Source organism: Tenrec ecaudatus, chromosome 13, assembly GCF_050624435.1.
Source record: "Tenrec ecaudatus isolate mTenEca1 chromosome 13, mTenEca1.hap1, whole genome shotgun sequence".
NCBI lineage: Eukaryota > Metazoa > Chordata > Mammalia > Afrosoricida > Tenrecidae > Tenrec > Tenrec ecaudatus.
The window spans coordinates 18,811,519-18,883,607 of NC_134542.1; positions in this window are offsets into that span (position 1 = coordinate 18,811,519).

The following is a 72,089-nucleotide window of genomic DNA, read 5'->3' on the forward strand; positions in this document are numbered from 1 at the left end:
ATGCAGGAAAGGGGGGCTCCCCGTGCATTGTGATGGTGAATAGCGTCCTTGGTCTTTACCTAGGAGAGGCACCCCATCTCCCAGTGTGACAAGCAAAACAATGTCTCCCGATGTTGCCTATGTCTCCCTGGAAGGCAAATGCACCTCTGGTTGGAGACCACTTCCCTACAGAGTCCCTAAGCACTGTTTCTCTATTGTATACTCCTATGTTCATGCATGTGTCAATCGTGCAGCTCACTCCTAACCCTTTCCTGCTTGTCCTGTGCCATCAGGTCGGTTCCACGTCACACGTCTGCGCTCTGTGATGGAGTAGAACTGCCCTCTCAGCTCTGCCAGGCTGTAATCTTTACCAGCACCCATCATCAGATCTTCGGTCCCACAGAGCAATCCCACAGGTTCAAACTGCCTACCTTTCTCTTAGCAGCCAGTGCTTGATTATTGCTCCACCAGGTCTCCTCCCCTGAGTCATTCTAAAACCCTGGGATTAAACCGCCCCCAGGACCCCTGGTGGGTTAGATATTGGGGCTGCTAACCTCCAGGTCAGCCGTTTGAATCCACCAGGGTTCGGAGGGAGAAAGATGAGTCTGCTCCCATAAAGCTTCTCAGAAGCTCTGTCCAGGGTTGCTATGGGTTCGAACCAACTTCACAACAGGGGGTTTGGTTTGGGTTGGGGTTCGGCAAGCATTGTGAAAGACCAACGTCCTTATGGCTCACTGCCTTGGAGTTGATGACGATTCATAGAACTGCCCTACTGTGAGTTTCCAAAGTGGTAACTCTTTATGGAAACAGAAAGCCCCGTCTTGAAGCTGAGATGCTGCCTGGGGGTTTCAAACTGCTCACCTTGCAGTTCGCAGCCCCACATGCACCCACTACGCCACCAGAGCTCCAGCCACGTCCTTGTTGATTAGCCCCAAATAACATCACCAGGGGACAGAAAGTGAAGTCTCACTGCTCCAAGAAAGACCCCCAACAATGACCCCTTTGCCCCCCTTCCGAGGTGGTCGCCATGCCCCGGCATCTCTAAATTAAAAGGAAGGGAAGCTGTTCCTTCTTGTAAATCCCACGCTGCGCAGTCATTACAGGCTGGCTTGGAGATAATCAGGGCTGACACTTGCCGAACGTGCCGGGTGTGGGGAGACCACCCACAAAGCCGACTCTACTCAAAATGGCACTGCTAAGTAATCTAATCCCAAAATGTAGATTGCATTCCAACAAATTGCACACAAGTGGCCTCCCGCTGGTTTAACTGTTGCCTGGAAAGGCAAGCCCAACTGTATCCGAGGCAATTATGCTAGCACAATGCGACCAGACTGTCAACAGAGAGGGGAAAGGCCATGTCTGGGGCCATTAACATTGGACATGAACTCCTTTCGCACTCAATCAGAATGCATTTAGAAGACGGGGTTGAACACACCTTTAAAACAAAGATCAAAGTTCATAACAAAAAGATGATGAAACAAAGTCTTTCTCGTTGCATGTCAGCCTCTTGAATGGAAACTGCTGCCTGCAGGTCTTCTATTTTGAGATGAACCAAAATTTGAGAAACCGGAATCCTGGTTCATCTCCACTCTGCAAATGCATTGTCTACAGCTCCAGGACATATCCCCAAGCTCCAAGAGAAAGGGCATTAAGTTCATCTCCGGCATACAAATAAAGGATGGATGCAACCTAAGATTTATTCAAAGTCCCAGAGGACTGGTTTTGACCCCAAGTTCAGTGTGAACCAATAATTTGACAAGGTTGACCCTCTTAAGGTGTCTTAATAGAAAACATTGCTCAGGTTAAAGGAGATGATAATCCATCTGTCTGTCTGTCTGTCTTCTGGGCTGATTTCTACCTGTTGTTGTTGTTGTTGGGTGCCATCAAGTTAGTTCTGACCGATAGCAACTGTATGCACAACAGCATGAAGCATTGCCGGGTCCTGGGCCACCCTCACAAGTGGTTCTGTGCCTGAGCCCACTGGCGTACAGGTGGGGAGTATAGTACAGGTATTCTCAGACTGCCACCATAGTGAACATTAACTTTGGTCACTCAGCATCCATTCAACTCCTCAGGTAATCGCAGACCAGAGTATGGTGGCATTTCTGAATGCTAAAATCTAAGCCAGATGCTCCAGGGGGGACGGACAGATCAGAAACTTACCAGCCAGTGCCCAACTCATGTCCTCACCAGCTCAGTAGTTAGATCCAGCACCTCAATGGCAGGGTAGATGTCTGGTTGTTCTTCCTTCTGCCCAGCAACACCAAAAACTTCTCTAGGCATAATGTAGGTCCTCAACAAATACAGGCTAGATTTTCAGGCAAATGCTCCTGAAGGCTGTGTCTCCATTCAGAAGTCCAGGTGAGGAATATGGCGTGTGCATATATTCTTTGGGGCCTTTCAGCTGTAAAGTCATGAGCTAATACCAGATCTTTCAATCAGTTTAGTAAATCTGTGACCAGTATTTTTCCCCTTGTTTAATGAAAAAGCGACATCTTCCAAAATCATCTTCTGTGGAGAACTCCATTGAGAACCCTTTAAGTCCAACTCTCCACCTGCTCTGCACCTGCGCCCATGCAGCCGAACATGCCTGGAGCAAACCATGCAACCACACCTACGAACCTGCTGCAATTCACCACCATGACTTCAAGTGTATCTTCATGTTGCCTGGCCATCACACTTCACTCCCTTCTCCCACGACCCTCCCGCCCTCCGACTGGCCAACCTCTCTCAACTCCACCAGCCCCTTTGCCATCTTCTCTCAGCAGTGACCCTGGCTTCCTCCCTCACTGAGGAAACGGAAGCACTCCGAAGCAGAGGAGAAGAGAGAAATCCACAACACCTGGGAAGAGCACATTCAGGATCTTGGACTGAAGTTGCAGAAGCCACCAAGTCCAGATGATCTGACCATGAACACGGAGGCTCAGAGGAGCAGTGCTGAAACTCTGGGGCCACCTTCTCCTTATCTGGCCTGAGACTATGGAACTGTGGGACAGAGCGACCCATGGGCTGGCTTCCTGGTCCATGGAGGCAAAGACCGAGGGGCCCCATGGCTGAGAGACTGGACTGCTGACTGAGCAGACCAATAACACTACCCTTACTCATGGTTGATCCTGACTTGTTGCGACCTGTTGACATTCCTAATCATCTCCATTAATTATGAAAATAAATATATAACAACAAAGAAAATGAAACAAAAACCTTGCCTCTCTACTTTCCTTCCAGTTGGCATCCCAGGTCTGTCTCCTCTCTAATAAAACCCCATGAAAGAGTTGTCTGTACACCTTATTGCCAAGCCCGCCCCTCTTGCTTTTCTTATACTCCTTCCAATCGGATAGTTACCCCAGTCCTCCGCCGCTCCACCCAAACCCCTCTGTCAAAGTCACCAGGGCCATCCAAGCCGACGACACTTGTCTGCACCCTGCCCTCATGCTCCGGATCTCATCACTGGACATGGTTGTCCCCTTCCTCCTTCTTGGGATGGCTGCTTCATTTGGTTTTCAGGACACCACTCTTTGCCCCCTTCCTTCGGGTCATTCCTTTCGATTTTCCTTGGGGTGCCCTCTGTTAGCTCCCAACCTCCTCAGACTAGAGGGCCCTAGGTCAGCATCAAAGTCTCTTCTCTCCCTATGTTGATCTCCTCCCTCCCTTGGTTTTAAGTTTTCTGCATCCATTGGCGAGTCCCAAATCTAGAACTTCTCCCTGAACTCCATGCTCAAGACCCAAATACCGACTCGTAAGAGGAAGTATGATGTGGGGGTGGTGTCTGACCTCCTCCAGCCACACATGGGGAGCTCAAGAGAGGCAAACCACCACAATCAGCATCAGCTTCCCAAGGCGGATTCCTATGAGGCTGTTGGTCAGACATGCCTCCACTCTCCAGCCTTCCCTGTGATGCCAGTCACCCTTTCCACAGCACCCTCGCCTTCTCAGCTGGGTTGGCTCATTCATTGCAATGGCCATTCAGAACTCACTGACAACGCTCCAGGAAGTGAACGGGTTACAAATGCTCAGGATACAAGTTGGCTAGGACAGCCACTTCTTAGCCAGGCCCACAGGTGGCTCTTTCTCTGGTCTTTGACCTTTCAACCAAGCAGCAACGTGGCCTATGCACTGCTTGGGCGATGTCACCAAGCTCTTCTGGGAACCACCCAAAGGCATGCTACCTTGCCATAATCCTCATGACCAAAGACCGGAAGCTCTTGCTCCATGGGTCACTGAGTCAATCTCCCCCAGTTCAGTGCCTGGAAGCGCACCAGCTCAGGCTCTTGGTTCTGCTGTTGCTCCTCCTGCAGAGAGTGCTCCTCCGGGGTCCCTCCTCTCTCCTGAATCAACGAAGTTCAATGCGCAGGGGTGGGGGTGGGGGACTCCGGGTCCAAAGGATGCTGTGCTCCACTCCTGGGTTTGCTTTCTGGCAGGTAATAAGATTCTCCCTGGCCACACAACCCCCCCAACCCTGCATCGCCCCCCACCCAGCCCCTTCCTGCTTCTGAGATGACTCATGTAACACCAGATGGGTGAAGAGATACAATCTCGGAAACCCATAGGGAGAGTTGTGCCCTGTCCTGTAGGGTCCATAGAAGATGGCATTGACTCATTGGCAGTGAGTTTGGCTTTGGGGGCGGCAATCACACTGAACTGTGTTTCGCAATCACTCACTGCTGATTCCTAAAATCCAATTCACATCTTCGCCCACCTTCTTCCTCAGCCCCATCGCGAAAAGCTCATTTGGTGGCAGTTACAGAGACTATAGGTAGAAGAACCGAATTAAATAAGTCACTACCCATCCCTCTCATTTGCATGTCTAGGAGAGACCTGCAATTTAACAAAACCAGAACTGATGTCCCAAGACAACCCCCCAACACACACACCCCAAAAGCCGTCCTGCCGTGATGCCTTTCCCGTCGCAGTTCCTGGAACATCAACCATTGCTCGGCCCCCAAATCTCTGTGTTCCCCTTGACTTACCTGCACATCTCAGATCCAGTCCATGAGAATACAGGGCTGGTTCTACCTGCAGACTATACCCAGCATCCGCCCACTTTCAGCAAGAGTCCCTCTTCCTTTCCCTGGCCCGGTTTACCTCCGCCCTCAATTCTAAATCCCCAACTAAACAGTCCGCGCGAGTCTATCAAAACGCAGATGAGAGCAAGACATTTCTCTGCTTCCAACCCCCCAGAGGCTCTCAGCTCATTCCACTCTACAGACAAGGATTCTGCTAAGAACCATCCATCCTGCTCCCTTCTGTCAGGAGGGTGACGGAGGTGCCACTTTTCAAGGCTTGCAATGTAGAGGCCATTGATACGGGGAATCTTTTCCCGGGAACTGTCCCATCCAGCTAATCTTTGCTTCATAAACTACCAAGTAACCATCATCTTGGGATCCGTTTGACTAATTCAAGTCAGGTGTGATCCCATGACCTTCAGTTGAACAACGGGGTATCCAGTTTGACACACACACACAGAGCCATCCTGGTGTTCACAGGTCCTGATGTTCCATGAGCTTCCCATCCCTGAAAAATCTCCAGTCCCCCGGCCCCATGCAGGTGCACACCTTCAATCTGTAGCTGCAGCCGCTCCTGCTGGTCTGGGTGCAGCTGTTTCTTTTCAAGAGCATTTTTTGTGTGTGTGCACTGACAAATCTGAAGGAAAAAAGGGGGGAAGGGGGAAACGTATTGAATTTCATCAGATGAACCAGCTGGGCTGAAATAGAGAAGGAAGCGAAAGTTGGCATGGTCAGTGGGATTCTTTGCAGAAGAATCTCCATCCACACAGGGCATTGCAGGAGGGTTAGCTTCACTTTTGCGCTGTGCACGAAGGCGGCTTCCACCCGTGAAGGCTTTCCAAGCATCCCTCACCGCCTGGAATGTGGAGACGGCCCAGGCGCCTCACCGGGTGCCTCTCCCTGGTCTCAGATTCACTTGGCTTTTCTTGCTTGTGTTATTTTTTATTTTTTCCAGGTGCGGCCCTTGGCTAAGGGCCGCCTCATCCTCTCACTGAGCGGCAGTCAGTGCCGACTTGAGGGCTTGGCTTGGTTAGCTAAATTGGCCCTGGGGCCAACATGGGACTTTTTGACCTTGTAATTGTGAATGTGGAGCTGTTTGTTTTTTCTAAGTGTCTGAAACATGTGGGACCAGGTATAGGGTTTCCACATAAGCCAACCTCTTCGCTTCGTTCGGATCTAAACAAACTGCTTCCCACAGCTGGGTCAAGCATACACCTTCCAGGCGCATCTTCATTCTCTAGCTCCCCCGAGCTGGGAGGTTTCTCAGACATGGCAACACACACACTCTTCTTCAGGGCCAGAAAAATAGCGATCTTGCCCAGGAAAAAATCCCAAAAAACATTGCATTTCTGTTAAACAAGATTATTAACATGGCAGAAACGAGGAGCCCATTTTGTGAATGATCAAATAGACAGCTTTCAGTCAACGAAAGCTTTGAAGCAAATAATCCTAGATAGAGGCTTCTCGCGGGAGCTCATCCTGACAGCAAATGACATTTGAAGGCGCTTCTGCGGTTCTCGCCCTCTCCCTCACGCTAGGAATTGAAAGTCACCAGCTCAGCATTTGGCCCCCTCAGCTCTTGAAGTCCACTCTCTCCCTCAGCAGAGCCTGGATCGAAAGCAAGACAAGTCCTTCTTGTGCCTACAGAAGCTGACACGAATCCATGGTGCAATTGCTGAGCGCTGGCTCACAGCAGAAAACTGAAACCTGGCAAAACGATGGGGAAGGGACTCAGCTCTTGGACTGCAGCAAACTCCAAAGAACTCACCCTGGATCTTCCTCTTTTTTAACAGTTTTATCGAGATATATTTACCATAGAATGCAATTCAATAGTTCAATCATCTTAAGAAGCGTGGCACAGTCATCACCACTGTCAACTTCAGAACAGGATCTTCTTAGACTCGGTGTGGTCGACTCCCCTTCCCCACCCCCATGCCCAGCGTCCCCTGCCATGCCAGTTCATGTCTCTATAGATTTACCAAAACTGTGGTTATGTCATGGGCTGCTGACCGCAAGATCCACAATTAGAAACTACCAGCCACTTCAAGGGGAAAGCCGGAGCTTTCTTCTCCCATAAAGAGTTACCATCTCGGGAATTCGTGGGGGCAGTGAATTGCTACCCTGTCCCACAAGGTCGCCATGAGTCGGCATGGACTCGATGGTAGGGAGTTTGGTCTTTTGGTCTGGGGTTGTTTTTGTTTTGTATTCCCTGTGCAGAAAGACATACAAAGCAAAAGCAAGAAACAAACCCCCATAAAAGGACCCAGCAACAATGAACAAATAAAACAGAGGAAAACCTCAATCGAGAAGAAAATATTTTTTTAACTAGAATAAATTTAAAAATGGGCCAAAAGAGAGATGAATTGTGATCAGGTGTTATATTTTAGCCTGAGTTCAGTTGTCCAATCCCACTTTCCCATGCTCTGTCTGATAGGTAGGGTACTCACAACCCTCGACGATCGTCCGAGGGCATTCACCGAAGACTTGGTCTGTGCAGGGACCCTGCAAGTGGATTCCACTATCACCACAGTGTGCAACTTTCCCACCCTGGTTCCTGTCCTGGCGTCACCTGTCCTTCCTCTGGCCAGCTGGTCCAGTGGGTTACCTGGAGATACCCAAAAGGCCAAGGCACCTGTGGCCAGTCAGCTGGACTCCTTGTTTCCACCAAAGATTGCCCCAGCTCAGAAGTGCTCATGATGGATTGGGAACTCGGTGTTCTGGGACAAAGCAGAGCAGAGAGCATCGCTGTGAATTCTACACCAGCAAGGAACCGCATGGAATCAATAGCCTGTTCAAAGGGGGCCACGTGTTTCGTCCCTGAAAGCAATCTGGTTCAGAGTCTCTTCTCCCACCCACACTGATCTTTTCTTTCTGTCCTGTGTTTCGGGGTCAGGCTTCGTCTTGCAGACTTTGGACATGTGGTCAGGAGGAACCAGTCCCTGCAGAAGGACACCATGCTTGCCAGCGTGGAGGGGCAGTGAAGAAGAGGAAGGCTCTCGAGAAGATGGACGGGCACCGTGGCGGCAGCCGTGGGCCCAGGCACAATGGTGAGGATGGCACAGGACTGGGTAGTGTTTCGTTCTGTTGTGTTGAGGGTTGCTTTGGGTCCAAACTGACTCCAGGGCACCTAATGACAACAACAACAACAAAACCATCTGTTGTTTGGACCTAACAACTATTTTGTGTTTCAGCTCCTAGTAATAAACCCCTACATTTCCGTCATGCTTTACCATTCACGCAACTCTTTCACACATATTTTCTATTTGTTTTTGTTTTTAATCCTATGAGCTGGTAATTAGCCCAGTGTCACACCATGAAGCAATTAGAGAAAAATCCAGATCTAACACCAAGTTTCCCACCTCCCAGGGGCTCACCTCTGTGCACACGGTCTCCCAGATGAGTGAGCTTGAACACCTGCCCCTGGAGAAAGACCAGCAAGTTCAAAGTTGCAGCTTTGATCAATCTCATGTGTGGAGATGAAATGGAAGAACCTACAGCGGTTTCCCTCTCTCCCTCCCCTCCTCCCTCCCCCCCACCTCCCAAGCACAACTGTGTCCATATGACTTTGACCAAAAAAGCGAAACCGTTCAGTGCACTGGTCCTTTCCAGCCATCTAAATAATTCCTCCTGTCCCTCCTCTCTCACCCCCACTGCCATATCTACTCTCTGGAGTGTAAGCCCCACTGAAGGCAGGTACTAGGTCTTCCTCATCCCTGGAAGATCTTAAAAAAACAAGTGGCCATTTAGTTGATTCCAACCCATGGCAACCCCACGTGTGTCACAGGAGAACTGTGTCCCACAGGGTTTTCAATGGCTGTGACCTTTGAGAAGCACATCACCAGGCCTTTCTTCCTTGGTGTCTCTGAGAGGACTTGAACCATCAACCTGCTGGTAGCCAGCCAAGCATTTGACCGTTTGCACCACCCAGGGACTCCTCCATTTTACTTACTAGCTGCTTCTTGAAGTATCCATTGTTTGACCGGACACTAGACTTCCAGGCTCTTTGTGTCCCTTTGAGAGCATGAGAAGAGAGTGTCTGATCTCAGGAATCTGCTATGGTTTGAACCCAGCAGCTGCTCTGCCAGAGAAAGACGAGGCTGTCTATTCCCATAAAGACTGACAGTCTCAGAAATCCTATGCCGTGTCGTGTCATACGAATCGGAACTGACTCCGTGGCAATAGGTTTGGTTTGGGCCAGGGGTGGCTGAAGGAGCCCTGGCGGCACAGTTAGGTGCTTGGCTGATAACTGAGAGGTCAGTGGTTCAAATCAGCCAGTTGCTCCACGGAAGAACCCTCTAACCGTATGCTTCTGGAGAGAGTGACCGTCCTGAAAAGCCTGTGGGGCAGTTCTACCCTTCCCTGTGGGTTTCCTTTACCCACATTGACCCAACAGAAATGGGTTTGAGTTTGGGTTGGTTTTCTTGTTTTTGCTTTTGTTTTGTCTTTCTGTGCGTTCTCATCTGGTGGAGCAGTTATAGGATGCACTGAGGAAGGCAGATCTACCGATGTGGATCATTTATAGTTGGTCTTCGCCCATTAGCTGCAGCAGCACTCCCTCCCTTGTTTCTGGTAAATGTCTTCAAACATTGCCATTGTCCCCGAGGAGGGAAACGTGAGCGAGCAGGAGTGATGGGATCCCATGACCACAGGGACGGAAGTGATCTGGGGCTAAGCACGGGCTCTGGGTTTTGATAACCATTGAAGAATTTTGTATGTGCAACACTGCCTTTCGCTACTGAACCTGAGATCAAAGAGAGAGAATAAGCATACAGACGCCACCATGCCGAGTCAATTAAAGGAGGCCCCATAACTGGGACCAGCAGGACAGCATCGCACCTGTTCAGCGCTCTGATAGGTGATGGGTGGGCTTTGCAAACCAAGGTTAGGCAGAACACAGACTCGGGAGGAGCCATCAGGTTCTGTGTAGTATTGAAGTAGAAATGGATACTATATGGCATCACACAGTTTCTTCCTTGGCTGACCGTGGCAGACATAATCAGTGGATCAAAGCACTCTTCAACCAGCCCAGAATTCTGATCCTCCCCCTCCAAGGCACTGCACTTGAGGAAAGCACTATTCAGTTGAGTTTTGCAAACAGGAAGTGAGCTATTTGTAGACCTTGCCTTGGCGGCATCTCCTCTTTGCTCCCGAGTCCCTACAGCTTCTCACTTCATCTGCCCAAATAATGGTACTTCCCCATAATTCTTGGATTCCAAAAGTTCTGATCTCAGATTCGTGGTCAAATTCTGATCTCCTGAGTGCTTGACCTCACCTCTTGCTTGCTCTCTGCTCCTTCCCCTTGACAGTCCGCTAACCCGACTTGCAGACTAGGGATTCTAACCCTGGCCTGGTGACCTGCCCCACTCCTAATTTCCTGCTCTGTCTGCCAGCCTTCTTGACATTCCTCCCACCGACGCAGGTGTACACCATGCCCGGCCACTTCTGGGACTCAGCAGGACGTTCCTTGACAAGGGCAACGTGTCCTTCCGTGACTGCTTAACCACACAAGAAAGCTGAAGAACGGACGGGGCTGGAGAAGAAAAACTGCGAGACTAATTCGTGCAGGAGGAACGGGACGGGAGGCTGCTTCTGATGGTTCACAAACCTACCCACCGATAGGGAGTTGATCTGAAGTCTGGGACAAACCTGTGTCTATCCCTTCAGAACAAGTGAAAAATCTCAGACCTGACTTTTTCTGCCTTATGGTAAAGTTTCCACCTTTGAGGTAAGGAGCAGATGTTTCCTGAGCTCCAAGGGATTTATCTGCCTTGTTCACACCTTCGGCAGACAGTTCATTGCTGTTTTAATTTATACGGGCCCGGAGCACTGGTGGGACAATAACTCTCCTTCCACTTTAAGTCACAACTTGGTGGCATAAAACAACCCAAGACTGTGTGCGTCCCTCCTGGCCTAGCTTTTCACCCCTCCCCCACTCGCTTCGCTACATCCTCCCCCTTTCCGTGATGCATCTCACACCCCTGGACCCCAAGCCACCCAGGCACTCTCAGACAGAATGGGGAGCAAGCTGAGCTCAAGGCTCAGCTCTGCCAACCGCTCACCAGAAAAAGCATGGCCCCTCTTGGGGCCTAGTCTCTGTTTCCTCCAGAAAGCCCACTGCCATTGAGTTGATTCCGACTCACAGAGGCCCTGGGAGGGCCCTAGGACAGAGGAGAACTGCTCCAGGTGGTTTCCGGGCCAGGAATCTTTATGGAAGCAGACTGCCCTATGTCGCTCCCATGGAGTGCCTGGTGGGTTTGAGCCGCTGACCTTTCAGATAGGAGACGCATGTTTAACCCCTGCATCCCCAGAGCTCCATCGTGCTCTTCTTCAGTGTCCATGAGTCAGCTCCAACTCACAGGGACCCTAAGGGCGGCGGAATGAGACACTGCCCAGCTGTGTGGTTGGAACCCATCGTCTGTCTGACCGCCATCCTAAGCTACCATACACTCGGTTCGCTCTCTACAGTTCTGGACAGTTTCAATCAGCCCCCCGCCCCCACCGTGTTCCTTTCCCCACAGAGGGGCAGCGAGAAAGATGAATGGACACCATCCCATGGCCGCCACCATGAGTTCTGACCTAAGAACAATGGTGGTGTGGTGCAGGACGGGGAAGTGTTGCATTCTGTTGGACATCGGGTCGCTGTGAGTTGGAACTGACTCGACGGCGCTTAACAATGATTGTTCCCCCTCTGAGAGTGTAGTGGATTATGCACGGGGCTTCTAACCAGAAGATCAGCAGTTCAAGACCACCAGCTGCTCCGTGAGAGAAAGATGGGGCTTATCCAGAGTTAAAGTCATGAAGTTCCACAGGGCAGTTCTTCCCTGTCCTATAGGAACACTGAGTCTTCATCAACTCATTGGTAATGAGTTTGAATTTTGAGTTTTTGATGTTCTCTCTGAAGGAGCCTGGTGGTGAAGTCGGCCATGCTTTGAGCTGCTAACCGCAAGGTCAGAAGTTTGAAACCACCAATCGCTCTGTGGGAGAAAGAGGAAGCTGTCTGCTCCAGTAAGATTTACAGCCTTGGAAATTCAACGTGGGCAGTTCTACTTAACCTGCAGGGTCTCTGGGTTGGAATCAACTTGATAGCAGTGAGGGTGTTTTTTTATGTTCACTCTGAAGTCTCTATGGTTTTGGGGGGATGCTTTCTTGTCTCCCCAAGATTCTGGTAGCCCCTGGCATTCCTTGGTTCACAATTGTAGCATATGACCTAGGCCATCTGACATCTTCCCCATGGGTCCCTGTATCTCTTCTCCCCGTTCATGAGAACATCACTTGACTGTAGTGAGACCTCATGATAAGCCCTCCTCCCGGGCTAAGTCAAGCTCACAGGTACTGAGCTTAAGACTGCCACCTCCCTCCTGGAGCAGGCATGGTTCCATTCAATAATGGTCAGTATCTTCATCTTCAGCCCAAGAGAGGTGAACTTGAGTGTGTATAAAGTCCCGTCCAGTTCTGACATTCTCCTACACTGGAGTTTGTGAAGGGGACTTTCATCCCTCCACGGCCACTTGCACTGTCCAAAACCTAACCACGCTTCCCACCATGCCCTTGGCCACTCCCTCTCCTCCCCTCCCCTTCCCACTGGGGTTTAACCCAACAGAAGGAGAATCATTCCCAGCTGCTTGCCGCCCGCTCCAGCTGCCATGTGAGGAGTTTTGCTCCGCCTGGTTCATAGTGGGTCGTGTCAAGTCAGCAGGCATTGCTTAAGTGCCTCTGACAAGTCCAGAGAACGGGGAAGCTCGCTGGGGCCCCCGTGACTTCATCTGTGAAAGGAAAGGCTTCTACTTTCTGCGCTTCGGAGGAACCTCCCAGCGCCGGGGGAAGGGAGGCTACCCCCGGCGCTTGTCAACTGCCAGCCGAACCCCTGGCATGGCCCAGGCCCAGCTGCTTTTAAGCCTGTGTACCTGAGACCCACAAGGCAGAAGAACCTCAAGGCAGGTGTAACCCATGCCAAGACAGGGGAATGCATGTGCCCCACCCACAGAGTCCCACCCCCAAGACTTCTTCACGGATGAGCCAGGCCACCCTCCCATGAGTGGAGGGAGAGACGGGCCCTTGTCTAGAAGATGTGACTTGAAGGAAGTCCCCAAAATCTGACTCTCACTAACTGGCCTGGGATCCTCATCACAGGCATCCAGAGTCTTTGCATTCAGGCAACTTGCTTCCAGAAGGTTCCAGAAGTCTCTGTGCGTGGACTTGTGCACAGAAGAGCAACTCATATTCTCAGTCTTGGGCTTGCTCCCCCGCTCTCCCCCCACCCCACCCCTGCCTAATGTCGTCCTCTCGCTACTACCATTCGCCAGCGCCTTCTGGCACCCCCAAGTGCCCAAGCACAGAGCAAAGGCATTGGACAAATGCCACACACTCTCTGCCTCCCCTCCCAGAGAGAGGCACAGAAATCACTGCTGTGCAAGAATGAGAAGCAAGCCAACGGCCAAGCCTGCTGACTGCCTTCCATACTGGTTGAGCCTGAATGTGTCCTCCACCAGGAGTAATGGAAACTGGAATTGTTTTCGTTGGAAAAGAGGAGGAGGGATCATATAATGGCCATTTCAAATCCACGGTGGTTATTAAGGTTTTTTTACGGAATGAAACTTCTCACTTCTGAGAGGCTTAAAGCCCCAGTGCTGTTGATTTGACTTGGCTGGATGGACTCCTCCTAAAAATCCCACACATGCTTATTATTTAAATTTGACTGAATAGCAGTTGGTTTTCAATGGAGAAACCCTGAGAGATACGTCGAGAGCCGATGGTGGGAATTACAACGATGGCAGAATCTGGACCAGCTCTCTGCCCTCACCCCCACCGACCGAGCAACCCAGGGAAAACAGCTTCCCCTGCACGAACTCCAGGTAGGCCTTTCGCAGACCTTCCGGAACAGCATTGTTAAAAAAGGAGATTGTGAGAACATTCCTGTTTTATTTTTTCTTCCATGAGTATTTTTAAAACAGAATCCGTTCCCACTTGTCCTGGAAAGTCTGGAGCTGCCTGCGGGCAAGGGGTGCGCTGGGTCAGTCAACAAAGAGGAATGAGTGAGCTGTGATTCCAGCCACCAGTTTAGGCCAGTAAAGATGACAAAGTCCCAGCCTGGGACAGATGAACTGTCTCACAAGACTGCTAGGGGGTTGGCTCTAAAATCCCTGTCCTTCGCTCTAACACACGACCGCCGGGCCTTCGCAACTGGACCCTCCTCGTAGCCTGGGTGAGGGAGACCCTGGCAGAGCAAGTTTCCTGCCCCAGTCATCATCCAGGTGCAAGGCTCCCAAGTCCACCTGTGCCCTGTCAAAGGCTGAGACGGTTAGAGTTCATGTCCACTAGAAGGAGCCCTGGTGGCATAGTCAGCCATTTAAAACCACTCCACGGGAGAAAGACGGGCTTTCTCCTGCTGCCAAGAGTTCCAGTCTCGGGAACTCACAGGGCAGTTCTACCCTTCCTACAGGGTCGCTATGAACCAACATCAACTCCATGACCAGTGAGCTCGGTTCTGGCTCAGAGACACTCTTGAGTAAAGGTGGGGGTGGAACTCGATCTATCAATCAAGCCTGCTGATACCTCCGGCGGGGAGGGGCGGGGCGTGTCATATATAAAATGGAGACCCTGTACAGAGACCAGCACGCTTTCCCCTTCACCTTCTGCTGAATCTGGAGCCTGTGTCTGCTTCATAGATCTCCCGTTGGGTCACCTGTCCATCCCAGAAGCCGTCAGTGGATTGCCGGCCTTGGATTCATTTACTTCTACACCCACCAGCCTGTGGCCCTCCTGCTTGGTCATCCTAGTTCCTGTGCAAAGCTACACAAGTCAGAGAAGCCTTCAGCTTACATTTGACCTACGGACTTAAACCAGACTAGACTTCTACAGTTCTGTTAGATTTCTCAGGTGAGAAATACCTCGGTCCTTGACTCTGCACAAAAAAATTCAGGCCAAAGCCTGGTTTGTGATCCAGGCGAGTTTTTATAAAGGATAGAAGCAGTTTCAGGAGTTACAGTAAACTGAACACAAGCCAGAGAGAGCGACCACGGCCGGCCCCACAGAGGTAGTCTCCCGGTTCCGGAATTTTTAAGGACTTCCACTGAGAGGGCTGGTCGACAGTACTGCTTGACCCCATTGGCTGAATTAAGCCCACCTGGCCTCGATTGGGGCCCAATCGAGGTGTACTGGCTTCCTGGCTCAAGAGCCTGAATTGGCACATGCCCTTTAGCCTTTATGGCTGGCTGGGTTCACCTGATTCTCTGCAGCAACCTCCCGTAGGGGGTGCCTTGGCATGGAGAGGAACAGCCCCCTATCCGGCTACCTAACACTTCTACCATGCTGTGCCATTTCTTAATAGAGATTCTTTCTATACACAGACATGTGCAAGTGTGGCTTTGCTTCTCCAGAGAACCCAGACTGACAAGAGGCCGTTTCTGTGGAGACAGGAGACAGCCTACTGTCTCTCACAGACAAACCAAGAAGGGCCGGCAGCCCCCAGAGGCCTAACCCTCTCAAATGACCACCGAAGCCATTTGAAGTGCGGTAGCTTAAGCCGGGGGCAATGTCAGCGGACAGCTGCTTTCAGAGAGCCAGAGAAGACCAGTAGAAAAAGGCAGAGACGTTGTAAAAAGGAATTCAGAGGCTGGATTCGTTCCTAGGGCTTCAGTAACAGATGACCACCCACTGGAGGATTTCGAGCAACACAAATCTAGGTTCCACAGTGGCAGGGCCGCAAGTCTGAAGTCAAGGTGTGGTAGTTACATAATCTGTGGTCAACTTGAGATTTACGAGGGAAGGGGTGGAGTTGAGCCTGTCAATCAGGTCGCAGCTTGATGACCTCATTTGGAGGTGCAAAGGAGATACATAGCTCCCTGGAGGTAGGAAGCACACTGGCTCTGCGAGACATTCCTGTTGACAAGACATATGGAGCTACCCTGTTGGAGCCAGAGCCCTGGAGCTGGAGGAGCTACATGGAGACCCACGCCAGCACTCAGATGAATTGCTTCCACTGCCACTGGATCCACAAGACCTTCTACCCACTGGTCAGTGATCTTCCTGCATTCAGCATCATTGCATGTGTGTATGAGTCTGAAGAGGAATTTATAGACTGATATCGGACATATGGGCTAATATCGGACTTATGAACTTGATCTGGACTGGGATGGGATGTTTTCTTAATATACAATTACTCTCTGATAGAAAGTTCCCTGTGACACACATATGAGTGTCAATGAATTTGTTTCTCTAATCTACCTGGACTAACGCACAAGGTTTGGGCAGACCTATGCTCTCTCTAAAAGGTCCCTTGTCTCTGTGAGCTGCTGGTGGCTCCAGGTATCCCTTGGCTGTGGCTGCCTCCATCATCATGTGGTCTCCATCTCTCCTCTGTGTGTCTGGTCACCTTCTCTCTCTCTCTCTCTCTCTCTCTCTCTCTCTCTCTCTCTCTCTCTCTCTCTCTCTCTCTCTCTCTCTCTCTCTCTGATACACGTTACTGAGTGAGGCCCTCCCAAAATGAGCTGATCTCAAGATCCCTAAGGTAAAGGCTTCTGATAAAAGACCTTTCCAACTAAAATAGCATTCCCCGGAACAAATCTTCCAGGGGTCCACCATTCAACCCACTGACAAATTGCCACTGAATGTGTCTGAGTAGAACTGTCCCACAGGGTTTTTCCCAGGTACTTTTCAGATGTAGATCCACTTTCTTCCAAGGCTGCTCTGGATGAACTTGAACTTCCAAACTTTGCAGTTAGCAGCCAAACAGGTTAACCATTCAACGCACGACAGGAGAATCAGAGCTAACGGTAAGTGTGGGCTTACGAAAGCATGCTGGAAATATGGGGCATGTCCCAAATATGGGATAAAGTTTTAAGAAAGGTTGGTTAAAATTAAGAGCAGAAATCATAACTTTTGTTTCCAAACACTTACAGGACCAGGAGAAGGGAAGTGAGGCTACTTTTTTTTTGTTTTTCCTTTCTTCCCCATTACCTGTTTGTCTCAGTTAAATTAAGGCCAAAGAAAAGGATATGTGTTTGTTTCTGTGGGAGCCCCTAGTGGTGCAATGGTGAGTGTGCTGGGCTCACAACGGAAATGGTGGCCGAAGTTCACTCAGAGGTGCCGCAGAAGAAAAGCCTGGTGATCTTGGGGGGGCAGCTACACGCGGACACACATGGGTTTGCCATCAGCATGTTGTTGTTGATACTAAGAGGCGCGTGGAAGCTGTGAGGTGCTTCTCAGGCAGCGGTTCTCCACCTTCCTCATGCTACTACCTGTCACACAGTTCTTCATGTGGTGGTGACCCCGAACCATAAAATTATTTTTGTTGCTACTTCATCACTGTCAGTGTGCTACTGTGATGAATCGTCATGTAAATATCTGATAGGCAGGATGTATTTTCATTGTTATAAATTGAACATAATTAAAGCATAGTGATTCATCACAAAAACAATAGGTAATTACTTATGGTGAAATATTTATTTCTAATGACAAATGAATGAAGTTTTGTCTTGAAGCATGGTGTAGCATGGGTAACAGTCTTCAGGCCCGGTAGGTGGGTATATCTGCATGTGGGTGGACCACCTGAAGACGGATAGAGGAGCGGTGTCTCAGTTCCTAAGACCATCGGAAATCTGTGTTTTCCGATGGTTTAAGAGACCCCTGTGAAAGGGTCTTTCGACCCCCAAAAGGGTCACGACCCACAGGTTGAGAACCGCTGTTCTAACGTGTTGGGGGGGGCGGAAAGGGGGAGGGCACATGATCTAATTGTACGGTTTGCCAATTTCTAGGGCATAAATCCTTTCCCCCCAGGTGGGTTTCAAACGACCCATGGTCTAACAACCAGCTCCCAAGATGCCTGATAAGCCTCTGGTAAGTCAGCACCCCCGGAGGCCAGCAAGGCAGGCAGGTGCCCAGAACGTGGCACCCAAGCAGGAAGCCAGCCACCAGGAAGACGAGGGAACAGAAGGTGACACCTGTCAGCAATACGGCAGACCCAGAGGAGCCCTTGCTTCTGGGCTGTTTCCTGGGCAGCGTCGTGGGGTTCCTGCTCCCCATCATAGTCAGCCTGCTCCCGCCGCCCAGGAGGGAGGCAGCGGTTCTGCTCTGGAGTAAGCGCAACCTCTTCCCTGCACACGGTGAGCGCGCCACCTGGCGCCCAACAGAAGAGCAGCAGCCACGGAGAATCCTGGAAACCCTCGCAGCTGGCGCTCAGGAGCCAAGGTGAGCTTTGATTTGCACACAAAGAAACGAGAGGGCTGGAAAGGAGGGAATTCCTCAAGGGTCGGTGCCAGTTGTTGAGAAAAACAAGGAGCTCAGCTTTCCCCGGGGACCCCAAGAAAATGGCTATGATTTCCCCAGGAAAGGAAAGGGAGAGAAGGAACCTCCGCACTTGAATTTGCCCAGGCACGAGGCAGAAGGCAACAAGATGGAGCTAGTCCATCAGTGCCCACCCTTGACCTTCTTTCTATAGCTGATACTTAAGGACTGCAGTCTACTTTAGACATTAAGAATGTCCCCAAGTGGAAGGTGAATTATGAGAATGACGAGTGCAACGAATGTATGTGTGCTTTGCTCAATTGATGTATGTACAGATTGTGATAAGAGCTTTATGAGCCCAAAAAAAGATTTTTTTTAAAAAAGAATGTCATTCTGTAGTCCAATGCTAGTCTTCAAACGAACAAGTAACCTAAGCCTTCACTTCTAAAATAACCCAGAAAGCAGAAGGCCGGGTGGGTGTATGGGGTACCTGTCCTAATCTGTACAGTTGGCCAATTTCTAGGATATAAATCCTTCCCCCCAGGTGGGTCTCAAACTACCCGCGGTTCAACAACCATCTCCTGAGATGCCTGATAAGCCTCTGGTAATCAGCACCCCGTGTGGCCAATACTTGTCTGACTGTCCTGCTGTGGTGTCTTGCATGTGGCTATGAGGCTGGGAGCGATGTCACCTGTATGTCCAATGTCAACAGGGTTCTGCGTGGTGGACATGTTTCAGCGGAGCATCCAAACTAAGACAGACTGAGAAGAGTGACCCAGCAAACCCTATCTGAAAAACTTGGCCGGTGACCACGGCTGGATGTCAGGGGGTGTTGCCTGCGGCAGGGCTGGACGGTGACCGCCTCAGCTGGGAGTCACTCAACTCAGGAGTGGGGGGAAAGGAGCTGCCTCCTCAGGCTGACATTGCCCTTCATGCTGGACTGGCTGGAGAAAAGCTTTCAAGACCTTCGGGTGCTGATGTGGCACAGCTCCAAATGGGAAGCCCCCGCTGCTGCGAACGCCCATCAACAACGGGAGTGTGGAGTGCAAGCAGTGCAAGCCCAAGAAAGTTGAAACCTATCCGAAATGAAACGGAACACTTACAGATTGATTAACACATGTCCTAAGCATTGGTTGGCGAAAGTAGACCCATATTGGCCATTTGGAATGAAACAATCACACGGTCTCTGTGTTAGTCCGGGTAGACTAGAGAAACAAATTCATAGGCACGCAGGTGTGAATAAGAAATAGCTTTATACACGAGCAATTGAATATTGAGAAAGCATCCCAGCCCAGTCCAGATCAAGTCCATAAGTTCAATATTAGCCCATATGTCTGATACCAATCTATAAATTCCTCTTCAGACTCATGCAACACATGTAATGATGACAACAAATGCAGGAAGATCACAGGCCAGTGAATGGAAAGTCTTGTGGATCCAGCGGCAGTGGAAGCATCTCGCTGTCAGGGGTCGCCATGTGGATCCTCCAGCTCCAAAGCTCTAGTGTAACTCCATGTGTGTTGTCGGCAGGAAGATGAAGCAGAAAGTCTGTATGTATCTGGCCTCCAGTGAGCTATTTATCTCCGTGGCACCTCCAAATGAGGTCATGAGGCTGAGACCAAAACGGATGTCAGAAGAGACTCTGAAACTTGCTCTTGAATGAAGGACAACTAAAGGGAAAGAGAGAAATGATGGAGTAAAAGTGCTGAGTAGAATATTCCAAGGAGAGGCTCTTCCACAGAGAAGGAACGCAGTCAAATGAATGGTGCAAAGACCTAGAATAAGAAAACCAAAAATGAAAGCCGGGTTTAGCGTGTCTTAGGTGGAGAGAAAGGAAAGAAAAAGTCAAGCCTCGAGTTGCAATATTGAAGGACTCTCTGAAATACTGAATGATGCAAGAAGCACTAAAAGATGATAGAAGGAATCCACAATACGACATTCCAAAAAGGATTGACCTCCGTATCCGTAAGGAGGTAGCATACGATCAAGAAGAGTAACACTAAAAGGAACAGTCCAAGCTGCCCTGAAGGCACTGGTGAAAGACAGGCTCCAGGAACGGACAGAAAACCGATTGAGATGTTTGAACCAACAGATCCAGTGCTGGAAGTGCTCACTGTGTGTACCCCAAAATGTGGAAGATAGCGCTGACTGGCCAGACTGGAAGATGGTCAAATCTATGCCTCGTCCAAAGAAAGGTGACCCAACAGGCTGCAGACATTATGCATTAATATCACAGGTAAGCAACATTTCGCTGACGTTCATTCAAATGTGGTTGCAGCAGTACATTGACAGGGAGCTGTCAAAATTCCAGGCTGGGTTCAGAAGAGGACGTGGAATGACTGACATTGTGGCTGATAGCAGATGGATCTTGGTGGACAAGAGAAAGATATTCACTTGTATTTTATTGGCTACACGAAAACATTTGTGTGGATCATAAAAAGCTACAGGTGACATTTCAAAGATTGGCAATGCCCCACCACCTCCTTTTGCTCCCGTAGAGCCTGTACATTGATCAAGAGGCAGGCGTTCAAAGAGTACAAGGGGCTACTGCCTGGTGCAAAATCAGAAAAGATGCGTGTTGGGTTGTATCCTTTCACCCGTTCTACTCAGCTGGTCTGCTGAGCAAATAATCGGATAAACACGAAGGAGAACTCGGCATCAGGACTAGAGGGAGGCTGGGAGACACAGAGGACACCACCGTGCTTGCTGAAAACAAAGAAGACATGAAGCCCTGACTGATGAAGACCAAAAACGACAAGATTCAGTCCAGGATAGGTGTATCCAGAGAGAGAGAGAGAGAGAGAGAGAGAGAGGCTGGATTAATGATTCCTTGAGGGCATGGCAGAGGGGTTTGGGGGAAACGGGGAGCCAATAAGGACAAGAATGAAGAAAATGTTCTAAAACAGATTGTGGGGCGATTGCAAAGCTATTCTTGATGTGATTGAACTACTGAATTGTTTGAGATGTGAATTATATGCTAATAGAACTGTTGGAAAAATAATATTAATTTTTTTTAACTCCAACCTCCAGGATGGCTAACACCTCAGCATCAAGGGAAAAAAGTCCTCCCTGCTGGACCAATAACACCATCCTAGTAAATGCAGAAAAGATCAAAGCTGGCAAGGACTCCATCTGAATCACATCCATAATCACTGCCCACGGAAGCAGCAGCCAAGAAATCAGGCGGCATATTGCATTGGGCAAGTCTACCGCAAAAGACTTCTTTACAGTGTTAAAAAAAAAAATGTCACTTTGAGCACTAAGGTTCTCCAGACTCTTGTATGGTCTTGTCAGTCACCTCACACACACACACAATGCTAGGCAATGACTGAGGATTGACAAAGAAGAATCAATGCATTCGAATCATGGTGCTGGTGAAGACCATTCCAAGTACCACAGACTGCCAAGGAGCTCTAGTAGTGTAGTGGTTACTCATCTGGCTGCTGACCATAAGGTCTGTGGTTCAAGACCATCAGCTGCTCCATGGGAGAAAGATAGGGCTTTCTCCTCCTGGAAACTTACAGAAGCTGTTTTACCTTGTCCTCTAGGGTCACTATGAGTCAGCATCGTCTCGGTGGTAATGAGTCTGCTTTTTGTTTTTGTCTTTGTTTTTATGGACTGCAAAAAAAAACAAAACCTTGTTTTTGTTGGAAGCTTGTCTTGGAAGAAAGGAGGACAAGATCGCTTCTTACTTTGGACATGTTATCAAGAGAGACCAGTTCCTGGGGGAAAACAGAGCCGGCGGGGGGAAGACTTTAGAAAAGGCGGATTGATAAAGTGGCTCAAACAGAGGAACAATTGTGAGGACGAAACAGGACCAGGGATGTACCTAGGGTCGCTATGAGTCAGAACCGACTGCTACCCCCTAACAAGAACAACAAACCAGGATTCCTTTGGGTGGTGGTGGTGACGGATACTGAATGTCCCACGGACAGACCAACAAGTCTGTCTTGGAAAAACGACAGCCAGCGGGAGGATGTGAAACTCCATCTCATATACTGTGGATGTGTTTCCAGGAGGAGCCAGTCCCAGAAGAAGGACATCAGGCTTGGAAATGTCAAGGGTCAGTGCGAATGGGGAAAGCTTCCATGACATGGAGGGACGCCCTGGCTGCACCAGTGGGCGCAGTAGAGCGGCATCTGTGTTGTTCTGTTGTGTGGAGGTGTCTGAGTCTGAACCCACTCACAGCAATAGCAAGCTGACCCTGCAGGCCTGGCCCTGAGCCTGAGCCTGAGCTTGAGCTTGGCCAGCATTCCATGATCCTCCTACTGATCTTCCTCTTGGTCCTGCAGAAACTCCCACGGGGATTCTCTCTGGGGGGCTGTGCCAGTCCCCTAGGGTGCTATAGCACCCTCCTCATTGGTCCCGGGGTCGGGGAATGAGACCAATTTGATCTGGGCACCAGTGAGCATTGAACAAATAAATGCTTAATGTAAGGAATTAACTAAAGAGTAGGATTGTTACAAATCACCAATGGGTTTTATTACACATGTGTAAGTCAGCCGTTTATGAATCCAGGTAGAATAATAGCTGAATCGGTGCACATGTAAGAGGATACAGCGGTGGGAATGGTGCATCTATTTCCTCCAGCCCTCTGGCTGTGCTGGGAGCTGAGACTGCCTTTCCTTGGACGAAGGAATGCGCGGAGCAGGCGCTTCCTGGGAGCGACGAAGGAGAACGGGCGACCTCTGCTGGTTTCCATCTGCAGAGTTTTCTCCAACTGCAAAGAAACTCACAAAGCAGGCGCAGAGCGGGAGGTGGTGCCTGCCCCCACCCCCACGCACTGAAAATTTTTACAGTCTCCTCAGCAAAAGGTCCTGTTGTTTGTTTGGCTCGAGAACTTTAAGGATGAGCTTCAACTAGGTTTTTAATGTTTAATGATTATTCTCTAGGGGAAAATAATTAAAATAAAGAAATGTTTTCATTCAAAATTCTCACAATAGCCTGACTTCTTTTAGTTTATATATATATATATATATATATATATATATATATATATATAGCATGAATCAAATGAAGAATTTGCCACGGATTCTTGAAAGTGGGGGCAAATTGGAATAAATGAAACCGCAACGCCCACGGGTCTCCTCAAGGTTGACATTTGTTGGGCAAGGTCCACATTTTATCAATTAAAAGATTTTACACTTTCCAATAGTCTCTACATTAGCTGGGGTTTTTTTTAATGGAGAACTTGAAATAAGTTATTTGGCTCCAAAATTTAGCAAGACTGGAAACAAATCAGTCCCATGTCGTTCTCCGGCTGTTGCCTGATTCTGCCCTTTTGGATGTCTTTCATCGCCTTTTGACAAGCCAAAAACACGTGCCATGCCACGGGCGCTCGGGTGGCATTCAGTTATTAGTCAGACTTGCCCGGGATCAGACAGCACTTTGGGTTTTTGGTTTTTGCCAAGTTTAAAGCAAAATGTTTTATTTCAAGTTTTTCATAGAAAAACTGGGCAAGATCTTCTGAAAGTTTGCTTTTTAAAGTGGGCTAAGGCCGCCGTTGGAGTCCCTGGGGGCTACGGGCAGTGAGCACGCGTGGGAACCAACTCAGAGGTTGGAGGCGCGAGGTTCAAGTTGTCCCCAAGGTGCCTCAGCAGAATGGGCTGGCGATCTAAGTCAGCCGCTCAAAAGCCTGTGGCATTCGGTTTTATAATGACACACATGGGATCGCCCTGGGTAGAAACCCACTTGGAAACGTCTAGTTTGGGGTTCTGTAACATTGAACTGCAGGAAGTATTTTATATGGTGATCAGACTGTGGGGGGAGGGGCGGGTACACAGGAAAGCCAATTTGCAACTGGACCCTCAGATTTACGGAAACTGGATTAACTTTGGGGAGCCCTAACTCTAAAAGACCCCAGCATAAAACGGTGCCTCTGTGCTATCTCTGCCAATGAAATATGAGGCCTCTTTCTGTCTCCTCTGCATTAAGAGAATCGTATTCTTGTCCGATGCTTTATCTCCTCAGCCAGTGCACACTCCCTCCCACGATTCTTGGCCCGGTGAGCGACTGACTGCTTCCAGGCCAGCACCTCTTGGGAAATCTGCCTGAGAGGAAGGAGCAGGAGCAAGAGGAGCCGAGGTCTCCTGGCTGGGTCACTGTATTTGGACCTAAACTGGGGCAGTGGAATTTATCCCCAGCACAGGCTTGTTTGCTTTTTTTAAATCTCATAATAAGTATATTTGTTCTTTTCTAAAAATACCAGCGAGATGTGAAATTTCCTGACAGCAGTATTGTTTTTGCTAGCTTTGACCGAGACAAAAATGTAGGCATTGAATTAAGAAATTAGTAAATAATAAATGTTAGCAGGACACGGGGGTGGTTCAGCAGTAGAGTTCTTGCCTTCCAGACTAGGAAGAAAGGCCTGGCTGTCTTGTTCTGAAAAGCCAGCCCAGTGAAAAGTCCATGGATCCTAAGTAGTGAGATCCCAGGTGCAGAGACTCATCCTAAGTCAGGGACGGGCTGAACAGAAGCCAAGAACAAACGTTTGCATTTATCATGATAAACTCAAGTTCCAAAAAAATAAATAACCGTGATATGCTAATGAATTCAAGCACCCGTATCTAATATCAATCACAAGAAGTAGTCATAGTGATGGACACAGATTCTCAAAAGTACGTCGATTTCTTAGCCAAAGACCACTTACCAGGTATAATTATTGTCATTAGCATTCAACGAGTAACCATCAATTAAGCAGATCTCGGCAAGGGCCCATGACTTTCCTCTCATTCGATTAATATTTATTGAGCACCTGCTGTGTGCCACACACTGACTGGGCTGGGCCCTGAGGGGGGCACCCTTCATAAAGCCGGACATCTCCCCTGTCTTTCTGGAGCTTACGATCTTGCAGAAGGGCCGGGTAGCTGCCAGCTGTCCACACTAGTGACCATGAAACTCTCAAAGCAAGGAATGCTGCAACCGGGAGGGAGATGGTGCTGCATGAACATTGTTTTGCTTACAGAATGCTTTATGGGGGGAAACAAAAACACATCTGCATGGCAGGCAGATGTAGCACTGTTGAATTCTGGCCCAGGGCAGCAAAAGCCCAAATGGATACACCAAAAATGATCATTAGATAGGGCACAACATGTCCCGGAAAGTTCTGAGGTCCTGGAAGGGGCATAATATCCAGGGAGCAAGGTAAGCACAGACATTTTTGTGCTTACTAATCTGTAGCGAACAGTTGTATACATGAAAGCTGTCTGGGAGCTTATGAAAAGGTCGTTTCGGATTCCGGATTCATTTCCATACCTAGGATGGAAATGCAAATCCTAGTGGGGGAGGGCCAGGGGGAGGGAGGCAATCCAGCCTAAAGGAATTGGTTCCTACCCCTGACCCCTACTCCCCAAATCAAGAAACCAAGCCCACTGCCATGGATTAGAACTGTGAGCATCCCTCTAGGACAGAGTGGCACACACACACACACACACCAGGGTTCTCAAAGCTACAATGCTTACAGAAGCAGACTGTCACACCTTCCTCCCTGGAAGTGGCAGGTGGATTCAAATTGTGGCCTTTCGGTTAGCAGCCAGGCTGTTTACGGTGTGGTCAGAGCTCCTTGCCCCAACCCCCAGGCTCCATCACTGACTGCAAGAGCAGAAGGCGAAGGGCCGAGAGGATTTGACTCTGCTCAGTCTCCCTCTCTCATACAAAAAGACTTCTGACACCACGGGGTGTCAACAAACTGCAGCCCTGTCCATAGGTTAGGCTCCGGCCTTCCCCCTCCCCAGGCATGTGTAGTTGGCGTCATCCCTGAGCATCACCCAGCCCGTGACTGTGGGACGAGTGTGTGAGTTCTTTGTGGGCACAGCACCCAGTCACTGAGCCGAGGCGGAAAGCAGAGAGCTGGCCAAAGAGCCGGAGAAAATAAGGATGTCTGGCCTCCTCCCCGGGGGAATCCACTCTGAGCTGACGACGATGATGGAGATTCTCCACCCCCTGCCGTTAGAGGGGACCTGACGCCATCCCATTTTTAGACACACCTACAAGATCGTACAGAGAGTTGTTGTCAACTCCGCTGAGCCGACCCCTGGCTCCCGGGTGTCCCGTGCACCACAGTATGAAACTCCACTCAGCCCCACACCATCCTCACCATCGGTTGCAAATCAAAGCATTGTGATCCACACGGCTGTCACAGCTGGTCCTCAGAAGTGGAGCGCCCGGCCTTCCCAGCTCGTCATGGCATGGCGTTTCCACTAGAACCCGCTCAGGTAGCGGGTGCGCATGAGGTCCTTTGGCCATGAATGTAACCCCGCTCTCCACATGGAAGACAAGACTTCTACACTAAGTCACCAGTGTTCTCTCTAACACATGCATAACCCAAATACAAACTCGCTGCCAACAAGTCAGTTCTGACTCATAGCAACCCTCTAGGGCAGCAGTTCTCAACCTGTAGGTCACGGCCCTTTTGGGGGGTCAAATGACCCTTTCACCGGGGTCATCCAATTCATAACTGTAGAAAATGCCAGTGATGAAGTAGCAACGAAAATAATTTTATGGTTGGGGTCACCGCAACATGAGGACCTGTATGAAAGGGTCACGGCATGAGGAAGATTGAGAACCGCTGCTCCAGGGAAAGGTAGCAACCATGTGGGGCTCTGCTATTGTAACTCCTTAGGGGAGTAGAAAGCCTCATCTTTCTCCTGTGGAGCTGCTGGAGGTTTTGACCTGCTGACGTTGCAGTTAGCAGCCCAAGGCGTAACCACTATGCCGCCAGGGTGTAGCTAAGGCTGTAAGTAGTAAAACAGAACAATAGCACACTGGAAATGATCCAAAGCCCATCAGAAGGCAAATGATGAATAAACTATGATGTGCTAGCCTGCTAGAATACTATAAAGCAGGCAAAATGAAGAGCACGCCCCCAAACTCCACACTAGACACATCATAGCCATGATGCTGTGGTTGTCGTTAGGTGCCATCGAGTTCATTCCAGCTCATAGTGACTGTGGTGTTGGAGCCACGCTAGGGCCCTGGAGCTGGAGCAGCCACGTGGAGAGCCTGCCAGCACTGACATGCTTCCACTGCCACTGGATCCACAAGGCTTCCCACCCACTGGCCTGTGGGCTTCCTGCATTCGGCATCATTGCATGTGTTGCACGAGTCTAAAGAGGAATTTATCAGACATATGGGCTAATATCGGACTTATGGACTTGATCTGGACTGAGCTGGGACATTTTTTTCAATATGAAATTGCTCTTGTACATAAAGCTCTTTCTGATACACATGCGTGGCTATGAATTCATCTCTCTAGCCCACGCAGACTAACATACCTGTGCTATAGAGCCACGGTGAGTAGGAATTGACTCAGAAGCAATGAGTTTTGAGAAACAATGGTTGGAGGGCGGGGGGAATGAGTAATCCTTAGCTCAAAAGATTACCTCAGTATGATATCTTTTTAAACCGCTAAAACAACGGAAGTCACACATTACTTATAAAGTTATTTAAAGTTCTTATACAGGTAAACGTGCATTTATGGAAGGGCACAGCCACACCACTTCTAAGGCGCTTACTCAAGTGAAATGACAGCACAGGCCAACACAAGACGTGGATGTTCTCAAGAGCTGGTCTCCTCGTCTCCCCAAACCGGAAGCAACCGCAGGCTCCTTCGCCTGGGGGGTAGCTAAACAAACCAGGGCACATCTGTATAATGGAATAAAAGATTTTTTAAACCCTTGCCATTGAGTCAATTCTGACTCAAAGAGACCCTAGAAGACAGCGTAGAACTGCCCCTGTGGGTTCCTGAGACGGTCGATCTTCACAAGAGTGGAAAGCCTCATCTTTCTCCTGGGAAGGGGCTGCTGGTTTTCAAACTGCTGACATCACTGTGGAGCCCTGGGGGTGCAGCGGTGATGCCTTGGGCTGCTGGCCACCGAGTCCCCATTTGGAAACCACCGGCCGCTCCCTGGGAGAAAGACAGGGCCTTCTACTCCCAGAAAGAGTGACCGTCTCTGAACCCCACAGGGGCAGTTCAACTCTGTCCTAGAGGGTCGCTATGGGTCGGCATGGACTCGTTTGAGTTTTTGTTGTGTTGTGTTGTGTTGTGTTGCTTTACTGCCAGCAGCGCAAACTCATAACCCACTAGGTCACCGGGGTTCCTGTACAATGGACTATCAGAAATAAAAAGAAAGAAGCTAGTGGTCCATCGAGGCACACAGAGGCATCTCACGTACACCGTTGTTGCTGTCGGGTACACCAGACCTTTCTGACTCGTCGCAACGCTGTATGAACAACAGAGCGCAACTCCGCCCGGTCCTCCTCCATCTTCACGGGGCGGTGTGTGAGCCCATTGCGGCAGCCAATCCCCCGCACCGATCCATGTCCTCCGTGCTCGTCTCTGCTTCACTGACCCACCGCGTTACCAAGCACGCGCCCCCTGGCATCGTGTCATCAGGACGAGTCTCTCCTGAGCACGTCCCAAGTATGTGGTGCTACGAAGTGAAAGAAGCCAGAGTCAAAGGACCACAGCTCCGGGGGCCAGTCAGCAGACAGGCCCATGAGTCAGTCCGCATCAGCTATGTAGCAGAGAGAGAGAAAGGTGAGGAGCAGGGGGGTCAGGGGAGAATGGCTCACAGTGACTCTCCCACACAGGGTAGAACTGCCCTTGTGGGTTTCCAAGACTGTTCGTCGTCATGCGAGGAGGTTTTTCTTGCCCCGAGAGGCTGGTGGTTTCAAACTGCTGACCTGGAAGTTACCAGCCCACCAGGTAACCACTACACCGCTAAGGCGTGAGTTCCCCCAGCGGCACCTTGGAAGAAAGACTGGTGAGCTACTTCCAAAACCTGCCATTGAGAACTCTCCGGAGCATATTGCGACTCTGGCCCACAGTGAGTCTCCAGGGGCCGGAAGGTTCCACCCTGTCAGCCCCCCTCTCCTGCCCCCCCTCACCCCTCTCTGCCTCTGATCTTCCCTGACTGTTATTCTTCACTGTGGTGGCAGTGCTGACTTACCGCCACCCCTTAGGAGCAGAGTGAACCCTTGTTCCATGGGGGCTTTCAAGGTTGTGGCCATTCAGAAGCAGATGCCAGGCTTGCCTTCCCAGAGACTCGTTGTTGTTGTTGTTGTTGTTGTTGTTGTTGTTGTTGTCGATGTGAGGTGCCAGCAAGCCCGTTCTGATTCATGGCAACCCTATGTACAGCCCGGCCCTGCCATCCTCGCCATTGTTCCGTCTGAGCCCATTGGGGCAGCCACTGGGTCAGTCCATCTCGTCTGTGGCATGATGTCCTTCTTCACCGACTAGTGAGTGTCTCTGGGTGGCCTTGAGCTGCCAACCTTTGGGCTGGTCTTGGAGCACATCACCATCTGCCCCACCCGCAGACCTCAAGGAAGAACAAGCAGAGATGGTGGGTCAGGGGGAACATGACAGCCCCGAGTGGGGATTGGGAGCAGCGGGGTCTGAATGGGAGTGAAGGGGAGTCAGGGGAATGGAGAACATCTGTCTCCCCCTTTGTTTGCTGTGGAGATGGTGGGGGAGGGGGTGGCGTATGAGTCTACACTGTGCATCCCATTAACACAGAGCAGGTCACTGAGTTCTCAGCCATCCACCTGCAATACAAAAGCCCCTCCTAAAAATCAGTTGCCCCATTCTTTCCAGATTTGCTTTGCCTGCGACACCCTGATAAATGGTCCCATTAGCAGCTCACAGAGAGATTAGGGCGCGATTCCATTTAAGAGAAAGCTCCGTTTAACCAAACAGTCCTGGAATCCGAGTGTTCTCCTCTGCTATCGTTGTTATGAACAGAAGGAGCAGGGGGATAGAGGTCACAGTCATCCTGACCATATTTTGTTCTTATCTCCCTATTTTCCACTCTGTAATGAAATCTAAATGGCTTGCTATCACTAAGTGAGTAATTGGCGCCATAACAGCCTGCTGGAAGCTTTTAATTGTGTCAAACCAGCTCTTCAATTCTAAACATTCTTTGCAAGTCTGGTGATATTTTAGAGCGTTGGGTGTCTTCTTGGCAGATGGAGATAGGAACACAAAATGAAATCAGAAGGCAGAAGCGTCTCATTAATCGCAGCCGTGTCCCTTTATTCAAAGATCATCAAATGCCCAGCCACTGTCTCGGGCTCAGTGAGGGAGGGTGCAGGCATCTGACTGAGAAGTGGACTGCGGGGGCCCTTCAGTAGCCTCTTGGGACTTCGGTTCCACACCAGGCGCTCTCCTTCACCGGGTTGCAAGCCCTTTGGTCTTACCTACCGGCATCCTGGGGCACAGCCCAACCCAGTGAGTGGGGTGGGGGGAGAGAGCAAAGTGCCCCCACTAAAAACAAGCTCACAAATTCATGCAGCTGATTCTGACTCGGCGAGGCTCTGTGGGGCAGAGTAGAACTGCCCCTTTGTGTCTCCAGGGCTGGCATCCTTCCGAGAGCAAACAGCCGCGTCCTTCGCCCTCAGAACAGCTGGTGGGTTCAAACCGGGGACCTTGCTGTTGTGTGCATAACCCACATCACCACCTGGGCTCCAGACTAGTTGGACTCCAGGCACCAGCCAGGCTCTCTGCTCCCCCTCCCACCATAACCCCAGACAAAGGGTCACCCAAGATGCACGCTGCTATGTGCCAGGTCGAACGGGTTTCTTTACTGCCATTCTCTCGGGGCTTGTGGGGCAGTGGGAGGTACGGGAAGTACTTGACCAAGGACTATCATCGCCCAGGTCTGGCACGACATAAAAATACTGGGTTTTATTTATGCTGTCATCTGTGGATGTCCGATTCACTATCCTAATCAGGAGGCACTCAACCCTCAGTGTAGAACCCCATCACCCAGGCCCGTGACCTGGTCTCTCACCCCAGAGACTGGCGTTTAAGAGGTCAGAGGTATGGCCCAGTGCCCCTGGTGCTTCCGGGACACAGCCAGCAGGAGACCCACCATTGCCGAAAGCCTTCGTAGAGTTCATCTGTTGGCAAGCCCACGCTGGGAGCACAGTGCCATGCCCAGCCGGTGCCAGAAGACCAAGTATGCCTCTCCCAGCCAGCGTCACAGCCACAAGCCTAGAGCCCAGTCCACTGGGAGAATCTCTGGAGGATCTCAAATAAGTAGCCGCATTTCCTAATAGTGATTCATTCCATTTGGATTCAGATCCTTAAAAAAAAATTTAATGTTAAAAATTGTCAAGGCATGGACTCCAATTCGTGGCAACCTTGTGCATTGGAAGGTAGAACCCCCACGGGGTGATCCTGACGATCTGCTTCATGAAGCAAGCGGGTCTCCAGGTCTCTTCCTCAGCACTGCTGGTGGAGTGGAGCCCCAGTCTTCACGCTCGTGGTGGGGTGCATACCGTTTGCTCCACCAAAGGAGCTGCAGGCTCCAATAATCTCTTTCACACACTGGAAGTTATTCTTCCAAAAGGGAAACATTTGATGTTCTGGTTCTGAATCTTCCTTTAATTATATTAAAATCTAAAGCAGAAAATAAATCACAGTTCTGAACCTCCATCCCGCAAAGCATGTCGTGTTTCCTTTTAGACCTCTACAGGAGCCCTGGGGGGGGGGTCACTCTGCTCCCGGGATCCCCAAGGTCAGCAACCCCCCACCCTACTCCCCCTTTGTCAGATCAACTTTGAGCTCTGAAGGTCAGTCAGCCCGGAACTTTAGGAAAGCAGCTCCCTCATTCCGGCAGAAGGTCCCCCCAGCAGAGGGCACCAGACCCTCTTCTAAAAACTGCCAAGGGCCGGAAAGCGAAGGCTATCCTTTCTAGGAAACCTTCAGTGCCCTCCCTGCGGGGCCTACTCAGGAGCACTTGTCACTCAGTGTGACAACGGTTTAGTCACTGTGTCACTTGCCACCCTCGCTCTGTGCCTGCTGACCCCAGCACCATGCCCAGCTGGGAGGACCCCTTCAGGACCTACAGAATGTCGGCCAGGAAAAGGCCGCCTTTCTCCCAGGGACAATCCCAGCTGCATTCCCCTCGAGTCTGGAAAGTCGGAGCCGCGAGCCTGGGCCCCTGAGTAACACCCCCACCTCGCCACAGCTCCCGTCACCCCGCCACCAAAGCAGAGAACGTGTACTAAAAGGGGGTCCACTTTCTTCTTCGTGTGTCTGCCACGCCAACACCTCCCGGCCTTCCCCAGCAGGAGAGCCGTGGATGGGAACGTCTCAGGCCCACGTGGACTCTCTGTCGGTCGTGGCAGCGTGGGGGTTGGTCCCCGTGTAGGGGCTATGCATGAAGCTGTGGTCCAGTCACCTTCCTCCATCGGTGTAACTTCTTGGCCAGCGCACTGCGGTCCCAGCCCGCAAAGCCCACATGTCAGGGAAACCAAGAACTGATATCCAAGCAAACGAAGGCGCTGTCCGTTTGATAGCTACTGCTTTAAAGGAGCTTAAAAAAACAAACCAGAAAGGCTAGAGTGGGAAAGAAGACTCCTTCTCCGTCAGGAAGGCCTGTCTGAGAAGCAGAAGAAATGGGCCCTATGCCTGTGTCGGGTGAGGAACATCCTTCCAAGTGCGGGGACTCGACCCTGAGGCAGAAAAAAGTGAGCATGATTACGGCCTGGACCCTGTTGAGTAAGGGACAAAGAGGTGAAATGAGTTTGTGGAGAGAGGCAAGGAGGTAAGGTACATGATAAAGTGTCCAAAAAGTCAAATTCACTGCCATCAAGTCAATTCTGACTCATATGAGACAGAGTAAACCTGCCCGGGGGTTTCCCAGGCCGCAAACCTCTGTAGGATTCGAAAGCCTCATCTTTCTCCCAAGGACAGGCTGGTGGGCTCAAACTGATGGCCTTGCAGTTAGCAGCCCAATGTGCCGCTCCCTACCCTACCAGGCTCCTCATAGTGAGATGTAGGAGCTTGAGATGGTTCTCTGTCTGAATTCAGTTCAGAGCCATTAAGTTACCCAGATTTGAAAATAATAAATACCTCAAGTTTTTATATCTTCTATAAACAATATAATTATCCTTTGAGGGTGAGCGTGATGGTGGGGCAGGAGGAAGGTAAAAGGAAACAGAGGAAAGATCTGGGAAGCGAAGCTATGAATAGAGGTATAAACATAGATGTGTACTTATGCAAATATATTAATTCATTAAAATAGAGGTATTGATCTATGTACATATATTTATATGGCAATACATTGCGAAATGGACGGACTTTGGGCATCTGCCCAAGCCCTCCCTCAACACAAGAACACTTTGTTCTAATAACCTGGCCTTCTGTGATGCTCACCCTCCCGGCACGATCGCTGAAGACAAAGCAGGTACATAAGCAAATGTGATGAAGAAAGCTGATGGTGCCCGGCTATCAGAAGTTATAGCGTCTGGGGTCTTATAGACTTGAAGTTAAACAAGCGACCATCCAGCTGAGAAGCAACAAGCCACATGGAAGAGGCACACCAGCCTATGCCATCATGAGATGTCCACAGAATCAGGTAACAGGCACCAGAAGACACCCCCGCCAAAATAAAAAAAGCCATATCATATTGTTAAGAATGACGGGCATTGGAGCAGAGCCCAAACCTCATCTGTAGACAATGGGACATCGGCTCACAGAAGATTCACAAGGAAGGGATGAGTCAACCAGGGCACAGTATAACACCGATGAAACACAATATTCCTCTGGTTCTTTGATGTTTCCTCACCCCCCCATACCCCCTACTATCATGACCCAGTCCTGCCTTTCAGATCTGGCTACACTGGAGCATGTACACTGATACAGATAAGGGCTCACGACATGTGGAATTCAGGTCAGATAAACCCGTCAGGAATAGAAATGGGAGTATCAATACTAGGAAGGCAGGGGGAAGGTAAGGGGAGGAGGGGAGGAAGGGGAAACTGATCGCAATGATTGACGCACAATCCGCCCCCTCAGGGGGATGAACAACAGAAACGTCGTGGGTGAAGGGAGACAGCAGTCAGTGTAAGATATGAAAACAATAATAACTTATCCTTTATCAAGGGGTCACAAGGGGGTGAGGGAGGGAGGGGAAAAAGAGGAGCTGATATCAAGGGCTCAAAGGCAAAGCAAATGTTTAGAAAATGATGATGGCAACATATGTACCAATGTGCTTGAAACCATTGACGTATGGAATGTTATCAGAGCTGTAAGAGCCCCCAATAAAATGATTTTTTTTATAATGATCCTTCCACCCTTCTAAATCCCTCCAACCATGCCATGTCAGGATAGCCCAGCTGGGTGAGTTGGGAGCATCTGGTGGAGGAGAATCCCAGGAAAATTCCCTGAAACTTGCGTGCTGATGTGGCTGCGACTTCTCTTCGTCAAAGATAAAAATGTGCGAGTGAAGGTGTCCTTTTCGATTTGGGTTTGTGGGGGGAGAAGGGCGGGTATTGATATGGTTTGTTTTCTTTTTCGTTTCAGCTTTTTAATGAAAAGATCTTGGCGGGTTCTTCAGCTAGTGGAGGGTGAGGGACAAGAGAGATTGAGGCAAGGAAGAGCCCTGTTGGTCCGGGCGGAATGGCGTCACACACACACACACACACACACACACACACACACACAGAAGAAATGTTGAAATCCTATCCCTGGCACCGATGCTCGTGGGTAAATTAACAAAGGCATCCAGGGTGGGGTGAGCCTCCTTCCTACCCCCTTCTGAGGGGTGTTTGACAACAGGAAGGACAGACCTGGAAACAGAGTCACACACAAAGGGCAAGCGCCCTGTGAGGATCCGTCCACAAACCAAGGAGCCCAAGAGACTGCCCAGGGCTACCAGAAACCAGGGGAGACCAGGACGGCCCTCTGAAGAAGCCCGCACAGCCCTGCCAAGTTCGGGAGTCGGGCTTCCAGCCTCCAGACAACTGGCCTTCCTTCTGCCCTAAACCGCATTCCTCAAGCCCCCCACTCTCCATCCGACACTTCGACTCCTGCGCCTTTTCCACGTCCATCTGCACCTTTTTTTTTTTTCTTGAATCCAGGTCTCTCTCATCTCCATCTCCATGTGTGTCTACGTGGCCCCCAAGTTCAAACTTACGGAGGAAAGTGTCCATGGAACCAGGCTCCGCCCTGCGAGGGGTGCGGAGACAAGGAACTGTTTCCCCGCTTTGGGCCAGGGAGAGTTGCCAGTGTTAAATCAAGAGTCATTGGGAAACAGGACACCATGCAAACAGAGTCTTCTTTATGTGGGGCTGCTTGTGAGCCGAGCTTGTCTGGGTCCCGCCTGTCAGACCCTGCCTCCCAGTCGGGGCGCCTTCCAGCCCTTCTGCTTCAGGAAGTTGGTCTCTGCAGATCTCCAAACGTCACTAGAATCCAGAGCATCTGGGGAAGAGGAGTGGGGTGGGGTGGGGTGGGGGACAGTTGGGGTGGGGGACGGTTGGGAGACGCAGGGTGGAGAAGGTGTAATTCTATCACCAGGGGCCTCGATGAACATCCTCCATCCAGCCATTTTATCCCGACCCTGAAAAATCATCCTAAATACAAATAAGTTTTGAAACAATTCTCTGCAAGGTGGCCAGGAACTGTGGGGAAACAACCACAAGCGAGACAAAACAAGTGGCCTTTGAAAATGCTTACTGATGAAACGGATCCGCGTCCCTGACCGTCTAAAGGGGCCAGGGAGGCTGACCGAGAGGAGGATGTCTGGGGAAGGGTCACACGGCAGTTAACCCAAGGGCAGGCGGTGTCTTGCTCTGGAATCCCAGGAGGCAAGCTCTCCTCCATCCATCCGAGGACCAGGCACAGAATGGTCTCTAAGTTCGGTTCTGCTTCTCAAGCCGCGGTACTGAGAGAGCTTGGCCTGTACCAGGGTCAGGACCTCCTGCCACTTATATAACCAGGAGTCCTCACTGAGTTGGCAGGAGATCAAGATTTTTTCCAGGGTTCTGAAATCTTTTAAGGAAGTCTGGGAATCAAAAATGTCCAGGATTTCAAGACAGTTGGATCCCAACAAGGCTCGGATGATTTTCTTTCCTTTTTAAAATCATTTTATTGGGGCACATGCAACTCTTACCACAATCCACATATACATCCATCGTGTCAAGCACATTTGTACATTCGTTGCAATCATCATTCTCAAAACATTTTCTTTCTACTTGAGCCCTTGTTATCAGCTCATTTTTCCCCACTCTCCCCACCTCCCTCCTTCCCAAACCCTTGATCATTTATAAATTATCATTATTTTGTCATGTCTTACACTGTATGACATCTCCCCTCACCCACTTTTCTGCTGTCCATCCCCCAGGGAGGGGGTTGTATGTAGATCCTTGTGATTGGTTCCTCCTTTCTCCCCCACCTTCCCCTTCCTCTCTTGGTATCGCCACTCTTATTATTGGTCCTGAGGAGTTTATCCATCCTGGATTCCCTGTGTTTCCCGCTCTTATCTGTACCTGTGTACATGTTCTGGTCTAGCCAGATTTGTAAGGTAGAATCGAGGTCATGATAGTGGGGGGAGGAAGCATTAAAGAACTAGAGGAAAATTGTATGTTTCATCATTGCTACACTGCACCCTGACTGATTCATCTCCTCCCTGCGACCCTTCTGTAAGGGGATGTCCAGTTGCCTACCGATGGGCTTTGGGGCTCCACTCCATACTCCTCCTCATTCACAATGATATTATTTTTTTGTTCTTTGATGCCTGATACCTGATCCCATCGACACCTTGTGATCGCACAAGCTGATGTGTTTCTTCCATGTGGGCTTTGTTGCTTCTGAGCTAGGTGACCACTTGTTTATCTACAAGTCTTTAAGACCTCAGATGCTATGTCTTTTGATAGCCAGGCACCATCAGCTTTCTTCACCACATTTTCTAATGCACCCGCTTTGTCTTTAGCAAACGTGTCAGGAAGGTGAGCATCATGGAATGCCAGATTAATAGAATAAAGTGTTCTTGCATTGAGAGAGTACTTGCGTAGAGGCCCAATGTCCATCTGCTATCTTAATACTAAACCTATAAATATATGTACATGGATCTATTTCCCCATCATCATATAAATATATTTACCTATATACATGCCTGTATTTAGACCTCTATAAATGCCCTTTGCCTCCTAGTTCTTTCCTTTATTTCCTTTTACTTTCCTCTTGTCCCACTATCATGCTCAGCCTTCATTTGGGTTTCAGTAATTCTCGGTTACATTGCCCTTGATCAAGCCCTACCAGGCCTCCTACACCCTCCTCACCACCAATTATGGATCACTTGTTGATCCCCTTGTCCCTGAATTTGTTAACGCCTACTTCCTTTCCCCCTCCTCCCCCTCTCCCATGTCCCCCAGAATCATTGTTACATTGTTTTGTCCTCCAGACTGTCTATCCCGCCTATCTTAGCTAGACAGACCCGTACAGGTGATTTTTAAGACTGCTTCTGGCCATAAGAAGCTGTCCACTAATGACTCCATGATGGCATCGGGCAGAAAGGTACGCACAGCAAGAGCACCGCCAGGTGTCGGCCAGTCCCCAGCGTTGACGGGTGATTCTCTCGTTCCTTCCATATGTTATCGGGGCTCCTTTTTAGTCAAACGGTCAGTGTTAGCGGCCATCCAACAGCCCTTCACTGCAGGACAGCCCCCTGCACAGCAGAACAAACAGGACCACTCCCACACCAATCCCACAATCAGTTGAGACTGATTGTAGATCAGTTATAGATCAGTTGTAGATCAGCTGTAGGTCTGTTGAGATTCATTCGGGCTTTCATGAGCTGACTTTCAGAAGTAGCTCACCCAGCCTTTCTTCCTAGTCTTAGTCTGAAAACTCTGCTGAAGCCTATTCAATATCATAGTAACGTGCAAGCCTCCACCAGCAGCCAGGAGGTGGTTGTGCCTGAAGTGCATCGGCAGCCACTCAAACCTGAATTGTCCACACAGAAGATGATCATTTTACCACTGAACCACTGCATGAAATTCACCAGTGCCCATGTCCTTTCCACCACGAAGCCCCTGAAACTTGTTTTTAGGTCAGGAGCACCGCATATATCTGTCTCTCCACTTCTGTACCCGAGGCAGACATCACTAATCAACGGTGGCACTCATCCTCATCAAGCCCAGACTGTTCCAAAATCAGTCTCGTTATAGGAAAACTTGTCCACATAGGATTCCAGGAAGTCACTACTAATCAACAAGAATTGCTCCAAGAGAGGAAACTCAAGGGTCATCTCTGGTCTTAGTTTTACAGCAGCCAGACATTCCCAATGGGGGGATTGTTTTCCTAAGAAAAGAACGGTGGGACAGGTAGCAATTGCCTGCAGCAAAAAGTCTTACAGAGCCGCAAAGAACATACAACTTTGCTCTAGTTCTTTAATGCTTCCTCTCCCCACTCTCATGACCCCAATTCTACCTTACAAATCTGGCTAGACCAGAGGATGTACACTGGTACAGACAAGAGCTTACAACACAGGGAATCCAAGACAGATAAATCCCTCAGGACCAATAATGAGAGTGGCGATACCAGGAGGGGAAGGAGGGGTGGGGAGAGAAAGGGGTCAACCAATTACAATGATCTACATATGACCCCCTCCCAGAAGGACGGACAACAGAAAAGTGGGTGAAGGGAGACATCAGTCAATGTAAGACATGACAAAATAATAATAATTTATAAGTTATCAAGGTTTCATGAGGGAGGGAGGGGGGGATGGGAGGAAATGAGCTGATACCAAGGGCTCAAGCAGAAAGAAAATGTTTTGAGAATGATGATGGTAACATATGTACAAATGTGCTTGACACAATGGATGGATGTGTGGATTGTGATAAGAGCCCCCAACAAAATGATTGTTTAAAATAATAAGTCTTACAGAGAGTTGAGGCAAAGCAGTAAGCCAGTGATATATCTTCTTTCACAAAATCAATCTCTGTACAACTCGTTCTAAGGCTCACTGGATACATTATATCCTTAAATTTGGCACTGACTCAGGTTTAAGTTTTAAAACATGTGTATATTTAAGGAGATTCTCAATTCTCATAGCAATTAAGTTAGTTACTGTTAAGTCACTTTACCACAGAATTTCTTGAAACGCCAGGTTCCTATTAGGCTCCCTGATGTGCTGGAGACCCTTAAACTACCTGAGAGAAAGGTCACCTGACAGAAAAACAAAAGAAGGCTGGGGAAATGAATATAAATCCCGCCTGCAAAGCACCGCAGCCCTGGGGAAAGGAGTCCCAAGGGGCCGTGGAGCCGGCCTGCCGTCCTGGGTGGGCCTTCCGGCTGAATAGCTGTCAAGTGTGAACCCAAGGTCAAGAGCAGAATCATCTCAGCAAGAGGCAGAACAGAAACCGGTGTTTTAGCGCTGACAGTGCACACAATGGCCTGGGTACAAAGAGCATCTGTTAACAGCCCGCGGCATCCTGTTGTACGAGTTTCACCCAATCGCGGACAGCGGTTCCCAGTCAGTGGTGACTACAGCGTGGAAGACCCATTCCCTTGGACCAGGCCCGATTAAATGCAGTGTGGTTCTCGAGTTCTGTTTGCGAAGGGGTCTTGGGCTGCCCGACCAGAGTGAAGGTGGGCGTGGACAGGATGCTATTGTTTCCCTGCCCGGCAAATGCACACTTCCCTAAGCTCGGCCATCCTCTGCCTCCTCTACAACTGACTTCCATACGGGATGCCATGGGAGGACAGACTTCCATTTCTAACAGGAGAAAGAGGACGTTTTTTATTACCTATCTACTCGAGTGTCAGCCCACCCAAATGTAAGCCGAGGCCCCTAATTTTACCACAAAAAACTGGGAAACTGACTGACTCGAGTATAAGCCTACAGTGGGAAATGCAGCCGCTACTGGTAATTTTCAAAATAATACAAACAAAATTACATTAATTGAAGCGTCAGTAAGTTAAGCGTTTTTGAATATTTATTTCAAAGGAAAACAGTAACTAGCTCTGTAAGTGGAAACGAGGGTCAACACACACAAGGTGGTGTCAACAATCACTACATGCCGCGTACTGCCTGCGCTGTACTACACAACGCAGCTTGTCTCGTGGGAGGCCTCGCGCAGGCTGATGAGATTCCACAAGGTGACGACATGACTGTTTGCACAGAGCAGCCTGTGTGAAGGCTCATGATACACACGCTGCGGTGTGGACGCCCTGTGGCACTGCCTGCGCTGCGTTGCCCCTCAGCTAACCCAACACAGGCAGTGACACAGCGCGTCCACACCGCAGCGTGTGTATCATGAGCCCTCACACAGGCTGCTCTGTGCAAGCATAGTCAACACTGGGGCCAGATAGGGGTTAATAAGAAAATAAAAATAAAATACAGCAGACTAAGTACTGTAAATAAACGTACAGTATATCCAAGACAGGAGATATACCGGTACCTGTATTCAGCAATGCTTGGGCAGAGCAAAGGGGCGCGTGTCCAAGCGCAGGTAAGACTGTAAAGGCGACGTCATTGGTCACAGCCCTGGAGCAGAGCAGGAGAAGAAGAGCAGCCGCGTCTGACATTCATCTGACAAGGATGCGGTGCGCCCCAGGTACCAGCACACAGAAGCGGGCAGGTTCTTGCCCAGTACGGCATGGGCAACCCAGAAGCTGCCGATGTGCAGCAGAAAGGAAGGGCGGTGGTATCAGCAGTCATCAGACCACCCACAGAGGCTGCAGGTGCCCGCGGATGAGCGGAAGAGACCGGAGAACACCTGCACTGCACCGGAGAACAGGTAGGTGGGACCCTCACTCAAGGATAAGCCGAGGGGGGCTTTTTCAGCATAAACATGTGCTAGAAAACTCGGTTTATATACAGGTATATACAATAATCCATTTATCTATTCTTTAATTGATTTGATCAATTCTAAAGAGTGGTCAGAATCAACAGATGACCCCAGAACCAAACTTTATAAACAGAGTAGTCAAGAGATACGTTACCCTTGCACCATGATGGGGTTGAATTTTTTTTTAAGTTTTTAATCTGGAAATAATCTTAAACTTGCAGTAAAGTAGCAAGAATCTGAATAATAGAAGCTAGCTTGTGTTTCATGTGTAGGAAGCCGACTCTTTTAACAGTTTACCTGTTTGCTTTATTATTTATTTCCTCCATCTCTGTCTGCACATGGGGGCTTCCAAAAGTTCACGGGGAAAATAGAATTAAAAGATAACAAAATATGTGCATAGCAAATGTGGTGGGGAAAAGCTGATGGTGCCCAGCTATCAAAAGATATTACATCTGGGGTCATAAAGGCTTGAAGATAAACAAGCCGCCATCTAGCTCAGAAGCAACAAAGCCCACATGGAAGAAGCACACCAGCCTGTGTGAACATGAGGTGTCGATGGGATCAGGTACCAGGGATCAAAGACCCAGAACAAAAAATCCTATCAATGTGAATGAGGGGGAGGGAGAAGTGGAGACCCAAAGCCCATCTGTAGACAATTGGACATCCCCTCACAGAAGGGTCACAGGGAAGATGAGTCAGTCACCGTGCAGCATCGCACCGATGAAACATAAATCATTCCACTAGTTCTTTAATGCTCCCCCCTCCACAATCATGACCCCAATTCTACCTTACAAATCTGGCTAGACCAGAGGATGTACACTGGTACAGATAAGAGCTGGACATACAGGGAATCCAGGACATATAAACCCCTCAGGACCAATCATGAGAGTGGCGATATCATGAGGATAGGGGGAAGGTGGGAGGAGAAAGGGGGAACCAATCACAATGATTGATCTATAAGCCCTCCCAGGGAAATGAGCAACAGAAAAGTGGATGAAGAGAGACAGTAGTCAGTGTAAGACATGAAAAAAATGATAATTTATAAATTATCAAGGGTCCATGAGGAAGGGAGAGGGGAAATGAGCTAATACCAAGGGTTCAAGTAGAAAGAAAATGTTTTGAAAATGTTGATGGCAACATATGCACAAATGTGCTTGACACAATGGATGGATGGATGGATGGATGGATGGATGGATGGATGGATGGATGGATTGTGATAAGAGCTGTAAGAACCCCCAGTAAAATGATTTTTTAAGATAATGGAATTTTTCCAAGAAGTTTTGGAGACTCCTCCCCTCGACTGTATATGTGCACGGACACGGACACACAGACACACACGCATAATTCAAAAATTACTATGGCTAGGGTTCCAGCCCACACCTGCACTGGCTTATTCCAAGCAAAGCATGTGAACGCATGTCTCTGTGATCCGTGCGTGGCTGCAGACTAATCTTCCTAGTTCTACACTTAGACTTGTTCTCACTGCTGCGGAGTCAAAGCCGACTCACGGCGATCTTATAGGACAGAACAGAACGAGCCCTGTGAGCTTCTGGGACGATGACTGTTGGTGAGAGTAGAACGTTTATCTTGTTAGGGTGCCTAAAAAGAAAGATCACATGTCTGTTGGGCCAGTTAAATTCAAGGCAGAAGGTCCGACTGAGAAGGTATGACAACTATGTCTTGGGATTTCCAAGGAGGATCTTGATAGGCTTCCTCAAAGGGCAAAGGTGGTCCTGGAGGGTTGATGGGAAGAAGTCTTGGGGAGATAGGAAACTGTATTGATGTGGGAAGGCCAGAACAGTAGCACTGAGGGATGAGGAATCGTTTTTCATCTTGAAAACACACCTGCTCGCTCTTCATGGGTATCAAGGGCTGGCCTACAATCATTTTGTAAGGAAACCTTACCGTATCCACCTGATGGCCCTGATCTTGCCCATTCCAACTTCTTTCTGTTCCCAGATCTCAAATAGTAATTGGAGGAGGTGGGGGGAAGAACTAGAGGGGTCCTAACTAAAACTACCAATTTCTCTGAAAAGAGATCACATTGGAAAGTCCTGGATAGAGTAAGAGAAAAACATGAGATGGACAGAACACAGGATCACCAAAGAAACCAAGCTTCCTGGTTGGCTAGAGACTGGGGGAACCCCCACACCATGGCCTTTAGGCTCGCTTCAGCCTGGAACTGAACTCACACCATCTGACAATAATCAACCATTTAAGAGCAAAAGTTTCCACACTGTGTCACACCCTGAATGAAACCTCCCTTGATTGTATCAAGCCTGTGCAGGTTCAAAGCCACCATCAGGAGAGGAGGAAGGATAAGTAACAACTTCCCATATGGAAAAGACACAGCTTTTCTTGAACCTGAGGAGGACTTGAAGCGCTTCTGATGAAAATCAAAGATGGCAGCTTTCTATGTGGATTACAACTCAAAGTAAAGAAAACCAAAATCCTCACAACTGGACCAATAGGTAACATCATGATAAACAGAAAATGTTGAAGTTACTGAGGATTTCGTCTTGCTTGGATCCATAATCAATGCTCATGGAAGTAACAGTCAAGAGATCAAGCAATTTGTTGCATTGGGTAAATCTGCTGAGATCACAAGATTTCTCTAAAGGATTGAAGATCAAGGCTGTCACTCTGAGGACCGTGGTGCATCTGACCCAAGCCATGGTGTTCTCCATTGCCTAAGATGCTTGTGAAAGATGGCCGTGGAATTAGGAAGACCACAGAAGACTGGAGGCTGGAGAAGAATATTGAAAGTCTTGCGGACTGCCAAAGGAGTCAGCATCTGTCTTGGAAGAAGTACAGCCAGAATGCACCTTGGAAGCAAGGATAGCAAGACTTCATCTCAGGGGAATCTGGACAGGGTTTCAGGAGAGGCCGGGCCCTAAAACAGGACATCATGCTTGGTCAAGTAGAGCGTTAGCAAAGAGAGCAAGGCCCTGGGCCCGATGGACTGACACAGTTGCCGCAACAAAGGGCTCGAATACAACGATTGTGAAGATGGCCCGGAAGGGACGGTGTGTCCTTCGGTTGTGCTCACAGCATCTCCATGATTCAGGACAGACACAACAGCGCCTAGCAACAATACCTTGAATATCAATTTATCTCAAACTGTTTTTTTCTTGCATTTCCCCCATTTCAAATGATGTCCCCTGTCCTCAGCAAGCTCCCTGGCTCCCAACAAAACAACCCATTTGCTCAGTCCTGTAACACATATAAAATTGTTTCAGAATCACTTCCCCCTCCCACCTCAAAAAGGATCTATGTGTAGCCCATTCCTACGCCCCCTGTCCAAAACTAAGGGTGGGTGGTCAAGTATGGTCTCCCTAAACTAACTCAGACACAATCCTTGACATCTTACTTATGGATATACATTCAACATTTGAATTCTTCTGGAGATCAAAACTCGAATTAAAAAAGATACAGAGAAGTTTAGCTTCCCGCACATCTCCTCTGCACTTCCACCTCCCCCCCCCCCCGCCCCCCCCTCGCCACTCCTTGTAGGTAATTGACTTCCGCCTTTCCTTTCTGCGTTTCTTAGATAAGCAGATATGTGCATTGTTCTCTTTCTGATACCCACTACCACAGAGACATTTCCCATGCAGGGCAACTCTTCAAGACAGGTAGGGCTGCACCCCAGGGTTTCTGGGGCTGTAATCTTTATACAAACAGGCAGCCTCATCTTTCCCCCACAGAGCCTTCAATGGGATCCTACACTGAACCCACTCGCCGTAGAGCATACTATGTGTGCACTTTGCTGTGTTTGTCTGTTTTTCCATTTAACAATAGCCAATGGAAGTGTCTCGAGTTTATCAATGTCTTCCTCGTTTTTGTGTAAGCGCCACTGTTGTGCAAATATTACTGATTTATTCCACCAGCCGCCTGTGCTTAGACACTGAAGGTGTTTCCAAGACTGTGTGATGACAAACAAGGCTACAGTGAACGACCTTGTGCGTTTGTGTTTGGACCGCATTTCCATATTATTGGACGTGTATCTTCAGGATAAATTCCTGGAAGCAGTATCGCTGGATCAGAGGATACATGCAGGCATAGTTTTGGTCTTTCTGTGAGAATTGTACCATTTATCCCATTTTGCATTCCCCCAAGAGTGTATGAGGGGGTCCAGTTCCCCATGGCCTTGCCCCAACAGAGTGGATTGTCAAGTTTTGGAATAATTGCAAATCTGATGGTGTGGAAGTTACATAATTTCACGCCAACTTGCAGATTTAAAAGTGTAAGCGTGGAGTCTAGCCTGTCAATCAGGTCACAACCCCATGGTGCCTCCTTGTGGGCATGGTCTCCTCCTAAGGAGGGTCCTGGGAACTTTCCTCTCTCTCCGCCTTCACCTTCCTGCTACCAAGTCACTTTGAGAGCTGCCAGAGCCACCGCCATAGGATCTACATGACTTTGCACCCACCGGCCAGTGATGTTCCTGCATTCTGCATCATTGCATGTGACTTTGTGAGTCTGAAGAGGAACTTATAGACTAGTATCGGACTTATGGACTTGTGTTGGACTGGGCTGGGATGTTTTATTGATGCACAATTACTTCTTGATATAAAGCTCTGTCAAACACATACATGAGTGTCTCTGGATTGTTTCTCTAGTCAACTCAGCCTAACACAGATGGCCAAGGTTGGATGTTGAATACAGAAACACAGTCATGCATACTAAATATTCCCCACTGCCGTGGCATCAACTCCCACTCCCTGGCCCCTCCAGGACAGAGTAAAGCTGCCCTAGAGAGTCTGAAGATGATAAATGGTTATAGAAGCCAACTGGCACATCTCTCTCCTACAAAGTGGCCGGTGGATTTGAACTGTTGACATTTAATTGGTAGACAGCCACGTTAACCACCATGCCACCAGGCTCCTATTAAAGATTGACGGGGCCAGCCCCAATCCCAACTACATGGACAGCTGTCCCTCCCCCCAGAAGAATGTATTTCAGAGGACAGCACTGAAGCTACAGCTCAGGGAGAGGGACATGTCTGATCAAAGCACACGGGAGCAAATGAAGGGGGTGGAAGAGAGAGTGGAGCATATCCTGGCCCACCAAGCCTTGAGGATGATATTCCTGCTCAGAGCAGCCAATCCACAGAGAAAACCATATGGCCGGCCCTACTAGGAGACACGACATCCCTCACTGACCCATAGCCCTACAGGGGACAACACTGGTGACAAAGTGTGGGAATTGCGCCCAATCTAATCCCACCACACTGAGGCAAAACACTAAGGGTGTGCAACAGAACAGCAAGGGGAACAGAGCACAGAAGTCCCCAGGGAATACCAAAAATAGACTTTGGGGCCATGTCTTGGCACCCCATCAGACTCAACCAGAAAACACTCCTAAAGGCCAACAAACAGTCCTTGAACTAACTACAAGCTTTTCTTTGTTGTTGTTGTTGTTATGTTTTTGTTATGTTTTTGTTTTGTCATTGTCTTTTTGTTATTGTTTTAGCTGTTTTGTTTTCTTTTGTTGTTTGGTTTTGTTGTCTTGTTTTTGTGCATGTTATTATCGCTGCAGATATATCTCGATAAGATAGGCTGGATGAACAATCTGGAGGAGAAAACAACAGGACCGACAGTTCTGGGGGGACATGGAAGGTGGGGGGAAAAGTAGTAGTGTTAACAAACCCAGGGAGAAGGGAACAACAAGTGATCCAAATGGGTGGTGAGGTGGGTGTAGGCCTGGTAGGGTGTGACCAAGGGTAATGTAACCAAGAGGAATTACTGGAACCCAAATGAAGGCTGAGCATGATAGTGGGACAAGAGGAAAGTAAAAGGAAAGAGAAGAAAGAGCTAGGAGGCAAAGGGCATTTATAGAGATCTAAATAAAGGCATGTGCATATGTAAATATATTTATATATGAGGATGGGGAAATAGATCTATGTGCATATATTTATAGGTTTAGTACTAAGGTAGCAGATGGACATTGGGCCTCCACTCAAGTACTCATTCAATGCAAGAATACTTAGTTCTATTAACCTGCCATTACATGATGCTCACCTTCCCAACAGGATCACTGAAGACAAAGTGGGTGCATAAGCAAATATGATGAAGAAAGCTGATGGTGCCTTGCTATCAAAAGAAATAATGTCTAGGGTCTTAAAGACAACTGGCCACCTAGCTGAGAAGCAACAAAGCCCACATGGAAGAAGCACACCAGCCTGGTGATCACAAGGTGTCGAAGGGATCAGGTATCAGGCATCAAAGAACAAAAAATCATATCATTGGGTGCTCACCTCCCAGATACAATCACTGAAAAATGGGTGCATAAGCAAATGTGGTGAAGAAAGCTTATGGTGCCCAGCTATCAAAAGATATAGTATCTGGGATCTTAAAGGCTTGAAGGTAAACAAGCAGCCATTTAGCTCAGAAGCAACAAAGCCCATATGGAAGAAGCACACCAGCCTGTGTGACCACGAAGTATCGAAAGGATCAGGTATCAGGCATCATCAGAACAAAAAATCACATCATTGTGAATGAGGGGGACTGCAGAGTGGTGACCCAAAGCCCATCTGTAGGCAACTGGACACCCCCTTATGGAAGGGTCGCAGGGAGGAGACGAGCCAGTCAGGGTGCAGTATAGCAACAATGAAACATTCACCTTTCCTCTAGTTCCTAAATGCTTCCTCCCCACCCATTATCATGATCCCAATTCTAGCTTACAAATCTGGCTAGACCAGAGGATGTACACTGGTACAGATAGGAACTGGAAACACAGGGAATGCAGGGCAGATGATACCTTCAGGACCAGTGATGAGAGTGGCAATACCAGGAGGGTGGAGGGATGGTAGTGTAGAAAGTGGGAATGGTTATAATAATCTACATATAACCTCCTCCCTGGGTGGCATGGGCAACAGAAAAGTGGGTGGAGGGAGACATAGGACAGTGTAAGATATGACAAAATAATAATTTATAAATTATCAAGGGTTCATGAGGGAGTGGGGAGCAGGGAGAGAGGGGGGAAATGAGGAGTTGATACCAGGGGCTTACACGGAGAGCAAATGTTTTGAGAATGATGAGGGTAACAAATGTACAAATGTGCTTTATACAATTGATGGATGTATGGATTGTGATAAGAGTTGTATGACACCCCCCCAATAAAATGTTTTAAAAATTTTTAAATAGAGATTGACAATAGGGAAATAAAACCCACACAGAGAGCGATCATTGGACAGAATGGGGGGCAGGGAGTGTGCCCTAAGGCATTTTGCATTATCAATCTATGTGTACATTGAGGATTTAAGAGATAGGATGAGATGAAAGAAGGAGGGGATTAGAACTAATTTTAAAAACCTACCTCACTTTTTAATATCTAAAATTAGAATGATGCAAAATTAACAAGATATGGGAGCAAAGATACTCTGTTGTGCTCAGGATGGTGAGTTCTGGGGTGGTACGCTTACGTGGGGGTAATGCCAAGATTCCGATTCTCCTTCCCGGCAAAATCCCCCTCTGTCTCCTGTGGATATTAATGTAATAGCATGTATCTCACCACATTCCAATTACTTATTCTCAAAGGTGTCTTCTCCTCAGATGGGGCTCACTGAGGGCAGAACTCCGTCTTCTGCCTGTCTGTCTCGTTAGCACAGATCAATTACAGAGGAGCTGGGCCTCTAGCAATTGAGACAGGTTGAAGGGAGATCCAAAACACTGCAGTCCGTTCCAGCTTGACGGCTTTGTTCACGACTGTTTACCAGTGGCCTACTGCAGCTTTTAAACAAAATATTTTCTAAACACGTATTTCATCTGATCAATCCCATTAGAGGAGGAGGCGCAAGATGCCACCAAGGCACGACGACCAGAGCGCAGGGAATGGTGGGGGGGGGGGGTGGCGTTACAGAAACCGGGTGAGCTTTGTCCAGATGAATCACTTGGTGCCTGGGTGAAACCCCAGTCTTTGATTAGAGGTGACGCTGCACAAGTGACCTTGGTGAGAAACGGAAGCCAGGGAGCTGCACTGAGGCAAGAAATATCAGCCCGGGATCCTTTGCGGGCAGGCATTTAATGATACGGAGGCACTGTCATCGCTTATGTCGTCGACTGCACAATGTGATCATTTTGTCGGTGCTTTCACGCGTTACTTCTTGAGATCCCCAGAGCCCAGGAGAGAGAGGGAGTTGTGCAACAGAACTTTGTACCAAAGTGAAAGGAGGTTTCAGGGACTATCCAAGAGGGGTGGGTCCTGGTTTTCTGGAAGCCAAGCCTGCATCTGAAATTCCTGGCCCCTGGGGCCCCACACGAGTAAACACCCAACAAATGATTAAAATTGACCGGAGACCTCTGAACCCAAGGCCCAGGAGAGGCTCTGCTCACTTCCTTGCTTTCTGCAGACATTACTCCGTTCTTGGTCCTCGGCCCTGGCAGGGACCCGGCCTCAAGGTGCTTTCTGCAAAGCAGCTATGGCAAGCAGAGAAGACGGTCCCCGGGTTAGATGTGCGGTCACAAAACAAATCCTTCCTGTCCTTTCTAGGGCTGGATCCCCGAGGCGGCCCTCTGCCCCCCGAGAAACATATCAACAAGCTTCCTGATTTGAATCTGTCCTGAGCCTACTTCCTGGCTCCCCATCCAGGCGTGTCCACACTTGGGCCCTGGGTCTTGCTAGCTTCCTTAGTGACTCTTTTCCTCTCTCACTCCATCTGGGGCTGGTAATGCGGGCTCCTGGCTGTCCACTTCCTGAACAACTGGGAAATCTCATGGGATACAGTCCTCAGAACCGCCCCAGCCCCCACATTGCCAGTGCTCAGTGTCCGGCCTAAGCCAATGCCTAGAATTGTCAATGAGCTAAAGGGTTGGGTGGTCCGCACGTCCGGTCTTAGCCAAGCATCAATTCCACGAGCTACCACTGAGCACTATAGACGTTAAAGAGAATGGAGGGGATTCAACGTGACCTCTGTCTGCCTTCCTGCCTTTGTGAATCATGTCACCACAAGCACAGGGGTTCAGAGCACAGGTCCTGGAGCCAGACTACCTGGGGTACAATTCTGGCTGTGCCGTTGAATGGCAATGCTGGGAAAGCAACCTACCCTTCCTGAGCCCCGTGTTCTTCATCTGTAAAATGGAGCTGATACTAGGACCAATCGCAAGGAGGTGTTGTCGGGAAGCAAGGTGAGAGATACAAGAAAGCCTCTAGAACAATGCTGAGAACAAAGTAGCTATCATCTCACCACTGCGCTCTAGCTAGGGTCCCAACACCTCCCGCATTTGTAATCAATCCTGAATGACTAAGCAGTTCTTGCGTCGGTCGCCGAGTGTGCCACGTGTCCTCCTTCCTCGCCATCGCTTTGGCCAGGACTCGAATTCAGACTGAGACCTTCCCCAACCAACGCCCTACCTTCCCTTTCTCTGTAAGAAAAGAGCGCCCCACGTGAGCCAGACACAGCAGCTGCCCTCCGCAAAGGCAGTTCCCCCCTTAGGCTGGGCCATGTCACTAAGGTCTAGCCAGTGGGGATTAAGCAAAAGCATTGTGTGGATCTTCTGGTGATTTAAATTTTTCTTTAAATCCTCTCATGCTCTTTGTCCATTTGACTGCCTGGAATGCTAATAGGAGGTCCTGGATTCTAGCAGCCTCTTGAAGACCGGGACCATATGCTATGGAGGCCAAGGCAAAGGACGACAAGATCAGATTAGATCCCTCCTAACTTTATGGCGTCTGTGTGTCTGATCTTCCCTTCTTCTACAGGACAGAGAACTGCACTTGGAGTTTGTGAAAGGTAAAGGTACGGCCAGAAGATATTCATCCAGACAAATACACACCCCACAGGAGCCCTGGTGGTATAGTGATTATAAATTAGGCTGAGCCGGACAGGGTGCAGTATAGCACTGACGAAACATACATCTTTCCTCCAGTTCTTTAATGCTTCCCCCCCCACCCCCCGTTATCGCGACCCCAGTTCTACCTTACAGATGTGGCTAGACCAGAGCAGAGACATAGGTATAAATAAGAGTTGGAAACACAGGGAATCCAGGCCAGATATGCCCCTCAGTCCCTCCCAGCTCTCCCCTTCTGCTTGCATTGAGATGCCCCAGAAGTCTTTATACACTGACGGGCCTTACACACCTGACCCTTTCTCTCACTCAGGTCCCAAGGCTCACCAGCTCACCTTCTCTCTTCACCTCCTTTCTACCCAGCCTCTTCGCACCTTCCTCGCCCAACCCCTTAAACCTCTGCCTTCCCCCCGGACCCCAGAGATAGATAAGGTAGGGGCAGGATGGCCGGCACCCTACACCAAAGTTGCTCTTTTTTTTAGTTCTCCCTCCGCCTCTCTCATGAATATGTATCAGGCCTCCAGACTTCATGTTAAACAACCTGCTCACTGTAGCCTTCTCAGGAACTCACGATCTTTCTGAAGGGCGGTGTCGAAGGACCTGGAGAAGCCACATACCTTCGAGTGAGTACATTCCAAAGAGGGAAGGGAAAAAACAGAAAGAAAGAAACCGGACCACCAGTGACCAGTTCAAGTGACTGCTCAGCTACAGGCCCCCGCCTCCCCAGCCCCCACCCAGCTAGAACAAGTGCTACAGTTGTGCATGCGTGAGCGTGTGTGATGTGGTGTGTGTGTGTGCGCGTGTGACACTGTGTGGGGGGGTGTTGAGGAAGTGCCGGGATGGGGTAGGAAGACCGCTGTTGTGTGAAGATGATGCCTCACAGTCTCCAATCTGCACAACTGGTTCCACGCGATGAGGACTGATGCTCACAGTTCTGTTGGAGGATAACAAGTGAAAATTGTTTGGACTTGCAAGCCAGGCAAGAAATTACTGCCTTGCAAGCCAGGCTTTCCTTTAGAAGCTGGGCTATCAATCCCCAAATAATTGCTGATCGTTACGGAAGGATTCAAAGCAATTCGATTTTCTGTTGAAGTTGATGTCATCCTGTTGTCCCAGGTCCACGTGGAGACTTCATGTCATTCGGGGCAAGGCCCTCCCACCGCAGGAGGTCACAGATGAGAGGGACAGGAGGTCACAGATGAGAGGGACAACCGGCCCCAGGCTTCATGAAAAGCAGATGGCCCCGCTTCATGCCAATTAGCCCGCAGTTGTGTGTAACTGGAACCTCCTTGGAAGCTGAGCCGAGTGGAAGCCATTTACAATTATTTCACTTCTAATTATAGGCCAGAGAGAGCCATTTTCACCCAGGGGAGGAGCCCTTCAGAGGCTGTCAAGGTTCAGAACCCTCCTTGGGGGACAGGTGGCCTGAACAGCTGACCAGCTTCTCTGCACAGGAGACCCTGGCCGGAGGAGTGAGCAGGGGACTGTCACAGAAAGACGAGGTGACGCACAAAGCCAGCGCACTCAAGACACTTACCCAGACCTCCTTTGGGAACGTGCCCGGGGCAGGTGTGACCCTGGGCTCTCCTGGGAGGTGGCCTGGTGGAAAGAGGGGCTGTGGGCTGTGCTGCTGAGCACCTCAAGACGAGGGACATCTGGGCATGTCTCCGACCCGCTCAAAGCCTCAGACCACTTCTCGACCAAGCCATCCCTGCTCGCAGAATCCATGCTCCACCGTCAAAGGTGACCACGTATGGCTACGTGAAACCTTCTGGTCTGGCTTTGCACCCACCGGGCAGTGCCTCCACTTGCTGAGGCTGGTGGGTGGAGACAGAGAGTCGATGTGGGCACAGAAGTGTTGCGAAGGATTTTCTCAGCAGTAACCTTCATGAGAGCGGATCACCGGGCCGGCAGAGCCACTGGGAGAGTTTGAACCACCAACCTTGCAGTTGGAAGCTCAGCCCTTAACCATGGTGCTATCAGGGGTGCTATCGCCCCACTACATGACAGCTATGGGCTGTCTTCTTATGTCTTATGATGATTGTTGTTGCTGTTGATGCTTCATCAAAGAGTCCAGTTTCTCTGATAGTAGCTCAGCACACTTATTAAGTAAGTATGGTAAAGAGGTAAAACCTGACACACACCATTCTTGATTTTAAAACCAGACCGCAGTCCCTTGTTCTGCCTCTTTGTCTGTGTACAGGTTCCTCATACGCATAAGTGCGTGTTCCGAAATTCTCATTCAGCACCATGCTGTTCATAATTGACGGCCCACACAGTGGAGTGACTGCAGAGTCAGCTAAGCAGAGGCAAGGCCCTTCTAGCATTCTCGGGTTTCAGCCAGGATTCATTTGTCACCACAAGGACATTCTTTAGCCACACCTTCTTGTGAATCTAGCTTGAATTTCTGCCAGTTCCCAGTCGATATGCCGCTGCAAGTTTTCTAAGGTCCTTCAGCAAACTTCTGCTTATGTGTGATATTAATCATATAATTCAGTAATTTCTTGGATCGCCTTTCTTTGGGATGGGCACAAATAATAGATGTCTTTCCGTCAGTCAGTTGGCCGGTAGCTGCCTTCCAGATCTCGGCATACATGAGTAAGCACTTCCCGAACTGCATCCATTTGTTAAATATCTCAGTTGGTGTTCTGCTAATTCCTAGCATCTTAATTGTTCACCAGTGTCTTCAGTGCAGCTTGGAGTTCTGTCTTCAATACCATTGACTCTTGATCATATGCTACTTCCTGACCTGTTTTTTTTTTTGGTACAATTGCTGTATAGTTCAATATAGCGCCCACAGAATCCTTCAGCTTTTCAATCTGAGGCTTGAATATTTTCCTTTGTTTGTGTTAGACGCTGCTCTCTAGAGAAGCAAAACCAGGACCCTTATGAATGTACATATATTCATAAGGAGGAGGAATATATACCAGCTAATTAGTCCACACAGCAGTACAGAGGGCTCAGTTCAACTCACTTTTGTGGAAAAGGTACTTTATTGAAAGTCCTTCAACTCGGTCCAAGGTCCAGGAAGCAGAGTCTTCCCTCAGGCTAAAGGGGCAGAGTCTGCCCGCAGGCTGCAGAGAGCAGGGTGAGTCAGCAACAGTCTGCCACAATCAGTCGCATGGGAGCTTAGCAAAGTAGGGCTGGATGGGATATCGAACTCAAGCACAGCAAGGCAACAGGATCCACCAGCCTGAAGCTCAAGCGATGGACACACCAGCAGTATGGTAGGAGCCTCAAGCTCTAGGAACACAATCCCGGGGTTGGCTTGGCCCACAGGTAGTGTACCACACAGCTTGAGGGAGAGAACTAGATAAAACAGCAGCATGCTGATCCAATCACCAGCAAGCAAGAGAGACGGGGGCGGGTCTTGCAGAGCCATTTATCTCTGCCCTCCAATCAAACTGTGATGTGATTAAGCTCCCCTTGCTCTTATTGGCCAGGTTGGCACAATAATTCTATCACAGGTTCTTTCAGTTTAAAAGAGAGCTTGCTGCTCTCCTTTGGGTCTCTGACTCGAGGTCTTTGCATATTTCATTATAATGCTTTATCTCCTTAAGATACCCTTTGACATCTTCTGTTTAGCTGTATTTCATCACCTCTCCCATAAACTTCTGCTCCAGTACATTCTAGAGAAAGTCTCAGAATCTCCTCTGAAATCCGTTTGGCCTTTTCTCCCAGCTCCACTGACACCTGTCACCAGGGGTGCCCCTTCTGATATTCGAACTCCTGGTAACATAGCTTTCAGCATCCCAGCAACATGGCAGCCGCCCAGTGTGACAAAGTGGCAAAGGAGTAGTGGTTATTAACTATTAGTATTTTTAATTATTATTTGTAATTGTAGGGCGAGTCAGGTCACAGCATAAGACTGGCAAGATGGGGGATAGGGCAAGATATGACAAAATAATAATTTATAAATTATCAAGGGCTTATGAGGGGGGAGCGGGAAGGGAGGGGAAAAAAGAGGACTTGATGCAAAAGGCTTAAGTGGAGAGCAAATGCTTTGAAAATAATGAGGGCAAAGAATGTACAGATGTGCTTTATACAATTGATGTATGTATATATATGGATTGTGATAAGAGTTGTATGAGTCCCTAGCAAAATGTTTTTTAAAAAATCTCACAACTTTACACCTCCATAGAAAAACATTGAATGAACTGGGGGCGGGGGGGTGGGGTTAGGGACTGGCAAGATGGGTTTCACAGTGACCAGAAATTAAAATTGAGACCTGGGGAGCATAATCTCCAGCTTCACCACTGTTACCTAAATCCCAATGCGTTTTCACCACATCCCACCTTCGCCCCAATTCTCAGTTCTGCTAGGCAGAGTGAGAGGTCTCGGAATTTTGCTGTGGGGTTTAGCATCCAGAACTTAGGGTTCCACGGGGTCTGGGATATCAACCTTCACACAGGAAAGCAGGGGCCCACCTCCTCAAGAACGGGCCTACTTGGCTGACTGTCTTCCAAATATGTGTTTCTAAGTCAGGCCTCTTTTTTTGAGCGGTGAACCTGTACATTATAAACTACACCGCCTTGACACTTGGTCAAAGTTTACTTACATCACTGTCTTTTTTCTCCACAAGAACTGGCCTAGTAGGCTGACTCATCACACAGTCATGGAGGCAGGAATATCATTGGAACAAGCCAAGCCCCAGGGAAGTCTAATCGCATGCCTTCTACTCGCGTGAAGAGCTACAGTCTTGGAAATCCATGGGGGCAGTTCTATCCTGACTGACCTGCCGGGTACCAGGAGTCAGAATTGACTAGATGGCAGTGAGTCTGGTTTTTAAGCTTACTGACCTCTGCTCCCAGGCTTGACCAATCCTGGCTTGAAAGTCTGTCCACTGGAAATTAAATCAATAGGCTGCCAGTAAACCAATGATTGCAGCTTGACCCAATTGCCTCCTCTGACGAAGGCTGGGGACAGATAAATCCATTTCATATCATCAGTTGCCCGTAAACTTTAGACAAGTCGGGCTGATGTTTATTTTCCCGACTAGGCAAGATATCTTAGACTACAACTTGGCACTCCAACCTACATGGGGGGAGAAAAAACAAAGGTAGAGATGTAGTGAAAGGCAATATTCAAACTATTTGGTGTGACGAGGATGCAGGCCAATCAGGCGTGAGCTCGGCATCCTCAGGGGCACCGTGGAGACAGCGGCACCCAGGCACATTGATGGAGGACCTGGCATAGAATTGATTTTTCTTCACATCAGTGGTCAGAATTCACACTAACCAGCTAGCCCGACTTTATACATGAACTTGATGCCAAGTTTAATCCCAAGTGACTGAAAAAAGTGGGGGGGGAACTGTTCCACAGCCCCCCAAACTGAGCTTAAATGCATGCAGTGCCACTAGCAAGCAGAGCGGTGGTGCTATTTTAACACACAATGGAGGACCAAAGAGTCCCAGTCCCCAGAGAATGCGCTACAAAAACTCCTCTCCCAGCAGGATAAGAAGGGTACGTCACAGGGTAGATTTGACCTGCAATTCATGTTTATGAAACCTTGTCTCAAGGACAACGCCGCTGCTGTTTGCATTCTGTGGGCAGGGAGTGGGGGGGGGGAGTTTCTAGCAAACAGAGAGGTGAGGGATCAATCCCTTGGGATGTACCCATCCCGGTCTCAGCAGACGAGGCAGCAGATGGTTCTGGTGGGGAGAAGTTCAACACGAAGTTAACTTGTGTTGTAGCCTTGGCTACCTTCCTCGCCCAGCCCCAGCCCCCGTTCCTCAACGGGCAAGAGCACACAATGCCCACTCCAGACAGAGGTGCGTGCCTACTTTCAAGGCCTCAAAGGCGATGCCGCTGGGTCTTTAGTTTCACGATGATAGATACCAATGAACGTCAAAGCTACTTGGACGCATGGGACTCCCCGTGGGTCCGTGCAGAATTGTGCTCCATAGGACTTTCAATTCTTTGGAAGCAGATCACCAGCCCTTTCTTCTGAGGCACCTCTGGGTGGACTTGAACTTTTGACCTTTCAGTGAGCAGCTGAGCGCATTAGCTGTTTGCACCATCCAGGCACCCATCCCAAATGACTACCTGCCTCCCCCACCACCACCACCCCCCGTGGTGTTTCTGTACCTGAGGTTGGTCAGCCTCCCCACCCAGCCCATGCACCCCCAGGGCCACTTTCATGCTTCGTTCTCCCTCCAAAGTGTCGGCGCTTGAGACCACCCTCCCCGTGAATAGAGTGCTCCTGCCAGAGCAGGCAAGAAGGTAGGACATGCCAAGAGTGTGGTGCCGGGTGGGCTCCTCTGTTGACTCCTGCCGTGGGGACTGACAAAATGCCCCTCACAGTCAGAAGCAGGTGGGTTCAGTCTATGCCATCTCACCCACAACCAGGTGCCTGCTCTTCCCCAAGCCCCCTCCCAGGGGGTCATTAGCATGACCTCCCAGACCCTGGAGCCCAAACATGTGGCTGTGTTCCCTCTAGGGACTCTCCACCACTGTTCTCGGTGTCTACAGAGTTCCTGGAGGCCCAAGTAGTGTGAATGCTTAAATGCTTAGGCTCCTACCCAACAGGTTGGCGGTTCAGACCCACCCAACAGCCGCTCAGAAGAAAGGCTTGGCACTTCCGAAAATCTGACCTCTGACCTGGAAAGCCCAACAGAGCACCCTCTGTCCTGACACCGGGGGTGGGGTCCTCATGAGCTGGAATCAGCTCAGTCTTGGCAACTAGCTAACGGAAGCCCCAGAGCACTTTGGAGGCACGGGAGGGGGATGCTTTCAGTGACTTCAGACAGCCAAGGATCGCTGGGGCCCCCTCTTCCAGAGCAGAGAGAAGAGAACTAACAGCCACGCTCACCGCCGGAGAGTCGCTGCCAATTTTAACTCTTGAACGGAGCTGAAAATCCTATCTTTCTCCCGAGGAGCCGCTGGTGGTTTTGAACTGCAGACCTGGCGGTTAGCAGCCCGGCACTTAGCCATTGTGCCATCAGGGCTCCCCAGAGGGACCATAGTGGGGGCTTCTTTTCCAGAAAGGCAGCTTGCCACATGGGCGGCGTGAATTTATTTTCCTGTTCTTCACCACCCCCACCCCTGCCCTATAACTGATGTGGAGCAAAGCCATGAACCCTCTTCTTTGAAACTTATCATCGGAAATCTCCCCCGTTCTTCTTTCTTCTCAAGTTAGACTCTGACTCCTGTCTTTCACGTGCAGGAGAACGCGGATGCAAACACACTGAAGTCTCTGCTCTGGAGACGCCTCCGGTGTCAACGCGCTGTGAAACGCCCGTCAGAAGCGCACCGTCCCATTTCCGCAGCTTTTTTTAATGTTACTCACACGAGCTACAGACGGCTGCCTCGTTTGAAATTGGTTGGGATTCACGACTTAATTAATTTCATTAGAGAGATGATAAGATGCTTCACAGCTGTCTGTGCTAATGATTGGTCGTTCGTGTGGAGTATTTCAGCGTAAAATACCCCGGTGGTTATGGAATGTGTGTTCCGAGCCACGGGAGTTCGGCCTCGGTGGTTCAGGGACGGAGGTCCTGCCTCCTGGATGCGAGGGCCCTCGCCATTCTGACTGGCTGCACCCAAGTCGGGCAATGCAGAGGAGGAGAGTGAGGGATCAGAACTCATGTAGCAATGAAGACCCAACGGAAACCCAGCTCCACGGCAGTAGGACCCCGGGCCTTGACGCTAATCCGCTGTAGAAGGAGCGATGCAGTCGAGTTCCAAATCAATGTTTCCCATAAAAAATAACTGGAAACGGATTAATCCGTTCTCGGCCACCAAGTTTTTACCCATATCTTGCCTCTTTATACAAAACGTTACACTGGAATTTCAAAGTAAGTTCAGAATTAATATCATTTAAATCAGAAATACAACATTTAAAAAGTTTTTAGCAGCTACAGCATGGCCCATACCTTGAGATGGATGTGGATCTGTGGACACGGTGTGGAGAGGAGGGATGGAGGGAGAGGCATTGTTTGGAAGGGGAATCCCCTGCCATCAAATCAACTGGTAGCTGCTTCTCAGGAGTTTTTCCTTTCTTTGCCTTTTTTCACTCGGACCTGCTGGCTTTCTCTAAAAAATAAAATTAAAGGTCTACTGTGGTCTGCTGTTGGCATTTCCTTAACTTTTTCTAAAAGGGGCTGCTAAATTATCATCAACAATATCGATAATACAGTTAACCAGTTTATTGTGATCCTTTAAAAAAAAAAAAAAACTCTTTCTTAGGAACCATTTTTTTCATCTAAAACCAGTACAAAAAGCCACAAAAACTAAGAGAGTCATAGCAAAACACGTAGAACACAGCTGCAAGAGGTTTAAGCAACGCCAAGTAAAGCTGAGGGACCGAAACACGAGCTGCTGTATTTACAGAAACCACGTGCGGCTGGGCAGATTTGTTCCAGCTCCGGGGCAAAATTTTCTCAACATTTCGCATCGAAATCCGATGATGTTGAGCACTGAGGCAGTCGAGTGCCGGGTTCTACTGTGTCACAGGGCTTCGCTGCCAAAACCCCGAAAGTCAACGGCAATCACCGGCTCTGGTCGAAATGTTCTTTCTCTAAATTCAGACTTTGAGTGGCATGAATCCCGTGGGCTGAGACGCTGCGTTACCTGTCCACGTTGCCTGGCTGTGGCTCTCACGAGGGTGCTGCTCGCACTGGGCGAGGCTGACGGGGACTTTCTTCAACCCAGTCATTGTAACCGTTCAGTGCTCCGCTCTGGGTTGCAGGCTCGCACCCAAGGGGGCATTTAACCAGGTTCAGCTGCCTCTTCATTTCGGTGTGTGAGGTGTGACTGGAAGGAATTTCAACACGACCTGAAGACCATCCAGAGAGCCCAATAGGGACAGACCAAGAGCCTCTTTGTCCCACTGAGAAATCCAGACCTGGGAATAGGACACCTCCCCACCCGCCAGGGGGAGGTTCCACACACCCCTCAAGAGCTTTCCCAAGGTGGGCCCTGGCAACTGCTATCTGAGAAAGCAGCACCAGGGGCTCAGCCAGAGACTGGAAACAAAAGGAATTTGTAAAGATCTTCCTCTCCTTGAAGGGGAATTCTTGCTTAAAGAGCCAGGCCCCACCTCCCCTGTAATCCTCGGGCCAGCTGTGGGCAAGACAGCTGCTCCCAAGGCCCCTGCTCTCTCACACACACACACACACACACACACACACAAATCCTCACTGGCATCAAGTTCATGGTGACTGATAGCGCCTCTGTAGGGCAGGGTAGGCCTGCCCTGCCAGCTGCCCAGGCTGTCACTCCTTACAGGGTGGGAAGCGCCCAGTCGCTCTCCCTTCAGGCAGCTGGCTGTTTCAAACTGCTGACCTTGCAGTGATCGGCTCGACTGCTCTCACTATGTCACCGACTCCAAGGCTCAGGAGGGTTTGTTTGTGGCATAAGGGTTCCGTCTAGCATTGAACCCTCACTCCTCAAATCTGATTTGAATGTGTGTCCTCCTTTGTCCTTGGAGAACATCCCAGTCACTTTTCAAGTCCTTGCTCTTTTGAAACTCGGGTTTCTGTAGGACAGCAAGATCTTGCTGAATGTTTTTATTTTTATAAACCACCCACTCTTTCCCCAGGAGTTTGTTCTGGCCCTGGCCCTCGCTCCTCCCGCCACCATCCTTGATTCAAGCCTCTGGGTTCATTTAGCTCTGGTCGAAGTGAGAAGCAATTGGAGGAGCTGGCTCAGAGTGTCTCTAATAAGCATAAACGGCTGACTGCTAAATCCCTCTCGGGAATTGAAGTGTTAGCTACCCCAATGCTTTTCAGTCAAATGACAGGGGGTGATGTTTTGGATGATTAGGTCCGTGATGAAACTGGTTATAGAAGCTATTTCAGAGTCATAGTGGGTCCCCACTTAAATCTGAACACGAAGACCAGCCAATGACACTCTTATCGAAAACTATTTCAGCTCGTTACGGTCTTCTGCCCCATGTCAATATTCTCTCCTTCGCAAAAATAATCAATAGCTAAAGGGACGGAGGAGCAGACCTCAGTGGGAAGAGAAAAACGTGTTTGGCAAGCCTGTATGGTGGTAGAAACTCCTGCTGCAGTTCCGCAGCCCTCGCTTCTCATCATGGGGCTTAATTAGCGGGGCTGTGGGCATCTGCATATGCTGTCCTCTGGACTGTTTGGAGCTGGAACTGTGTGTACTTTGGGAATAGAATTGCTTTCCTTCCAAAGCGTGCCAAGGGCGCTACCATTGATGACAACTGAAGCACCGGCAGCGTGAAGTGGATTCAAGCGGAGAGCACCATCTGACTTAGGTTGGTCCTAGGAGAACCTCACCACGGTTCTTTTTGTCCCAAAGGCCCATTTGCAGTTCTGAGAGGTAGCAGCAAACCCCAGACAACAAGCTCACTGCCATCGAGTCTGTGCGGACTGGTAGCAATCCTGTAAGACAGGGTAGAGCCGCCCCTGTGGGTTCCCGAGACCGTAACTCTTCATGGGAGTAGACAGCCTGCTCTTTCTCCCCAGATCAGAGGGAATGTGGACCTGGAAACCCACCGTGTTGACTGGGGCCGGCCAGACCTTGCCTGTTATTGCTAACAACCAAGAACGTGCGTTTATGAACGCAGACCTTGAGTTTGGGGAGTAAAACTGACATACCACGCTGTTGAGCACCACAAGAACACATAGTTGCCTTTGATGGCGTTTTTCTCCATTGGCATATATTATCATACATAGGATGATTATATACACACACACACAGTGTGAAACCTGTGACCGCCGGGGCGGACTCAGCGGGACGCCCGGCTTCACTGACTCTCCCAGGTTTTCTGCCTTTGACAGAGTGCAATCACACCACCTTCTATCCCTCGTTGTAGTGGGAAATATTTGAATTTTCTTCTCTGACAGACTTCTGCCTTACACAACTTCCAACCTCCATGGATTTTACTATAGATATAAAGCCAGTTAGGTAGAGCTGACCCGAACTCCTGGAATCCCGCCCCCATGGAGAACTGTTCTCTATGGTGTTTGCAATGACTAACTTTAAGGAAGTAGACCCCCAGAATGTTCTTCCAATGAGCTTGTATGTGGTGGTGGTTTGGGTGGTGATGGTGGTAGTGGTGGTGGTGTGGTAGTGATGGTGCTGGTGGTGTGATGGTGGTGGCAGTGGTGGTGGTGGTGGCAGTGGCAGCAGCAATGGTGGTGGTTGTGGTGGTGGCAGTGGTAGTAGTGGTGGTGGTGGTGGTGTGATGGTGGTGATGGTGGCAGTGGTGGTGGTGGTGGTGCTGCTGGTGATGTGGTGGTATGATGGTATGATGGTGATGGTGGTGGTGTTGTGATGGTGTGATGGTAGGGGTGGTGGTGGTAGTAGTGGTGGAGGTGGTGTGATGGCGGTGGCAGTGGTGGTGGTGGCGGCCGTAGTGGTGGTAGTGATGGTGGTGATGGCGGTGGTGGTGGTGGTGAAGGTGGTGGCGGTGGTGGAGGTGGTGGCGGTGGTGGTGGTGGTGGCGGTGGTGGAGGTGGTGACGGTGGTGGAGGTGGTGGAGGTGGTGGCGGTGGTGGCGGTGGTGGAGGTGGTGGCGGTGGTGGCGGTGGTGGAGGTGGTGACGGTGGTGGAGGTGGTGGCGGTGGTGGAGGTGGTGGCGGTGGTGGAGGTGGTGGCGGTGGTGGCGGTGGTGGCGGTGGAGGCGGTGGTGGCGGTGGAGGCGGTGGAGGCGGTGGTGGAGGTGGAGGCGGTGGAGGCGGTGGTGGAGGTGGAGGCGGTGGAGGTGGTGGTGGTGGTGGTGGTGGTGGTGGTGGTGGAGGTGGTGGTGGAGGTGGAGGTGGTGGAGGTGGTGGTGGAGGTGGAGGTGGAGGTGGTGGTGGTGGTGGAGGTGGAGGTGGAGGTGGTGGTGGTGGTGGAGGTGGTGGTGGTGGTGGAGGTGGTGGTGGAGGTGGAGGTGGTGGAGGTGGTGGTGGAGGTGGAGGTGGAGGTGGTGGTGGAGGTGGTGGTGGTGGTGGAGGTGGTGGTGGTGGTGGTGGAGCTGGTGGTGGTCGTTGTCAGGTGCTGTCAAGTCAGTTCTGACTCATAATGGCCCTTTGTGCAGCAGAACAAAACGCTGTCTGACTCAGCACCACCCCCTCAATTGTCCTTATGCCTTAGCGCATCCATGCAGCCACTGTGTCAGTCCATCTTGTTGAAGGTCTCCCCCTTTGTCACTGCCCCGCAACTTTACCAGCATGATGTCCTTTGCACAGAGCCTGCAGGTGGACAAACCTACAGCCCAACCTTTCAGTTAGTACCCAAGCACATGAAACACGCATACCACCTAGCACTGCACTTAGGGATGCGAACATACACAGTAGACACACACCTTTGAATCTATGTGCAAGACACATACTCCATGACAGTGAGCTGTGGGTTTCTGTTTGTTCGTTCATTTTGATATACACGTCGTCCCCAGCTTCTCCTGGGGCTCTGCTCCAATGATGCTCATAATCTGTCCCAATATAAATTGAATGCTTCTGGATGCTGCTTTTTTTAGTTCTCATCATCATTACCTTTTGTGATCAACATCATTATCAATGTGATCATATTTGTTTGGGGAAGTTGGAAACATTATCAATAAACTCACCTATACACATATATTCTGATTCCTAGAGACCCCATGCCCGATAGAACAACGCACTGCCCAGTCCCGTGCCAGCCTCCTAAGCACTGCTCGGTTTGAGCCCAGGGTTGCAGCCACTGTGTCAATCCATCTCGTCGAGGGGCTTCTTTTCCTCTGACCTTGGACTTGACCCAAGCACGATGGCCTTCTCCTGATGACATGGCCACATATAGGAGATGAAGTCCCACCGCCCTTGCTTCTAAGGACATTTCTGTTATACGTCCCCCGAGACCGATTTGTTTGTTTCTTCTGCCAGCCCATGAGGCTCTCCTTCTTTTTCTCCGGCCCATTACTTTACCAAACAAGATGCCCTTCTCCAGTTTCTTCCCACCCCTCTATGATGGATACAGGGCTTCATGGGCTTATTCCCTGTGTAGATCCCACAATATGTTCATCCTGGCAATATACATAAAAATGCACAAATCGTAAGTTACACCAAGTGGAAGCTGGAAGACAAAGAGTTGGACGGCATTGGTATTTTGTCAGTTGGGGCAATAACTCTACTTATGGAAGGTTCTGGATCGTCCTTGGGAATAGGGATGGTGTTTCTAGGCAAGAGAGAGACATTTGTCTGGACGGTTCTTTTCTTTTTCTCTTCATGTATTTCACAGTGGCATTACTTCCCAGATCTATTGACTTTAGCAATGCAGTCACATCTGGATCTATGTTTTCAAGCAACTGAAATCCCTGGTTTAGTTTAGAAAAACTTTAGCCAGTCCTTTCATTGGAAATCGTAACATTGAACCTCTGCAAACCAACACCGAGAATGATGATAGCAGCAAATTGGGTGCTGCTGTATTATATGTAATACATGTGAGCATTGCTAACAATAAGATGTACAAAAAAGCGATGGTCCTAAGTCGAGTTCAGCACCATTCCAATATGTCACAATTGGGGGTTACCTGTGTGTGTGCGCATGTATGTGCATGCCGTGCGTGTGCATGTATAAATGTGTGTGAGCTGATACATAGATATTAAAGAGACATGGGCAAAAGTAGCCCAGTGGGCTAATGGATCATGAGAACAGTATCAGTCTCCACGACCCTGAGCCCAGACCTAGATGGGATCTGGCTACCACTACCAACTGCTCTGAAAGGGATCTCGTTAGAAGGTCCTGGGCAGAGTGGGAGGAAATGTGGGACAGAGCTCAAAGCCATGAAGACAATAGGGCTGCTGGTCAGATAGAGACTGATGGGACCTCCTGGCACCATTGGCTCTTGGTCACACTTCAGGTCTGAAACTGACTCACCCCTGTGGCTCAATTTTCAGCTCAACAACAGGCAGGTCCCCAGGGGAGCAGTGACACTGTGGAGGTGTGTACACCTGGGAATAATTGGGGGTCACGGTGGCAGCAGTTGCCCCAGGACAACGTTCCCAGGGGTTAGGGAAGAGAAGGAATACCGGAGACAGAAAGCACAGGGAGACGGTGGGAGGGGCGAGGGGATCACAACGAAAGACACACAGCAGAATGCATATGGATCCCTGAATGTTGAACCGATGGTCTCCTCTATCAGCCTTCACTCAATTCACAATAGAAACTCGAAGGGAAAACAAGCAGCCATCTAGGTCAGACATCAACCAAGTCCGTATGGAAGAAGCACCCCAACATCAGTGACCGAAGGATTGCAAATCATATCATCTGAAGCAGAAGGAGGGAATCGTATCAACGCCTACATTGTGAGAGTCTGGTTTGCAGAAGGTGATGGATGACAGCGGGAGCCCAAGATACATTTGTGGGATCTACACAGGGAATAAGCCTCCCATGAAGCCCTCTATCCATCATAGAGGGGTGGGAAGAAACTGGTGACCAAACGGAGTGCACTGGAGAGGCCATTACAGAAGATCAAAAGGCTAAACCTGACTTGAGGGGTTAAAACCTTGTCACTTGATCCCCCCTCTGAAGCACGTTGGGCCTGATCTGGTTTTCAACATTTTCTGTGGGGTTTTTATGATTTGTTTTTGCTTTTCATATCGGGGTTTATCTCAGGTGTGTTTTTGTCACTGAGGGTAAGCCCTCTTGAGTTTTTGCTATATGTTTTCCAGTTTTTCGGTATCTGAAACCCAGGATTGATGAGCCTAAAGAGACAGCAAGTAGAATAAGGGTTCCTGGGGGTTGCACTTGGGGGGGAGGGGGCTTTAAAGGGAGGCTGGTGTCAAGTTCAAGAAGGAAGAGAATGTTTGGAAACTGAGTGTGGTAGCAATTGTACAATACTGCTTGATGGGATCGAACTATGGAATTATATGGTATCTGTATTCCCAGTAAAATGCTTTGGGGGAAAAAAATAGGAAAGTTATTTAGAAGAGGGTCAGGGCCTCTCTCCACAATGCTTGAGGCAACTGTTTTACTCTCCTCCGTGTACTTTCCAAAGAAGCCCTAGTGATGCAGCAGGTTAAGTGCTGGGCTGCTTATCACAAGGTTGGCAGTTCAAACCCACCAGCTGCTCCAAGGGAGACAGCTCAGAGCGTCTGCTCCTATTGAGATTCGCAGCCTCGGGACCCCCACGTAGCAGGTCTACTCTGTCTTGTAAGGTCGCTCTGAGCTGGCAGGAACTCCACAGCGATGAGTTTGAGTATGTACTTGCCGAGTTACCTCTCGCCCCACCCACTTCCTCAGGGGGAGATATAGACTCAAAACAACCCATGTCCATATTTGCTTTTGCAAAGTGGATTTCTTTCTCCGCCTACCTGATAATAACCCCTTAAGGGAGTGGTTCTCAACCTGTGGGTTATGACCCCTTTGGGGTTCAAACGACCCTTTCTCAGGGGTCACCTGATTCATAACAGTAGCAAAATGATAGTTATGAAGTAGCAATAAAAATAATGTTATGGTTGGGGGTCACCACAGCATGAGGAACTGTACTACAGGGTCGCGGCATGAGGAAGGTTGAGAACCACTGCGATAGAGGGTATAATAGAGAGGACAGGAAATACCTTTATTACCATGTCTGAGATGCAGAGTGTGTCTGAGAGAGAGGCTGTGATAGAGCTCCCCACAGTCCCCATCTCCAGCTGCAGGGGATTGTTAAGATCAGGCAAGCTTAAGAAGTGTGAAATAAGCCAACAAATGTAGCCATGCTTTGTAAAGGATGAAACCAAGAAGTCAAGCCAATCATGGTCAGCTCCATTCTGATGCACCACAACCTCAGCTCAACATAGAGTGGCCTAGCAGAGCTGCAAACCTGAACGTCAACAGTTTGAAAATCTCCGGCCAGTCCACGGGGGGATATTAGGCTTCTACTCTCAAAATATTGAATGATGCAGGAAGCATCAAAAGAAAATGGAAAGACTACACTGAGTCACTGTACTGGAAAGAACTAGTCGACAATCCACCATTTCATGAGGTAGCCTATGAGCAAGAACCAACGGTGCTGAAGGAAGAAGTCCAAGCTGCACTGAATGCACTAGTCAACAACAAGGTTCCGGGAATGGGCGGGACACCCATTGAAACATTTCAGAAATCTGAAGAAACACCGGAAGCACTCACTCATCTATGCCAGACAGCAACTGGCTGGAAGAGATCCATAGTTGTGCCCATCCTAAAGGAAGGTGACCCAACAGAATGCTCAGACTATAGAACGATGTCATTGATATCTCACACACAAGTCAAATTTTACTGAAGATCATCCAACAAGTTAGGGCGGCACACTGACAGGCAACTGACAGGGGTTCAGGTCAGATTCCGGAGAGGATGTGGAACAAAGGGCATCATTGATGGTGTCAGATAGATTTGGGCTCAAAGCAGAGAAAACCATAAAGATGTTTGCTTATGAAAAAATGATGTTTACTTGTGTTTCATTGACTATGCAAAGGCATTCGACTCTGTGGACCAGAATAAACTGTGGATGACCTTGAGAAGAATGGGAATTCCAGAACACGACATTGTGCTCATTCGGAACTTGTACAAGGATCAAGAGGCAGTTGTACAAACAGAACCGGGGAATGCTGCATGGTCTCAGAGCAGGAAAGGTGTGCGACAGGGTTGTATCCTCTCACCAAACTCGTTCAATCTGTTTTCTGAACAAATCATCAGAGAAGCTGGGTTATATGAAGCAGAGGGCAGCATCGGGAATGGACGAAGGCTTATTAACAACCTACGATATGCAGATGACACAATCATACTTGTTGAAAATGAGAAGGAAATATTTGCTGATGAAGATCAAGGATTATCTCCTTCCGCCTGGATTGCAATTCAGTGTGAGGAAGACCCAAATCCTCACAACTGGACCGATAGGTAACATCATGACCAATGATGAAAAGGTGGACGTGTCAAGGATTTTCTCTTACTTGGACCCACCATCAATGCTCCTGAAGCTGCAGGCAAGAGATCAAAAGACGCATTGCATCAGGTCAATCTGCTGCACAAGACCTCTTTAGAGTATTGAAGAGCAAGGATGCTACTTTGAGGACTAAGGTGCGCCTGACCCAAGCCCTGACCTTTTCCATTGCATCATTTGCACGTGAAAGTGAGCCATCGAAGAAGGGAGCCCATAGAAGAATCCATGCATTTGAAGTGTGGCGCTGGAGAAGAACACTGAAAGCACCATGGACTGCTGAAAGGACAAACTGATCTGTGCTTGGAAGATGTTAAGACCAGAGTGCTCTTGAGAGGCAAGGATAGTGACTTTGTCTTACAGACTTTGGACATATTGTCAGCAGAGACCCGTCCCTGGAGAAGGACGTGGTGCTTGGTAAAGTGGAGAGATGGTGAAAAAGAGGACTCTCAAGGAAATGGATTGGCACAGTGGCTGCCTCGATGGGCTCAGGCATAGGAACAATTGTGAGGCAGGTGCAGGATCGTGTGGTGTTTCTTTCTGTTGTCCGCTGTGGGTCAGAGCCAATTTGATGGCTACCAGCAACAACTTCTCTCATAAATATTCATATCCTCCAAAATCTACAAGAGCAACTCTACCTTATCCCATAGGATTGCAATGAGTGGAAGGCACTGAGTTTGGTCGGGGTGTTTTGGTTTGGTTGGGTTGGGTTGGGTTGGGTTGGGTTGGGTTGGGTTGGGTTGGGTTTGGGGAGTGTTATGGAAGGAGCCCTGGTGCGTTGAGTTTCAATCCACAACATCAGTGGTTCCAACCGACCGGTCCCTCCAAGAGAGAAGGATGAGGCTGTCTGCTCCCCTGAAGATTTACAGTCTCAGCAATACCAGGGGCAAACTACTCTATGCCATAGCGAGTCATCACCGGTTAGGGATAGTATTATGGCTTTAGAGCACTGGAAATTTCTTCGGAGGCACGGGCAGGCTTCCAATGCACAGTCCAGCTGGGTCAAAGTACTCGCACATTTCAACAAGACCCTGGCACTACTGAGATCAGACATTCTTGGGAGCGAGGACGTGCTCTGGGGACGATGCAGTCCGTTCCAACTCCAAGGGAGGCTGCACAACAGCAGAAACACGCCCGTCCTGTGCCGTCCTCCCAAGTGTTGTCATGCTGGAGCGCATGGTCTCAGCCACTGTGCTGTCCCATCTCATTTCGTTTTGCTTTATGACGAGATATAAAAACAAATGCCGCCGTTCAGGACAACGTGCTCGATTTGAATCACAGAGCCCCTAGAGAACAGGGAAGAACGGCCTTTGTGGGGTTCTGAAACTGCCCCTCTGAATGGGAGTAGAAAGCCTCATCTTTCTCCCATGAAGCAGCTAGACTGCTGGCCTTGCCGTCAGCAGCCCACCCTGTAACCATCATGCCAAAGATTAATCATGGCAGTGGTGGGTCTTTATTTGCTAGCGTTCCCTTAATATTGTCATTGTAACCGGGTGGTTCATTCTGTTTTCAACTGAACTTAAAAGCAGTGGGCACCTGTCCCAAGCAGAAGTTCCAGGAGGCAGGAAGAAGATGTCAAGTCTGCCTACGCACCCCTCCGGTATCCTGTGTCCTGTGGTGTCGGCTCCCTCAGACCCTCCCCTATGGAAGCCAGGATGCCTGTGTTTACCCCAAGTTATCAACAGTCTCATTTCAATTAGACATATGGCTGAGGAGTGTAATCAAGAAGACTTGATTGATGGCCACAGAATCAATAAAGTCTTTCTAGACTTATTGATTTTGCATCCTCTGAGCAGTAGAACTGATTTATGTCCTCAGATTTATTTTGATAACTCAATGATCACTCCACTATTCTTAAATTAATGTCATCTTTTTCCTCTGGCCATTTTTTTCCTCCCCATCTAGGCAAGGGGGAACAAAAAAAAAAAATCTTACATCCACCCAGACTGATTTTGTTAAGTAATTCCACAGCTGACAGGATGCCATCAATCAAAGAGGACGATGGCCGCCGATAACAGTAAATCATCTGTGGAATGGGAATGTGTGATGGCACTTATTTGTCAGCGTCCCGGGTCCCCGTCGGGGGGCCTCCTTCTTGTCAACATGAAGAGTGTCCGAAGAAGTGCTCATGTCTACGCTGCCGTTTTATACGTGCAGTGGGTTTGCTTTTCGGTTGCATTCATTGCCATCTCCAATGTCTGACATTTCAGAATATGTGGGCTGGGTCGGTGCGGGTTCTTACTTAGCGCCACCTCCTCGAATAAGACAAGCCATCATCCGCACTGAAAGAACAGTCGCATCAGCAAGTGCAGATGCAAGACAGCTCTGAGTGCAAGGTTCGCAGAGAACGACTAAATGAAAACCAGCTGTTGGGACGTGCAGTGGAAGAGAGACCTGGAACTCTGCTCCCATGAAGGTGAGAGCTAGGAAACCCCTCTGGGCCCCAATGTACCCTGTCGCACACGAGGCTGCCGAGTTGAGTCGGAGTTGATTCCACAGCTACCTGGAAAAATGGGTGTGTTAGGCTGGGTCCTTTAGAGGAACCAATCCACAGAAACTCATATCTATAAGAGAGAGTTTTATATAAAGGGTAAGTGCGCATCAAGAAAACATCCCAATCCAGTGTTGCCCAAACCCACAAGTCCAACATTAACCCATATGTCTGACACCAATCCACAAAGTCCTCCTCCATCTCACAAAACAGACGGAATGATGCCGACTGCAAGAGGAAAGCCGAATCAGCAGGAGGAAAGTAAATCAGTGAAAGTGTAAACATCTCAGTGCTGGCAGGGGTCTCCACACGGCTGTTCCAGCACCCAGGGCTGCATCAGGGTAGGTCCATGCAGCTTCTCCTAGGGAATGTCTTTCAGGAAGTGAGCCTTGCCAGCTAAAGCAGGGAACTGGCTAAGGCAGCTGCACCCTGGTCCGACCATCACAAAGCAAGAGACCAGAGAACTAGAAAGGCGAGGCTCGCCGAGCCATTTAGCTCTCTGCCCTTCAATTAATCCCACATGTGTTTATCAGCCAGGTTGGCACAATAAACTTTAACGATCTCAATGGGTATATTTGAAAATACTTTTCTTTCTTTTTTATTTTTTTCAACCAAATCTAGAAAGAAAAAGGAACCACCGAGACATTTTTTCCACTGAAAGGGTGTCAGAAGAGAGAATGAAATCAGCCATCAAGTCCTGCCTTGACCACCCTCCTTCAGAATGCTGCAGGCCGCCCAGGCTTCTACAGCCAAGCCACCCGCCACCTGGACCAGCCAGCCTCCTCCCACTGGGCTCCGAGACACCTCCTGGCTTCTCACTCTGCGCTTACACTGCTGCCTCCTGTCGCTCTCTTCTGCTGGGGGCTGGAGAGTTGGGGAATCCCAAGGTCCAAATATAAGCATGATGGCCAGCCAACTTCCATAAAGAAAAATTACTCTCCTGCCAGACCTACAAGGACCCTGCTTGCTCTCGCCTCCTCATTCTGGGCCCTAAGTCTAACCTAGTCCATCAGTTCCTGACTCCAGCACACCCTCACGCCTTCCTTCCAAGCTACGGAATGCCATCTACCCGCGTAGGACTGAGCTAAAGGACCACTGCTCCTCGAAGTTTTCCGGGCTCCAGCAGACAGACAGAACCGTGAACACCCTTCCTGCAGCAGCCTGACCTGCTTCTGGAGATGTTCCACTCCCGTGGTCTTCTTGAGGTGACCGCAGCTCCTTGAGGACAAGTGCCCCCCTGTCTACCGCCCACTCCCATCCCCACACCATCCTGCCACCTTCTGGGCTCAGCCCATGTTTGACACGGACTTCTTGGCTGGGAGGCAATGGACCAGCAGGGCTGGGGATCAGAAGAACAGGGATAAGGCAGGCAGGGCAGGTGCGAGTCAGCCTCCCTCGGTGGAGAAACCAAAGGACACACCATGCCACCCAATGTCACAGGTGCCACTAGCCGACCCCCGGCTCACCTGGCGAATGGATTACACTGTTTATTCCCAAAGAACTGCAGACAAATGGAAAAATTACAAAAACCGTTACAAATGACCTCCCCATATGCCCTTCACTGAGAGCCACCCAGCTGGTGGCCTGTGGCCACATGTACTTCCTTACCCCACCCCCACCCCGGTGGGTGTGTGCAGAGCATGAGGAACCCTTTGGGGACAATGGTTAAGCTCTCAGCTGCTAACCAAAAGGTCATGGTTCCACCCCACCCGCTGCTCAGCGGGGAAAAGATGGGGCAATCTGCTTCCATCAGGATTACAGCCGGAAACATGGCGAGTGTGTCTGGTCGGCCTCCTAGTTGGCGAGTGGAGCCTGGGTCTGAAAAGTTTGCAAACCGTCCTCAAGCACAGCTGGTCTCTACGCACCGCACCGGGAAGCACCGAGCGATGGGAGAGTCGGGAAGAGAAGACGACATTGGAATGTATTGTTCGTTTCCTCCCAGAACCACAACCTCCTTTGCCATGAGACCAGAAAATGGGTTGGTACCCAGCTACCTTGACCAAATATTTTGCACAAAATCTCCATAGAAGAATCCTGACCAAAGGAGGGGGGAAATACATAACAGAATTTCACATGTTCATGGACTCCATGTCCTGAGATCCTCTTTCAATCTTGAACTAAAGATGGAACCGGAAGTCTTCTTAGAACCAAAGACTCCTTCAGCTTCCCAAGAGCCCCTGCCATCGAGCCGATTCTGACTCA